We start from the raw sequence: 72,089 nt of genomic DNA, 5'->3' as shown, positions 1-72,089 counted from the left end.
TCCATGACTTTAATAGAAATCAGAGTAAATAATTTATTTGGGATGTCTGGGGCAGGGTTCAGTTAGAGACTGGAATTTTGGAAGTCTCCATGTGAGGTAGACGTTTTTTTGTCTCTTAGGAGGGAATGGAGATGTAGTAAAGACAGTCTGTGGAGCCTGTGTTCCATTTTACTCTGCAGACAGGTCAGCTGCATCCTCCAGACTGCAGATTAGTGGGTGTTTAGTGCTGTCTGAGCTATCCTAGAGGATCTGCCCTCACCACCAGCAGATATCCTGGTTGCAGGTACCAGGATGTCACACTCTTTCAGTTCAGATGCCCTTAAATGGAGCCTTGTACTCTTTGAAATGCCCTGTGGCATTTTCCTAAAGGTTTTTGAGCACCTCTCCAGAAGGGCTTTGGCTTCCCATAGTTTGTGTCATTTCTACTATGTATAGAAGTACCTTGGGTAGCCCGCAACTTATAAAATTATAGTTGACACCTATGTGTGAGCAACTGAACTAGACCATAATTCACAAATAAACATCTACACACAGACATGTAAATTTGGGTGTCAGTCTGGAGCTGAATCCCAATTTTATCTTGTAGATGATCAAACCAAGGTAAGATGAATTCTACAAAAAAATTATTTTGAAAATTCCACCTTAAGAACAAGGAGCATTCAACAGCTTTTAGGAGTACTCAGCATGCTCAATCAGGAGCTTTTCCTTTTTGTCTCTTCTCCCCAGCATTTCTTCCTCCAAAATCTTTGCTTGAAAGCAGGTGTAGAGCTCCAGCTACTGAATGAGAGCCACTTGTTCACAAAACGCCCCTCAAGAATTAGTAATAAATGTCTCACGCCTACAAATAATAGTTTCCAGTTTTAGAAACACATAAACCACAGAAGTCTTTCCTTTTTAGAATTTAGCATTTTGTAATAGTGGAAAATAAAGTTTGTTAAATTTGTAACACAATAAAAAAAAGCCATCTGCTACTTTATACTAGCTCTCAGTCCAATAAACAGAAAGTGTCTTTTAATCACCAGTTGGCCATTGGTTTGACAGAGCCTCCTCATCACAAACCACAAAGCAGTCTTAATGTGCAAGAAATTTTGATTTTTCTCAGGAAGCAAAATTTGCCCTCTCTTTCCAAATATCTCTGACATTTGGGGTGGTTTAGCTCAAAGCTCCTCAGTTAGGGCACGCTGACATGGATGGGCACAAATGGATGAAGCTCATTTTGCCTGCACTCTGAGCTGGCTGGATACAGGCCAGCTCTGAACTGGAAATCATGTTAGGATGGAGCTTTGCCCAGGCTAATAAGATCTGTGGAAGGCAAGTGCTGAGAAGCAAGACCTATTGGATATTAGGAAGGAACTCTTTACTGTGAGGGTGGTGAGGCACTGGAACAAGTTGTCCAGAGAAGCTGTGGATGTCTCATCCCTGGAAATGTTCAAGGCCAGGTTGGATGGAGCCTGATGTAGTGGAAGGTGTCCCTTCCCATGGCTGGAACTAGATGATCTCTAAGGTTACTTCCAACCTAAACACTGATACTGTGGTTCTGTGTTTCTAAGGGAATCATTTTTAACTGCAGGTCAATTTTTAATAATGGAAATAATTCAGGGACTGAAGGACAGCATGAAAGATTGCACACACGGGGTCTTTTTTCTCTCCAAATGTTGATCTAATGAAAACAAAGGCTTGGAATGAAGAGGCCCCTTTGATGGCTGCTATGGTCCTGAGGTCACAGTTAAGTAGCAGAACATCAACATTTAATAGGGCAGAACCTGGCTCTTCCTAACCTGGTGTGAATTGATAGCAAAGCCTGGGATGTCAAACACATGACACTGGTGTGGAGTCAGCATGAGTGAGAGTAGAATCAAACCCCTTGTGAGTTATCATTGCTCCAAATTTCTCTGATTTCTGGCAGGTTTATGGCAAGGTCTTTACAATATTTTAACTTTGCATTTTTTGTGTGTGTGTGTGTTTAACGTCCTGTCTCTGTGAATGCTGCATAACCACAGTGTGCTCCCCAGGGCATCCCTCCTACACACACACAGAGTTCTGCTTAATGTTTCACTTGGATTTATTTGAATCTTTTATTATTGCAGCACTGAATGAATACTTGCATTAAAACTACTTGCCCCAGTAATTTCACCAAAAGTTGTTTTTTTTTTTTTTTATTTTCAAATTGCTTCATCACATGGAGGTCACATTGATGCTGTACTTACAATTCATTGCTGCAGAGGTTCTGAAAAATTAAAATTTTGTCTGCCCACAAGACAAATAATTGTTTAATTGTCTAATTGAACACAAGAAAACCAAATATTGTCAGGTCCTACATAACAGTCAAAAATTTAGATGGAGTTTGTGTTGATTATAGATATTTAGAAGAAAATAAAATTTTAAATACCTCTTCTGATGGATCAGTTTTATGTATGGAAATGAGAATTTTTCTGAATCAGAAGATTTGAGGCTCTTCATAAACTGTTCTTAGCAGCTCATGGAATAGTTCTCCCCAGCTTTCCACAGAAAATATACTTACAGCAATTCCCAGGCTGATTTAGATCATCTTGTGAAGGACTATGTGGTTGCTCTCAAGTCCATACAGAATGAAAAATTCATGGAAATTGGGTTAGAAGTGACCTTAAAGCCCATCTTGTTCCAACCCTTTCTATGGGCAGGGACACCTTCCACTAGCCCAGGTTGCTCCAAGCCCCATTTAGCCTGACCTTGGACATTTCCAGGGATGAGGCAGCCACAGCTCCTCTGGGCACCCTGTGCCAGAGCCTCACCATCCTCACAGGGAAGAATTTCTTTCTAACATCTGATTTAAACATGTCCTCTCAGTTTAAAGCCACTGCCCTTGGTTTCTCTTATAAAAAGTTCCTCTCCAGGGACTTTTAATTTTAATTATATTTAATTTTATATTTTTCTCTATTTTAAATTAATACGCTTTAATATATTTTCGTTAATCAAATTTAAACAATTTCAGCCATTCTATGTAGATGAAACCTATGTAGGGACGATGAGGCATGGAATTCTTCTGGATCTCTGAATGCTCCTGTACTCTGTTATGATACTGGCAGTTTCCATCAGTACTGACACAAATTTTGGCAAGCCAAACCATTCTTCAGCATCTGAGAGACATCAGTTTGGCTCGTTGGTCCTGCCATGGAGCCTCTTGTCCCATCACAGGTAGCACAAGGCTGTGGTTTCTCCACTGCCATGAGTGGATAAATGCATGGATGCATACATGGATGATGGAGCAGTTGTCCCATCACATCTGGGGTTTTGGGTCTTGTGCAGGGAAAGTGAGAGGATGGAGAACTGCAAAACAGCCAGGTAGTTTGTGAATCATATCAGCAAGTGTGAAGGGTTTCATTTAGCAAACTGGGTTTATTTTTTGAGGTACTTTGTCCCCGTTATTGGCCTTTTTTCAAATATTAATAAAAAAAGGAAAAAAAAATAAAAAACAAACCAGAAATTATTTCATTTCACTGACAAGGAAATATTAACCTGCTACATTAAATTGAAGTGGGGGAAATAAGGGAAAAGCAATAGTAGCTCAAAGATATTACATTTCTACAAAACCTGTGAAAAGAGCTTGACAAATCAGCTCTCTCACTGAGATATTAACCTAAAGAGAAAAAACATTGTTCTAAACTCAGCAATGATATTAGACACTGGAGAACTCATCTAAGTAGTAGAAAACCTGGCTAACATGCTGTTTGACTTTCACTGGCCTAGGAATTGAGATGTTAGCCCAAAAAGAATCTATGAACAGCAGTGTCTTTTGAATCACTTTTTAGAACTTGATTTCATTCACTTTTGTAGATCAAAATAATAGTTGTGTCCCAATTGCTTGATGCTACCACAAGGACAGAAATATCAAGTCATAATTTAGGGAGAGCTCCTCTCTCCCAGTTGGGGTTTAGGGCATACTTGATGTCCAGACCCTCAATAATCAATGGGGATCAACAAGCACTTCCCCAGGATGATTGTCCCATCCTAGATGAAGTGACTGCAAAAGTCAAGCTGATAAAATTTCAGGGTGCTGTACTCTCTGCTGAGTATAGAAGGGTCCTGTGTTTCTGGCTTTTTCTAGAAAGAAGCAACTGAAAGGAACCACATGGTGGCTAATTCCAGACCAATGAATATGGCAAATTCTTCCCATGGCATTGCAAGCCCCTCTGGCACATGTGACCTGAAGTGTCCACCACCCCTGTCCCCTGTGTCACCACAGTAGGTGGGACAGATAAATAAACCACCGATGTAAACCGGGTTTTTTTGTTTGGAACTGGGCAGAGTCCCAGCAGCCTGGGGAGGAAAGGGCTGCTCTTGTCCAGCCTGGTCCACCAAAGTTCCCAGGGAGAGGTTTCTCTTGTAGGCAGAGGGAGCCTGAAGTGCGTTTGGAAAAAGAGCTTATCCACTGCAATCTCCAGGTCTCCACTCAGCCAGCCGCTGGATTTCCCAGCTGCTCTACTAAAAATAAATTGATGAAAATGAAAACTTTCTCTTGGCAGGGATTTTGACAAGTGTCTAATGTAGACCTGTGCTGATGCAGTCAATGAGTAATAATATCAGCATAGCCAGCTATGGGAGAGGTTTATTTTTTTCCTTTTTCTTTTTTCTTAGGAAGGGGGAGGGCCACGCTGCAGGACATTATTTACAGTACAACATGATTCAGTTGCCAGAGGGGGAAAAGAAGCCAGCCCATTGTTCAAGGACTATGCATGGATTGAACATTAAGAAGTAAATTTCCCTGCCTGAAAAATGTAACCCCCACTCTCTCCCTTTGGCATAGCTTCATCTGGGAGTTTTACACCTGAAACTTAGCCTCCAGAGGAAGACCAAAATCCCTGCTCAGGTCAGACAGAAATGAAGGCCATCTTTGTTGAAGAAGAATTTTACTGCCTTATGGAGTAGGATTTTCTATTAATTTTTAAAGTAGGATTTTCTATTAATTATTTTTTAGTTATTAGTTATTAATTTTTAATCCCTGTTCAGGTCAGACAGAAATGAAGGCCATCTTTGTTGCACCCTAAAGAAGGAATTTTGCTGCCTTATGGAGTAGGATTTTCTGTTAATTTTTAAAGAGAGTATTTGTTAGAGTTGTAAAGAAGGCTGAAAAAGGTACAGCTGGGTTGCACCAGCTCAGGATCTCACAGATTTACCTCTGAAGTATCTTTTACTGATTTTTCAAGGTGTCTGGTATAAACCCAATGAACAGCCTCATAATTTGTACAAAGGCCTTGAGCTACAACAAAGTGGACTCTCTACCAACTATTGTGATGCACAGTTCAACAGATTGGGGCAGTGATCCATTATAAGGCAAAAAGTTGCAAGCATAAAATAATAAACACAAACCATAACCCTTAAAGCCTGGAAAATATTTATCAAGCCTTGTGGTTCTCCTCTTGTGAGAACATGCATCAGCGCATGCTGAGGGCTGACAAAGTGAGATCTCTTCTGTAATTCTGAAACCCTTTCTGGAGGATGAGGAAAAGTGTTAGAAAACTTTTGCTACGCAGCTTTCAAAAACAAATGCTGACTTATTTGTGGCGTACAAAGTACAAACTCATATAATAGCTGAGTAATTATTGGAAGGTTTTTTTTTTCCCCATCAGTTTAGAGACACTGTTAAACCTGCCAAAATATGAAGCATCATATGGAAATCAGAACAATGGAGTGCTGTGGGTTGGAAGGGACCTTAATCATAATTTAGTTCCAACATCTATGATAAACTTAATGGCTCTCCTCTGGACTCATTCCACATTCCCATGTTTTTTCTGTGTTGGGGGCCCCAGAGCTGGATGGAATTCTCCTGGTGAAGTCTCACCAGAGTAGAGTAGTGGAGGACAGTAGAGAAGAGTTGCTGCTGGATTGCTGAAGAACACCTTGCTGATTGTTGCTGCAAATTCCCAGAAAGTGCTGATAAAATGTCCATCTAGGAATATCCAGGCATTGCAGGAATAATCCACTAGGAATTGCATGTCCAACTTACTGAATATTTGCAAAAATAAAAAGTCTGTGAAGCCAGTACTCACTGTTTACACAGTCATTAATGAACATTCACAGATTTATTTTTCTCTGAGTTTCTTTCTCTAACTAAATTACAAGTGCAAAAACAAGATTGTGGTCATATCATGTTTGAACAGGCAAAGTTTCAAACATGAAGCCACATCTATTATTCATCACAATCTTCTAAAAACATTAAAAGATGCCTTTTTGAACTTTGTGGTTATTTTTGTTAAGAGACAAAGCCTCTTCAGGTTAGATTTTACTCTGAAGCCAGGGTGTGAGTGGCAATTACGGTGCTTCGTCTATGGTGCAGTGCTGCTCCCTGCTAATCTAAAAGGATTCTCCTCTCCAATTTTTTTTTTTTTTTTTTTCATTCCTCCCATCCCTGGGCACTATCATGGAATAATTTAGGTTGGAAAGGACCTCTAAGATCATCGAGTCCAACTGTTGATTTTATTAACCCAACCCACTGAAAAACACCGAACTCTTTGCTGAGATACTGCTCTTTTGTAACCTGGCAGAAACCCTGCACAAACCAGCCCAGTTCTGTTGCTGTGCTGTTTTTTTTCTGCCAGTTCAGAGCTGATCTGGTTCAGAAAGGGACCTGAGGTGCCCTGGGAGCTGATGGCAGTGGTGGAAGGATGTAGGTAAGAGGTGGAGGAGTAGGAAGGAAGGAAGGAGTGAGACCACCCCAGCTGCAGTGCTTAAATGAATTCATCTGTGTTGTCTACCTGCATCCTGTGTGCAGCCAGCCTTCTCTGCACTCATGGCAAAAATTAATAAGAGAAAAGATGCACTTAGAGTAAGGGTTGAGAGGTTACACTGTATGCATCCTCAGGCATTTAAAAACTTTCATAAATCTGGCTGGATTCGATTAACTTTAATTTTAGACTCATGTTCAACCCTGAGCAGGAGTGTAGTCTCCCAGAGTCCAGTGAATCACTAATCTGCTTCCATTTTAATGCACACTTATGTTATTTGCACAGAATGGAGAGAGGAAAGGACCTGATAAAAAATTAATAAACACAGATTAGCTGTGTGCACCAATTCTTTTCTGTGCTGTATCAGCTACCTTGCCTCACTGTCTTCCTATCCATTATCAAACAAGGTTTTCTCTTCACTATGAAAGAGATGTGGATTCAGAGGTGGATCTTGAAGCTTGGTAAAAACATGGGAAGTAGATTTAGGGAATTGAAAGTAAATTAAAAGTATTATAAATAATTCTTTTTCTAGAACTATCCCAAACAGATGTAAAATTAAGAAAGTCACTTTCCTTATCTGTAAGGACAAGAGTTCAGCTGATGGGAATCTGAGCTGAAAATATTGCAAGAGTGAAGCACTTGGAATAGGAAGTCAGAGTCATTATACTACAGGAGATTCCAACATTTTAATTTATTTCTGTTTTCCATTGGTAAGAAAAAGAAAAAATGCCTGCATGGCCAAAATTCTGAAATGATGTGTAGGATAAGTGGAATTGACAATTTCATTTTTACTTCATTGATTTGACTTGTCTGTTTTGATTTATAATCCAATTCTGGACTAAAATAGAAATGTTTTGTATATGGCAACAACACTGAAGACAAGAATTTTTTGTTGTAAATCATAAATACATTTAGATTTTATCACAATTAATTTTTAAAAAATACAGATGAGATGAAATCACTATTTTCTGAAAGAATGAAGTTAATAATCCCAATGGAAACATTTGGCTTGAATTATCTCTGACTTGCATTTATCTAATTTAGGGATGGTGCCACAAAGCCACCTGGGATAAAACCTTGAATCTGAAAGGGGGGGTATGTGTAGTGAAGGGAACTCTTAATTGTACCTGATGGTATTGATTGGTTTTTAGCCTTCCAGGAGTGGAAATAGAAATCTTGATCCAGCTGCTGTTAGTTCTTGCCTTAATTTCCAAATTTATGCCTTTTTCACCATCCCATATCTTTTAAAAGTCTTTCTGTTTGCTTTAAGACATCTCAATGCTCCTCCACTCTTAGTGCTGTGAAAGAGAGAAGGACGAAACAGCTGCAGTTTCTAAAGATCTGCTCACCTCGTTTTCATGAATTTATATATGTAATTTTCTGAATGCTTCCTGTGTTTTAGAAGAAATATTGAGTAGGTATCTTGGATTTGGAGAAAGGCAGTGGCCAGAGGTCTGCCTGAACATAAATCTAAGTTGAGGAGGTGACCTTATCTATTTGGGATCAAGAAGGACATGAAGGAGCTGTTCACCCTGGGGAGGAGAAGATTCCAGGGAGAGCACAGAGCATCTTCCAGCACCTAAAGGGGATCTACAAGAGATCTGGAGAGGGATTTTGGAGGAGGACATGGAGTGATAGGACAAGGGGGAATGCCTTCAGACTAAAAGAGGGTGAATTTAGATCAGATATTAGGAATAAATGCTTTACTCTGTGTTGGGTAAGGCCCTGGCAAAGGATGCCCAGAGAAGCTGAGGCTGGCCCATGCCTGGAAGTGTCCAAGGACAGGTTGGATGGAGTTTGAGCAACCCGGGATAGTGGAAAATACCCCTGGCCATAGAAAAGGGGTTAAAATTGGATGATCTTTGAGTTCTCTTCCAACCCAAAACATTCTGTGATTCTGTGATCCTGTCATTGCTCGTTTGTTTGGCTGAGCCACACCTGGAATGCTGACACCAGGCTTATTATCTGACAAAGCTGTTGGGCTGTTTTTCCATGGATTCAACCAAAAATCCATTGCAAAAATCACAAAACAACAGGGATACATTTTTGGACATTTATTTCATTTGGGAAGAAAACCTCCTTGCAGTGCCTCGTTCAGTGCTGAGTTTCCAGACTCACCATGAGACAGTCATCAGGGCTGACTCCATGCGGGTTAGTGAGACCTTACTGCATCAGATTTGCCAGCTAAAAAACATCCTGTGGAAGGATATGCTGTTGGTATCTGCCTTACAATCTCTGTGGGATTCAGGTGCTGTCTGTGTGCTTGCACAAAACTCTGATTTTGGGCACAGGTTCACAGAGCCTGGTGCCACATGAAGCACCTGGGGCGGCCCTCTCTTCCTCTGCTGATGTAAAATAACTCAGTTTCCATTTCCTCTGGATGTGCAAGACCCACAGTGACATTCCTTGCAAGCAAGGTCTGAAAGAACAGAGATTTCCAGATATGTTAGCACAGCACCTTCTTGTTGCTCCAAGTTGTCACAAAATCATGAATTTGGGATGAAAAGCTGCATCTGCCTAAAGAGAGCTCAGAGAGAAACCTAAACTACAGTTTAGGAGGGAGGTTTTTGGAAATGACACTTGCAGACACTTAAAGGTTGCATTGTTTAGCTAAGTCAAAATCCATCACTATGAACAAGGCATTGGTTACTGGCTTGACTATGTAAATTTTTAATTCCATTAGTGGTTTAAATGACAGTTTCTTTATTTGCTTCTTCTCTCAATACATAGCAATGAAAACAGCAAATCACCACCAAATTCAAAGTAACTGAAGAGATAAACTTCTTTCCCTGCTCTTTGGCAAAAAAAAAAAAAAAAACAAAACAAACAAAAAACAACAACAAACCTCTTTCTAGCCTTAGAGAGCCAGTAAACTTTCTGAAATCTCCTGAAATTACACATAGACTGGTATTCGGAATATCTGATTATCTGAGAAAGGTTTAATCAGGTGTAAGGTGAAACTACACAAGTGAAATTAAAGATTCTGCATCAGCCTTTCTGTACCTGACTGGGTGGAAAAACAATGAAGTGCCACATTTGGTTTCCTCTGGAGTTGTTCTCTGGGACTAGAAGTTACTATTACATCCCTTGAAGTTGGGCATCATCAGAAGCTCCTTGACCAAAGACATGGGAAGTTTGCAAAAAGAAACGTGCATGTCAAAGCCAGCCTGTGTCCTCCAGTCCCAACCTTCTGCCTGCCCTAATACTGATGCATGGGGAGCCTGAAACAATGCAGGTTTAAACACATTGTTGTTTTTTTAAATCTCACTCATTGTTCATTAAGTAGGACTCTTGTCCCTCCCATCCCTGGAGTGAATTGAAAAGTTGGGACAAAAGTGGGAGTGAGTCACAAGTGAAAGAATTTATTTAACTTTAACCCCTGATGTAGGAGCAGTAGTTTTAGCTGCCTGAGCTATGTGAAATTAATTCCACAGTAAGTGACATAGAGCTAATTGCACAGGGATCGACAGTAGAGAGCTTGACAGGAGCTCTGTGCAGGCACAGCATTCTGTGATGACCAAAACTTCCTCATTAGTCCTGCAAGCTTCCCCATTTACCTCCTGTTCCTCTTCCAGACTACGAGCTTCTGAGTTTTAGGGCATTGTCAAAGGGTTACTGCCTTCAACTGGGTGCTGAAATGAATCCAGTGGTGCTTAGGTGGCAGCTGCCTGGCAGGATCTGTACGTGGGTTCAAGTGCTCTCTTGACTCTCTTAGTGACAGTTAAATGTCCAAACGACTTTTTAAAGATCCATTAGTGCCTAGTGGCACATTTAATTGTCTGATTACCTCAATAAATCTCTGTGTAAATTAGAGGAAAATTATAATCAAATTCCTGAACGTTTGCAAACTGCTTTATGACCGATAGGTGTATCAACTGTTATTAGCCCAAAGGCAGAGCTGCTCTTATCTCTACTGCCAATATCTGGGCTCGTTTTACTTGGCAGGATTTAAACCTAACGGTTCTTATCATAAAAAGAGAAAGAAAGTGTCATCAGAACTGATTGAACTACATATTGGCTACAGTTGTGTTGTAATGGCTGTCAAAGATAAACACAGGGGTGTCTTATCTTGTTTCCTAATCGTCTTCAGGTGTAATGTTGTCATTCATTTTGTTAACTCTCTCTTTGTATTTAAACCCCGGGGAGACCACAAACTGAAAAATACACATTCGGTCTATTTCTTCTTCCTATTGGTCTGTTTGTGGGAATAATCGTTTCAAACTCAGCGACCACAAATGAGTTTATGTTTATACAAAACTTCCTGAGAAGGCAGAGGGGGGACCTGCCACCCTGCACTGACGAGATGACAACGTCTGCTGCTGCTCGCCCTGTTTTAGGTGTGGTCTTGCAGAAACCTGAGCTGCCCTTGCTTCTCCCAGATCTCTGCAGGTTTATGGGAGATTGTCCTGTAGATCTGCCTAACTTCAATCTCCCTTGGCACTCAAATAAGGTGCTCCCTGGATCTTCCTTGTGAAGATAAGGAGAGACTCTGGTTGTTACAGAGGCAAGGTGTGCTCTGATCCATCAGCAGGAAGTGAAGGGGAAGGAGCTATTCCAGCTCTGCTGCATCTGGGATCATTAGCTCCAAGGAACAATCTGGGCCTGAACAGACAGCAGCAAAATGGATGTGTTAGACATAAAGCAAAGAATGAATTCCTCCTTCTCCTAGAGCAAATTAATTGATTTATAAAATATTTCTTCTCCCCCACAGCACTGCTGCTTCTGGATAGTTTCTAACCTTGTCCTAACAGTACAAAAAACCTCACAGTTAGTTTTCCCCTAATAACAAGCCCTTGAAGGAAAGAAGTAATCTTAGTTTTTCCATTTTAGAAATAGAAGACTAGGGCTCAAAAAGGGGGATGTGTCTTATCTATTAATATGCATTTGGACATTTGGTCTAAGCCAGTTGTCTGGTGTCCCTCTGTAGCTGATGGAGGAAGGTAGGCAATTCCAGATTCAAATATCCCATTTCTTCTTAGCCACATAATTTAGCAGTGGAAGAGTTGGCCTATGCCTAATCCCCGCTGGGATCCTGAGCTAGGTGGAGAAGGACTTTGGTCTTCTGACTGTGTGGGTGTTCTCAGAGTTTGCCTAAAATATTCTAATAGGATCACAGCCCTCACAAAATGCTGTTTTAGCTGCTTTGCTTTGCAAACCCAGCCAGTGGTGTATGATCTCCCCTGCTTAATAGCCCACTGGTTTGAACAGTCATTTAGGAAGTGAAATCTCACAGTTCAGCCTTGAGAGAGCCTGGCTTTATCCCTCCTTGAAGCATGACCTAGATACCTTACTGCTCTGCTGGGGAAGAGATGTGCTACCACATCAATCACAAACAAATTTGAGAGTGGTGGCAGAGGCCCTGGGGTAAAAGGACCAAGATGGGACTCTCCTGAATTTGTATTGACAGAAGAAAGAAGATGCATGTCTCCAAGATTGTGACTCCTCCCAGGCAGAGGAGACAGGTACCATGGAGAAAAAAAGGTCACTGGAAGTATTTTTTAACATCCAGGGTTTTCTCAGCCATTTCTGCTGTCCTGAAAGCCTGAAGAACCAACAAGGCTTCCAGAGCTTTCAGGATGATTAATACAGTAATGCCCCAACAACCTGATTTCTTGGGTTGTTTTCTTTCCTCTTCCTCATCTAAATAAGAATAATAAAACCCCTCAGTTTATTTGCCAGTCATCTGTAGATGGTTAAAACAAATATTGGAATCTCACACAGAACAGATAAAAGCTTTTCAGCCTTTGCTAAATGGTCATCAGCTTCCTCTCACTGAACTGGATTAGGCAATTTCTGTGACTTTGCAACACTTGCCCTTCAGACAAGAGATATGGAATCTTTCATGGGATTTCACTTTCAATTTCTGATTGCACAGATTGAAGGGAAGACAAGAGAAAAAGGTAAGTAAAGAGGAGAAAGAGGGGAAGGAAAGGTGAAGATGACAGGAGAAGAGAGGAGAAAAAGAAAAAAAGAGAAAAGAGAAGAGAAGAGAAGAGAAGAGAAGAGAAGAGAAGAGAAGAGAAGAGAAGAGAAGAGAAAAAATACAAAAGAAATTAAAGAAAGGGAAAATAAAATAAAGAGGAACAGAAAAGAAATCTTAAGCTATTAAACAGAAGGTCATATAAAGAAAAGAATTGTAACTGGACTGATAACCGTGTCCCTTAAATTAATACTGAATAATTGGAAATGATAATTTGCGAGTGACATTTCCTGCATGGTTAACCATGGTATAGGCTTTATTGTCATATTGTTAGAAATGAATAAGTTGCTGCACAACTGCTAATAGCATTTGTAGCTATTGAAGATAAGGCAACAGTAAGGGGTAATCAAACCACATTCTACCAAGTATAAAATGACTATGTAAAATGACATCTGTAAATCAAAGCTTAATTAGCCTGATGTAATTGACAATAACTGGCCAGCCTGTTTCCCTCAGGTGAGCTGATGGCACAGTCAGATGGGATGTCCTGGATGTAGCCAGGGTACAAGGCTGCTGCTTTCCCCAAGGAAAGGCTTCTTGCACCTTCACATCTGCTGGGTCATTGCTCTCTTACCCTGGTTTCTGCCCATTGAAAAGCCTGTCTGAGAAAAAATAAAAGTAAATTAGGCCAAGCCAGAATATTTTGGAAGAGTTCCTTGCTATAGATCAGGAGCTCCCCCTGATCTAGAGGTCTGTGCATGAAATGTCTTGGGTTGGGTGCAGTAGATGTGAGGGGGCACAGAAGGAAAGCATTGGAAGGATTAGAGGTGTGGGGAAAATGCCTGATGGTGTAAGAAATGAAGGACTCTATTTATTTAGCCTGCATGAAAGAGGACTGAGAACTGCTTTGATTACACTGCATAATAGGGAAAATGCCACATGTGAAAGGGCAGTTTAATTTGTCAGAAAGCAGATAACAAGAATCATGGATATGAAAGCTAGACGTGTTCATCTCAGAAAGAAGGCACATATCTTTTTAACAATGAGGCTGATTAAGAAACTACAGAAAGGAGTGATGGAGTTTCCATTTCCTGATGCATGCTGCTTAATTTAAATTCAGTCACCTCCAGGTAGAATTGTGTTAGTCCAACACAAGTTACAGCCTAGATACATGCCTAACAGGATGAGATGGAACAGGAAGTCAAATCAGATGGTTTACTTTTTAATAATGTCTTTAAAATATAAGAATTAGATAACACTGTCCTGTGGTACTACAAAAGCTGGTGTAAACCCATTTCCTCTCATCTCATCATATCTCATCTCATCTCATCTCATCTCATCTCATCTCATCTCATCTCATCTCATCTCATCTTTCATTGCACATTACACTTTTAATCTAGGATAAAAATATATTATTCCAGTAGGCAGTCCAGGTTTGTCTCCCCTATTTAGCAGCTATACAACTGGGAGTGTTATTATTATCACCATTAAGGCTTAAGCATATGGTTAATGTGCACTTAAACACTTTTTTCAACTTGCAGGTTCAGTGTAATAAGAACCAAATCATTACAGAGCAACAGATTAGTTCTCAGAGCTTCTGCACCTTAGGCAATGATGCCATTAATTCATAAAAACGAGGCAGCACTGGGCCTGGTATGTGTCTGGAAGGGAGACTTCCAGTGCAAATGTATTTTGCTTAAAATATCTTCTGTTGAGGTTACCCTCAACAGATGTAGCTGCTAGATGAGTGCATTGCACTCAGGAATGGGGACAGGCAGGGAGCTAAAAAAGAAGATAGATGGGCAGAAAAGTAATAGGTGCAATTGGAATTGACACAGAAAGGATGGGGGAAATCAATGAAGGCATGCAAGGAAGTCATGGAATCAGAAAATGTTTTGGGTTGGAAGGGACCTTGAAGATGATCAAGTTCCACCCACCCCATCATGGGCAAGGATGATGATGCCCACTACATGAAGTTGTTGAGGACCCCAAAATATATCAGATATAATCAAAAATGTTGCCTGGACTGGTTGTGGATTTCCCAGCCCTGGAAGCATTCAAGGCCAGGCTGGATGGGGCTCTGGGAAACCTGGGCTGGTGGAAGGTGTCACTGCTCATGACAAAAACCTTGGAACTGGATGATCTCCAAGTTCCATTCCAACTCAAACCATTCTATGTTCATACTTCTACTCTCAACCCAGGGAACAACTTGCTACCAAATTGCTAAATGAAGGTTTTAGTAAGAATAAAAAAAAAATACCTTGGCCTAAAGAAAGCAAAAGAAAGATTTGGATTTAGCTTCCTAGTACATCATAATGTGCAAATATTGGTCAAATCTTTGTTAAGTTTGGATTTCTATGAAGTTTCCATTCTTTGCAGCTTTTCTGGCATCACTCATTCATTCTGTGTTACTTTCAGGCTACTCTTACAATCAAACTTTTCGGGATTTGGTATCTTGGTATCTCTGCTTCTCTGTCAAATATGGTTGAAATTGGCCTAAATCCAGAAGTTTTCACTGTTGAACAGGTAGCAAGATGCAAGGCACAGATAATGTCATCTCCTGCACTTTGTCCCCTAAGGAGACAAAAGACAAATTAAAAAATGATTGGCCATTCATATAGATACCAAGGATAACAATGCAAGCCGTAATTAAAGACAGTAAAATTATTGGAAGGCATATTAAACCTTGTAGTTCAAGGCTTAAGCTCAGCTCTAGCTGTTACAGAGGATTATAGCTCTATATTAGAGGAAGCAATTGATTTATAGGTCATTTCACATTCATTACCAAAAATAAAAAAAATGTTTTAAAAAAAATCTGTTATCTTTTTATTTTTCTTCTTACTAGAATGGTTTGACCAGAGTTTATAGTAACCAGAATTTCCCCAAATCATCAGGAGAATCTAAACTTATTCTTTTGTGTAGCAAAAAGATTTAATACCGAATAATTTCTTCCACCTTTCACCAAGTAGGGAAGCAAGATGGGAGCCACAAAATATTTAACTGATGTCTGCTGTGAAACTTTTATTATATTCATTTATGGTGTCCTCATCTTCTGATTCAGGATTTGGCTGGAGAGGGGCACTGGGATGGATGGATTGAAGCCTGGCCCAGGCAGGTTCTGTGCATGTGTAGGACACCATAGCCTGGAGAACTTTCTTTCATTTTTGTTTTAGTTGTCTACAATAACTGTGTTATTATAACTGTGTTTATAGAGACGTGACTGCTTTCCTCAACTGACTGCAAGAGGAGTGAGGACCTGACACCTCAGAGGGAATTTCTCTGAATTTCTCATCAGTCTCCTGATCTTACAATCCTTGAGAGGCGAGGTACTGAAATGACCACCCCATAAACGACCAGTGCAAGTATGAGTTTATGTGCCTACAAACTGAGGTAAAGTCCTCCAAGGTTAGGGTTAGGCTGGCAGGAAAATTCCTGCTGCTGAGGCACCATCTCTTTGTCAGTCTGCCAACATCTCCTGAGATTAAGGCTCCTGTGACAACTGTTTACTCATTCGCAAATTGCTTTTGATTTAATGATTTTAGTTGGAAATAACTGTGACTGCACCAAGATGCAGGGCACCTGCCAAAGACCTCACTCTGGAAAACTCAGATACAGTGTCTAGAGCCAGAGGATGAACCATCAAATACTGGAATAGACCTTTTTTCCTTGCCATGTATCTTTCCCTCTTGTACTGAGTTTATGGGATAAATTTGTATATGAATTTGTATATGAAAAGTAAGACTCACATGTGCCTAACACAAGGAAAATCATATTCCAAGCAACAGTGAGATATATATATTTACACAGAAAACAGTCAAATTAACCTGAATTCAGGAATGTTATACGGACATTTCTTGATGTGCATTTAATCTCTCTTTCTCCATCCCTTAAAGAAAATTGTAAACAGCAACAATGAAAACGTAGAGGAAGAGACAATAAGTAACAACAAGAAAACAAACCAGGAGAGGTGTTCTGCAGTCTGCACTTTCTCCTCATCCATCCATGCAGCACATTTGCCACTCCAAAAGAGGATTTTGCAGCTCTAACCATGTCTGACAAAGACACCACCACCTCCACCCACCCCTTTCATAACAAGCCAAGTGTGAACTGGCTATTTACTTCACTCAGATGTTTCACTTCAGTGAAAAGGTGAAGCAAAAATTGTTGCAACAAGTTTGGATGCTGGTAGGTCAGTGGCTCATCTGTACTGGGGTGACAATATTTCTTCCTAGCTACCCTGTGCTCCTGTGATGCTACAAACATGCATGACAAAAATGCTACAAAATTTTTGCAAAAGTGGTATGAAGGACAATATATAAGAAAAACTATAAGCCAATTTTTCTACAGAAAAATGGATATAATAGAATACTATAAGGGTGTGGGTTGGAAGGGACCTTAAAAGTCTTTCAGTTCCAGCCCTTCCTATTGGAAATGACAATTTCCACTATCCCAGGTTGCTCCAAGCCTTGTCCAGCCTGACCTTCAGCACTTTCAGGGATGAGGCAGCCGCAGCTTCTCTGGGCAACCTGTGCCAGTGCTTTACCACACTAAGTACTTCTTCCTAACATCTAATCTAAACCCACTATGTGCAGGAATATACATTTCATTTCATCTGGTGCAGTTCTTCTGGTTATAAGTACCTGCACTGAAATCAATGTTATTCTCAAAAAGGGAGGAAATAAGAAACAGTTTCTTTAGTAGAGGAAAAAATATTTTAAATATAATTGAGCAGACAACCAGTAATCCCAGTAAATTCCATCCTTGGCATTAGTGATGCTGTACTGACTGATCCCAGCAGAGAATTTGGCCGACACTACGACCAGATCATATTGCAGCAAACACTGCTCAGAGCATCTTCATACAAAGCTGGAATATAACTGAGCAAAATTACCAAAAGGAACTGCTTGGAGCAGGGTATGATTTTCTTTGACAAAAACCAAATAGTTTTATAAAAGAGGAGTCCAGGGTGTGGTACTACAGGACTGCCAGTGATACACAACCAAATCCCTAAGCTGAGGGATGCTAGAGCCCTCTCATCAAGCTTTCTGTCACACTTTGGCCTACTGCCATTTCCAAAGTGCAGGGACAATGGGGAGGCATTTTGCTTCCTCATATTCCATGGATGTAGAAGGCTTTAATCTTCACTGTTAAACTAGAACAAAAACAAATGAAACAAACAAAATGCAAACATGAATTTCTGTCTTCTTTTGAGGGTAAAAGACGAGGAAACTTGGTTTTGCTTCAGTTCCCATTATTTGAAATCCAGTGGGACCTTTTGGTACAAAAGCTCAATTTGGACTGGATGGGAACCCAGTTTACTAGTTTAAGTCACTGTTGGCTAATACAGCTTGAAGCTGTTCTACAATAAAGCACAACATTCAGCTGTGAGTTTTATCACTGGGACTCATCTGACCTTTCCCAGGTAAGCTGGAATTGCTTAACACCGTGGCTACCCCAAAACTAATAGAACCTTTCAGCTTGGCTTAGGCTATCACTTCACTTCCCTGACATCAATTTCTAAAATAAAATAGAAGGCTAATTGGTAAATCAGGCAAGTTCTTTTTTCCTACCCCCCTGAGATATAATGGTCAAATACATTTTCAAATCTAAACTACCAACAATACAAAGGTACAACTTAAACACAGTTATAAAAGGGGAAGCTCACATGAGGATGAAAGTTCAACAAGAATTTTCCAGGTCAAATTTATTTGCCTTGATGGGGACAGGTATTAATGACAGTCAGCAAGCTTAAGGCAGAGTAGCCAGTTTTAATCAGCATGGTTGAGAAGTCCAGGGAAGAAATAGATATGCAGGAAATAATTTACCTCCAGGGCTTCTGGCACCCCAAAACCATTTTTACCTCATAATATCATGCAACTGTACTGAAATACTTTCAGAAAAGTGCAAGACTACATAGGCTGACTAGATTATGAATTCTACAAAAACTACTTAGTGTGAGTTGAAACTGAAGATAGATATTAACAAAATGCTTTGCATATTATGGGTTGGATTTTGAGATGTGTAGTGAAGTAAAGCAGGAGGATTGACAGGAGCTGAACAACTGATCCAAGTGGTTCAAGGGTAGGGCCATACCCAATGATTGCTCCTTACCAGGAGGATTTTGGATGAGGAACAGCAGGTGATGTGAGCGATGGGTGTGAAAAAGGCTCTTCAAGTTGTCCGAGGAAATTCAGATTAAAAAAAGGCGAAGGAGTGATGAAACTAGTCAGACTCATAAGTTCAAATCTCTGCTGAATGCCCCAAAGACAAAAATTCAGCCCAACCTATAGAAGATGCATCACAGCCCAGACTGGAACATGTTTCAACAGCCAATCTGAATATGTGGACGCTATCAAGATGGATAAAGAGGGAAACATTAAAGTGTGAGGATTTTGTTACTGCAATAGTGACTGAGGCACCGTTCCTTGCCGTTACTTTCTGCACTAAACACAGATGAAAAATGGAGAGTTCCTGCCACAAACCACTTCTAATCTCAGAATAAGGCACAAATATCCTCTAATCACCACCCACAGCACATGAGGTGGGAAACCTCCTGTCTCTGTTAGAGAGCTGCACCCCTCAGCAGCACCGACATCACTCCCCTGCTCAATGTCCCCATCAAAGCCACCCTCCTTCAGGAAAATAAGAAGCCAGAAGCTTCCAGGAGAATGTGTGATCGCTCCCTAGCTGAGGCTGGAGCAGCTCTGCAGGAGCAGTCCTTGGGCACGATCCTCAGGAGTGTTCCATGTGAAGCTTCCTCCAGAGCTTGGCCTAACATCGCTCCCTGCTCAACATCCCCATCAAAGCCACCCTGCTGCAGGGAAAGAAGAAGCCAGAAGCTTCCAGGAGAATGTGTGATCGCTCCCTAGCTGAGGCTGGAGCAGCTCTGCAGGAGCAGTCCTTGGGCACGATCCTCAGGAGTGTTCCATGTGAAGCTTCCTCCAGAGCTTGGCCTAACATCGCTCCCTGCTCAACATCCCCATCAAAGCCACCCTGCTGCAGGGAAAGAAGAAGCCAGAAGCTTCCAGGAGAATGTGTGATCGCTCCCTAGCTGAGGCTGGAGCAGCTCTGCAGGAGCAGTCCTTGGGCACGATCCTCAGGAGTGCTCCATGTGAAGCTTCCTCCAGAGCTTGGCCAGCACGCAGGAATCCAATGTTTAGAACGGCATTTTCCTGTCCGTATAAACAACCCAACCACAATAGCCCAATTCCTGGCTCCGAGGCCTCATTTAAATGTTGGTCAGTCGAGGCCCACAATTAACATTTAATTAGTAAACTCCTTACAAAGGCAGGAAGTCTCAGACTTTCCCTTCATTCTCTTTCAGGCCTCTGAAGGGAAGGACCAGGCCCGTCTTTGGCTTTTGACTCTGCAGACGGATGGGGTTTTTTTTGTGTTCCCTCTCCCAATTTCCCTTTTCTTGCAGAACAGTTGCTTTCCCTGAAGCAGACAGGCATGACCTGAATACGTTGAATGTTTGGCTGGAAATAATCTACTTAACATAAATATTTCCATCTACATTTTACCCTGAATGGCTTCCTTAGTGTTCCCAGAGGACTGAAGGAAAAGTGGTTTTTCAGGAATGAGGTGGTGAGGAGCTTGGTCACTTGCACTCACAAGCCCTTGTGGTAGAGGGACTGCAAAAAAATTGATTTTTTGCATGATGCTGGAAAGTTATGGCTGTTTTCTGTGATTACTACAACAAAAATGACCTCTTGACAATAAGAAGGGAAAATGGTGATGGTTAAAATCAAGAGAAAGCACTAATGTGGGGGTTGGATCATGACTGTGGTGAGGCTCTTTGCTGGAAATGTGTGATGGAACTGGCACAGAGGCCTATTTCCCAGCATGACAGAGGGACTTGGAGTTCACACTGTAGATTATGCTACATTTAAGCATTTTTCATCCATCCAGAGAACAAAGAACCTCACCTTTGGCCACCTAGTTGCTTTTCATGAGATTATTCAGGAAATATGAATTACTAGTAGAGCTTGTTTTTAAACAATGCTAAAAAAATCTGAACTTGCTGAATGGGAGTATGACAAGATAGACCCAGCACATTAAAAATTATGGAAATTTATTCACCTGATCACACCCTGAGAGAAAAGTAAAGGTGTGAACAAAACAAAAATAATAATTGTAAAACAGGTTTTAAATAAATATTTTCTTTCTTTTCCCCCTGGTATCCATTTTCCATTGCAGCACACAATAAACTTTTAAAAGTCTGTCAGCTGGCATGATATATTTTTCTGCTTACAATTTTGAGACTTTCTCAAAGTAAACTTTGCTGTTTTCTCTAAAGTGAAAGCTGTAGTGATACTGTACCCCCACTCATACAACTGTTGGATCCTTTTGCAAAGAGAGACTGTGGAGAGCAGTGAGGTTGTTTGAATTGTCTACCTTGGCTCTCTTTGTCAGACATGGGGAGATTGAAAGAGTTTATTATTTCATAATATGAATGTCTGAAATCATAATCATCCTTTCTCGGTGAGATCTGGCCATCTGAAATTCAATTTGGCTTTGGATTAATTGCTTTATTCCATTTTATGTCTTTAACTCATTGTTTGGCCACCATTTCACCTTCAGCATTTTTTCCCTTGTGTTCACAGCATTGGAAGGAGACAACTTACAGTGATTTATGGGAGTGCTTAGCTCTGGTGTGTTTTGGTACAGCACAAACGTTAAAAAGCATTCATTGTCAGGCAAATGACTTTTGTGTGCTGGACAAGGGCTTGAAAAAATATTTTCCTTAAAGACCTTTCACAAGTCTCTGAATATGGACAAGGTTTTTTGCTAGGTATCTAGGTCAATATTTAGCAGAATTTTGTTGGAACATCCTGTTTCCTGTACATTTCTTCTGCAGAGAGAGATAAGCCACTGCACTCCTTTATCCAGGGCGTTTAACCCTGTCATCATCCACACCAATTCCCTTCACTTGGTTGGATCATGGGGTGAGCAGAGCTTTAGCTTCTTTTTCCATACCTTCCACTGATGCTTTGAAATTTACTCTGAGCAGAAGTTCTGAAAGTTATCCAAAGGCTTTGGAGACAGAATGGGTGAACCTTACATCCCTTATTAGGATAATAATAATAATAAACAAGGGAGCTACCTGAACAAAAGTGCTCATCTATAAAGTAGAGATGCAAACGTGAGCAAATCACCTTGTTAATATAAGGGGGAAAAAAAAAACCCCAGATGGGATAGTAGAGAGCAGGGTGTGATTTTTCTTCTTCAAAAATGGAGAAATCAGACATTTTCCTCCAATGTTTACATCTCACTATGGTGGTATCCTAGACATTCACTTGGGGGTAGGCTCCTGTCCCAGTCATCTCAATATAGCTGAGACAGATTCATCCCATGTGGAACTTACCTGAATGCAGGTAATTTTGTCATTTCTGTGTTGTACAGTATTTTTGTGCTCCTTCAGGACTTGCCAACAAAAAGAATCACCACATAGACAGCTCCTAACCAGCAGAATTTAGAGTTGAGAGGACCAATGCAAAACAGAGGAAATCCCAATCACTTTTCTGTTAAGCATCACTAGAACCATATGGAACTCTGACATTTACCAGTACAAAAGATAAAAATTACTTTTTTAAAAATTATTTTTATTTAATTGTTTAATTTTTGGACTGTTGGTTTTCTTTCAGAACTTCCCTGTAAGGAGCATCCTGTCCCAAATAGCTCTCTGTGAGTACTGGACCATCCTTTTGGATGTGGTGTGAAATCCAAGTTTGTATCAACCACTGCCATGTTTGAAGAGACAGAGAGAAGAGCTCAGATCTCCAGATCCAAAAATAAAACCAGACATATCCCACCCTCTCCAAGGTGTTTGGATAGTCCAAATCTTCATGCAACAGCCCTGCACTGCCTGGAGATCCATCTGCCTTCCATAAAAGAGCATTTTCCCAGAGTTTTGATATGTCCACTGTGCAATATAGAAGCTCAAAGTAAACAGGTAAAAATGAACTGTGGAAGAATTATCTGGCTTGTGGATGGTATCCCTGAGAGATGTTGTCACTGTGCCTTAAAGGTTAAAAAATCTATCAAAAATAAATTTTCTCTTAAATAAAGGAACTCTGGCACCACATGATGAGCTAACAGGCTGGGCCAGTTGTTGTATAAAACACCTGATTCCCTGAAACAATAAATGACTGGCCTCAAAACACAAGCACTGCGAGTAAAAGTGTGGTTTTAGTTCCATCAGTTCAGTTTTCTTTTACTATTTTTTAAAAAAATTAAAATTAAAATCAGGAATAGAAATAAAACAGACCAGAGTTCGTGACCTGTTCAGGAATGCAATTAGCCCATAAAAATCATGACTGGGATTTGTTGCAAGGTAGAAACACGATCCCTTAAAATAAAGTTGCCCCTTTGCAAAGCACCAAATGATGGGGAAGAACAAAATAAGGGAGAGATGAACGGTTTTTATTTTAACCCCACTTCCCTCCTTCCTCAACCAGAAAAAGCTGTAAAAGAAAAGGCCCATCACCTCCTGTAGTCAAGTTTCACAGCAAACAAGAAGTCCTGAGCAACTCTGTGATTACTTTTATCTCTGTAAGACTAATCCCATGATAAACCTCTTGTTTCCTATACTTGATGTACCACTATTTTACTAGTCCTGAATGCACCAAGCACATTGTGTATGGCTCACCACGAACAAACAGAACCTGACAGTTTCCTTCCTTAAAATAAACAGAACTGGTACTTAGACACAGTTCAAAGAGTTTAGCACTCCCAGAATGGCTATTATTACCCTTTAGGTGGGCAAGTAGACCCAGTTTTTCATTCTAGTGAAGGCAGCTTTTTAAAATTTTGCTCCCTTCCTATTTTTTTCTGGTTGTAAAATGATTGTATAATTACTAAGCCTGTTTTTTTTTACAGTCCTCTGCTTCCACTTTCCATGCCAAGTGATCTATGTGTTTACACCACTACTTGTTTATTTTCACCTCCTTTTCTGAGAAAAAGTCGTGCCATTTGGGTTTCTCAGAAAGCATTTTACCAAAGGCAGCACCACACTGGACAGCTGACCAACAGCAGGAGAGGCTGTACTTTAAAAATAACATTACAGTTACCTCTATGAGGCCTTTGATCCAAAGACTCAGAGCCTTAACAGTTACCAGTCTACACAGATTTCATAAAATAAGTGCAAATTAATATGAAATTGCTGTTCTGGATGAAACTATTACTTGGTAAAATTCCTTCATCATTAGGGTCTGTGCCCAATCTGTGTGAGTGTCTAGGACTTCTAGATTATACACCAAGAGGATGGGTAGAAAGGAATTTATATTCTCTAATAATAAATATAAATTTTTGATGGGCCTACTGAAACAAGCCCAGTGGAGTCAGAAGCACATAGCATAAGAGGAGCTGAGTCCTGTGCTGGTTCAGAGTTTTAAGATGAGAAAATTCAAGATCACTTGTGAGATGGGATATTGCAATGAGGGGTGTCGAAAAGACTGAATCAAACCCTTCTCAGAGTGCACAGCAACAGGACAAAGGCAACTAAGGAGAGTAAGATATTATGGATTTTTTTTATTTTCACCTTGTGGGTGGTCAAACTGTGGAAAGGAGACTTGTGAAATCACCATCCTTGGGAATATCCAAAATTCAACCAGGTGGGACACAAAGCAATTTGATATAACTTCAAGGATGGCCCTGGTTTGAGTGAGGGGCTGTATGTGTGACTTCCAGACTTTTCTTAAACCTATGTGTCTTCCCAGGAAGAAAGTAAAGAAAAAGTAGCATTATCCAGTGGCTATTTGGACTTTCCCTCAAGCAGTCAATATCCTGAACTCCTGAATAAAGGCAGGGACTAATATCTGTACCTTGTGTACCTAACACATTATTAGCTCTGTACAGCTCAAATCATGTGTGCCTGAATTTTCTCTAGAAGTGGGTTGTTTTTTATGCTTTTTATGTTTTCTATGAAAAATGCCTTTCTGTGTTAAAAAATGAGGGAAATGCTGAAAACTGAATTTCTTGGGGTTTAGATGGAATGCTTTCAGTTTGTGGGGCTAACTTGAAGGTTTTCAAGTTCATGACAAAAATTTCCTGTTTTTCCACAGTGCATATCTCCTCTGAAAAAAATTTACACAAGTCAGTAATTGTCAGTTTAGAATCACAGAATCATTTAGTTTAGAAAAGATCCTTAAAATCATTGAGTCCATCATTAACCCAGCACTGCCAATGCCACCACTAAACCATGTCCTCAAATGTCACACCTACACATCTTTAAATTAGCTCCAGGGTTGGAGATTCCAACTCTTTTCTGTAGTGCTGGCCAAGAGAAAAATATTTTGCCCAAATGTTAAGAGCATAGCAAGAACTCCCTGTAAAGAAGCATATTCATTTTGAGCTTATAAAGGCCAAATGAACTACACAGACCCCTACTGAAGTGCTCCAGAAAGGTCAGAGGTTTAGAGAAGTGTAAAAAACATAAGGTTTAGGGTTGGAATTCCCAATATGGAATGTTTGGTGGTGCTGCTGGGTTTGTCACATGCAGGGACAGAGCGATGTGTGACAGTTGCAGGTCTGTTAACAAACCCCAGTCACTTTTCTTAGATTTTCAATAGATAAACATTAGATTTTCAAGAAATGTTGCTGGGTTAGTGCTCTTGGTTAGAAGGTGTGAGCAAACCCAGCACAAGCAAAAATCTCAAGTCTGACCAACAGAGATGTGCAGACATGGTCTCCCCTCCTCTGCCCTGGCTGTTACCATGGTTTGACGACATCTCCAGTGTGTGAGGAGCATTGTGTCAGGTTTAAAAGGACCGAGGACAAAACCAGGGAAGAGCTGTAGTGGGAAACCTCATTTGTGAGCACATCTCCCAGCCAACCTCCTCTGCACTGGGGTTCCATTGGCAGCAGACCTATGGGAAGCTCAGCTGTGGCCTTTCCCTGAGGCAGAAACTCCCTGGCATTATTCATTTTGGCACACACTGAGGGGATATCACTGCATGCAATACCTATCTACCATTGCATGGAACAAAAAGAAAAAAAAAAAAAAAATGACAGGAATGAATGGTGTAAGCCTTATGTTTCAAATATGATACTTGACAGGACTGTCTCTACCAGTTTGTCAGTGCCAACAGTGATCAGACTGTATAAATCAGCTTTGATTTTTCCCAGGTTGCCAGGGCTGGAATAACCTGTAACACTGATTACGTTGTGGGTGTTTTAAAGCCCTCCTAATGTATTCAGGGAGGGGTAACCATCCCCTTTTTATAGCTGGGTAAACTGAGGCACAGGGAGGAGATGCTAACCAAGAGCTGCAGTGTCCCAGCCTGAGAGAGAAGCCAGCTCTCCTGGCTGCTCAGCACTTGCCTTTTAACCACTAGACCATGAATCCTGTTTGCTTTGTTTCCTTGGGTTTTGGGCATGTTTGTTTTCCCCTTTCATGTACCTAATGATGCTGGTCCACAGCAGGCAGTGGACAGCTGACGGATTACAGGAGGGAATGGGGAGCAGGATGCTTCACCAGCTCCAGGGCTGTTTAACCCTCCTGCTATGCTGCTGGTCTGGGTCCCTCCCACTCATGCTCATATAACATCCCTGGGGCAAGGACAACAACTGCCTAAATGGAAAAAGGAAACATTTCCTGTGTCTTTAACTACTTTTAGTGCAGTTTGGCACCTTCAAAGGAAGCAGCGTGCTTAGCTTAGTCAGCCAGCATTCAGTGAGTCTTCAGAAACCTGTGATTTTGGTGGATAAATCCATCAGAAACTGCACATTGGGAGCATAACTCAGCACTCCCACATAGCTGGTAATGACTTGTGATACCTCTGACACCCATGAGCCCAAACTGCCGAGCAGAGAGCTTTTAAACAGGCCACCCTCCTCAGGCTGATTTTCACTCTCACTTCACAGAACTTCGTTTCAGGCTCCCTCCATGTTGTTCATCAAAATCTCTGTGCCCAAGTACTGGTGAGTCACCTTTGCTTCTGTTCTTCTCCATCTTTTCACTGAAGGCTCTGGTTAGCGGGTCAGGGAAAAAGAGAGACACAGACAGGGCCACCAGCTCGAGCGCCTGAGGAGTCACTTGCTCTTTCTCTGCCTCACACCATCTGCAAAGCTGTTAAACCACAATCCTGCCCAGTTTACTGGCAGGGAGGACTGACCTAAGCAAGCGAAGCAAATTATTTTTGTGCAATTTTTCAAGTGTATCTGTAGGCACTGTGTTTTAGCTTTTCCCCCACTATTTCCCCCATTTTTCCAGATGGATACTCATATCCTCTTTACAGTGTTAACATATCTGAAAACAAAACTGTAATAATTTTGTGTGCACAGGAAAATTACTCAGATAGCATTTAAATCCTTATATGAGTTTTTTTCCTCCTTTTTTTGACTCATCCAGTTGCATTTCACAACTGGCCATAGTGCAGATTTGACTCCACTAATAGTGTGGGTTCAAAAATCTGAACTGCTTTAAAAGTAGTATTTAAATACATCAGCCCCAGGAAGAAACCTTAATATTTTTAATATATCTTAGTAGTGCTTTCAGGACAGCAGAGGGTAGCTGGTTATAACTGGTGATTCCAGGGTGTCTCCTATGGTCCAAATGGGTGTTCAAAATTCCACTGTGCTAATTGCTGTCCAAAAGCAGCTCAAAGGTAGGTCCAAAAACTAAAGGAAAAAAAAAATTGGGGCTCAGGCTAAATAACAGAATGGTCTTTCCTTGGAAAAGAGGACCTCCCTGCCATGAAGCATTGATCCCAACGTTGGGATACCAGGCTTTCTACAAAGCCACCAGAGGAAAAAAATTCCTTCTGGGCTTCCTTCACTGACTCACCCCCTGTCCACTTGCTTTCCAAAATTCAGGCAATGAGATACATATCCATGACCATGCCTCTTCAGGGGAATGAGCTCCTCTCACATGCTTATTTATGAGGATATTGTCCATCAGGTATAAGAACCTGCAGCTGATGCTGTAGGACAAAAAATCACAAAAACTGGATACAGACTAGGGAACACCTGAAATGTCAGTATTATTTCCAGTTGCCAGAGGGAAAGCACTTACTGGCATTATTCTCCTATTACTTCACCATTAGAGTTTCTAATTAAAATGCAAGCCCTGACTTAGCTGGGCATTGCTAACACGCAGTCTCCAATCAAGACAAGCTATGATTTTAGTCTTAATGTATTAAGGAGGGTTTTGCTGTGCTTGTGTGAGTATTACCAAAGTCAGACAGATGCAAAAAGGGAGAAAAACTATTTATGAGCGCCAGAGCACCTCCTTCATCTGCTCCACCCCCATAAATGAAGCCAGAAGCTGTATGAAATTCTCTACTTTTCTCTTCCCGTTTTTTTGAGGAAGGGGGAGTCAGGTGGTTCTTGGTGGCCAGAGATTTCATCATCCTGCAGAGCCAGGAATGCTGCTAGCCCTGGGAGCACTGGTGTGAGGCATGTGAGTGAGGGCGCATGGGGAATGTCACGGGAGCTGCCAAAGGGCTGCAGTGAGCACAGGGCTGCTGAAAGGGCATCCCGTGAACGAGCTGTGACTGATGGGCTGCGTGGCCCCCGGCAGCCTCCTGCTCCTCAGTGGGCAACCAGGGAGGTGCACGTGGCTTGTGGCTGCATCAGGGGTGTTCCACCTCCTTCACAGGCTCAGGAGGGAATCGGAGTTTTGGAAGAATCACAGTTTTTGCTTAAGTGCTGCAGGATAATGGGAAGAGCCCTCCGTCACTAGAGGGATGTTCCTTCAGGCATGCCCTGTTCTGTCTCTTGCCAGGACTGTCTGGTGTCAAGGAGAGAACAAGAGGCAGCACCCTGATAGAGTAAACCTACCTGGTTTTGTGTGCCATGTTTCTAAAGAGAGCTTCCTACAACATTGTGACAGTTCCAATTGCCACTTTGAATAAATTCCAGTGAGATATTAAGACTTGAATTTTTTTAGAAAACTATCATTCATTCAAACTCAGATGCTTGTGGGGAAAAAAACTAAACCAAAAGAAGCCAAAAACCCCCCAATCCTTGCCTTTAAAAAGCCAAACTGGCTTGTTTGAATTTCCTATTTCAAAATTTAAAAGAAAAGCTATCAGGAAACACCATTTTGATCTTTCTTTTTCAAAAGCTATGTTAAAATGAAAGCACTAGTCTATTCAGCTGTTTAACCTCAGTAGTTCTTAAATACATTAACAATTTCTGGAAATTAATCCAGATCCTCAAAAGGACTCAAGTGTTTCTCTGCTTTTTAGGAGGAAAGAGATGCATCAGACTTCTGCCTAGCAGGGTTTCAGGGGTGTCTGCCCATGGCAGGAGCACCTGTAAGTCACCCACTGAACATATTTTGTGTACCCCATAATAATGCCCTGATCACCAATCCACGTTTCCTGACCCCCAGGGATGCATTGTGCCTGTGGTGGAAGTGCCTGTGGGTGGCAGAGGTGTGAGGAGGATGTTTTGGGCTCAGGCTGAGGCCTCTGCTCTGCTCCAGAGCTCTCAACACAAGATGGGATGTGCCCATGGGTTGTGGCAGGTAGTGTCTGGTCCTAGGGCAGAAGGGAGATGCCAGGGTGACAACGATGTGATGATCATCACCTAGAGGGGAAAATGGACCAGAGGGAAAAGAAATGAAGCTCATATGTGGTCCATGAGGCTTGGTAGAACCCATTCTGGGTAAGAAGCCCCCAGTGCTGATACTAAATAGTATTTTCCAGAGCTGGGGATCTCATTTGTTTTCAGTGAGCAACCCTTGCTTTAGCTGCAAACCAGTCCTCTCCTGCTCTCCTATGACACGAAGATGCGCCTGAATTTTCTGCTTGTGATAATTTTTTTTCATTTTTCTTTTCATATTTAAGATAAAGCAGGAAAACCCCCAATAAATATTTACCCCATCACAAACAAACAACACCAAACCACCAAACCAGTTTTTGAGACAGATTAGGCAGCTCTAAAGCTGTGACTGAGAGAGGGTCAGGCTGCAGCCAGCTGCAGAAAGCACTGGGGGTGGGAGAGTCTGACGATGTGAGACTGGGGGTGGAAGCTGTGGTATAAGAGAAGGTCATTTTCTAAAGGCAGGGTTCTCCTTACACCACCGGAGTCTCTCACTGTCTACCATGGCTAAAGTTCACAAGGGCACTCCAGATTTCTGGTGCATGGAAACACTTTTCTTTCAATTACTCAGCAAACTAGAAAGTGAGAAAAAGAAACCAAGCCTGTTTTTTCTTTATTCAGCTAGTCTGCTGCACAATCCACCTTCCTTGAACCCCCTGCTCTGACGATTCCCTCCTGAATCTCTCCTTTTGCTCATGTTAAATGCATGAAGAGCGCGGCATAAGCAGCAGTTTGAAATGGATGCTACACGTGATGGATTATCCCTCACCTGGAGGATGTAGCATTTGGAAAGTGGAAGTTGAGCTGGAGCCAGGAGCTCTGTGCCCTCACCCTTGCAGCTGGTGCTGAGTGATGGGGAGGAAATCCCTTAGCTGTGAAGATTGGCAGGGTTTGCTAGCTCATGCTCATGAGCACTGATGGCAGGAGGCTTTCCCCTGCATGAGGCTGATTTAATCTGTGCACTCCCAGATTTGCCATCCAGGTAAGCTCTTGCCATCATGTAAAATAAAGTTTCCAGCCAAAACCTGGGCTGTGAACACAGCTGGGATGCACAGGTGTGGGTTTACAAGGAGAGAGGAAAGAAAAGGGCTTTAGCCCCCTCTTTAGACCCCTCATTAGCCTCCACCTCCTTTCCTTCATGGCCAAAGGCGTTGTGCTCCCAGTCTGGGTCCCCAGCAGTGCTGTGGGGAGAGAGAGAGAGACAGTGAGAAGAGCAGCAAAGGGACAACTCCAGGGAATGATGTGCAATGCTAGGAAGGGAGGGCCTCAGCCCCTTGGGCTCCTTCTCTCCTCGTGTATCCAAAGCAGCAAGGCCTGACCTGTCCCTAACCCCACTCCCCAAAACATTCCTTTCTGTGGCTCCTGGCTGGGATATTGGCTGTTTTGTCACTGTTTTGTCTCTCCATCTCCTGGAGGTACTGCTGCTGTCATGTTTCTGGCTCAGCATTCCACCTTCTTTGTTGCAACCTCTCATCAACATCTCTGTTGCCAAAATCCACCAACACTGTGCTACCAACATTTGGGGTCCAGCATTAAAAGAGGAACTTTGGGCATGCCTATTTTTCTTTTCCTTTTTTTCACATGTCCTGGGTGACATCCCTTCCTTTCTGGTCACCCCACAGTATTCATGTCAGCTTTTAAAAGTTAATATCTATGGCTTCATGCAAATTTAACTGGTTTTATTTTTTTAAATCTTTGACTTTACTGAGCCACTGTCTGGTTTTTGTTGCTGCATTGAAGACGTGCTGCACTTATGTCTAAGGATTGGATTTATTTAATTGTAATTCCTTAGAAAAAATGTCCTTTTGCATGTGGAATTGATGTGGGGGGCAGGATGAAGACTGTGCCTCCTCCTCCACTAAAGAAAACTGCCTGTAGGTAATGCCTGTCAATGAGCAGGGGGTTCCTGCCTTCTTACCTAGCTATTCTATGTTTTCTAAGATATTTTGCTGTCATGGAAGAAAGCACCAGGAGCTCAGGAGCTGCAGGCCCTGCCCCTGCCACTGTTGAGGATGCTGCATTTCCTCCTGAGACCTCTCAGGCTGACCCCAGGGGCTCTGACTACTGCAGGTGACTCAAAGCACAAAGAGGGCTGAGCTGGGCAAGGGAGGGTGTTTGTGTTTGTCTTTCCTCTTCCTTACCCTCATGTGTAAAAAAACACTTTGGGAACTGCACATCAGGATGATTTGGGCACTGTTCATCTCTGGCTTTGCCAGGGTAGCACCAAAAGGGAATTTTCTGTATGCTTTAATTGTCTTACTTCACATCAAAAATTGTCCTTGTTCTGTCTCCTGTGTACACAAGAAATTTTGGTGTGTTAGCTAAAAGTATAGGGGAGAAAAAAAAAAAGGAAAAAAATCTGTAAAATGCATTACATTACCTGCATGAAATTTGGCTAACACTGTCACTGAAAAATTTGCTGCTGAATTTTTTCTTCTTTTTCAGAGTGATTTTCGGGCTATGATGGAGTTGGTTCACAGGAACTTATATTATCATTAGGAAACTATATTATCATTACCTCATAATTTCTTATCTTCCACCTCCCTCCTTTCTCCACCCCCTCGAACCTTCCCTGTTCAGGGATATTATTTTTCTTAATGATATCTCTGTCACACATGAAGACTTAGATTTCCTAAACACACCTCAGCATTTCAGGTCTTCATTAGCTTGAAAATGCACATTGATATATATATTTATTTATATATTTATTTATATATTTATATATAAATATATATTTATATATAATATATATAAATCTATAAATCTATATTATATATTTATATATACCAAACCCAAACAACAACAAAAAAATGCCATTTTTTTTGCTTCTCTCTCACCATGCTGGTTGTGCTCTGGCTCTTGCCCCTGAAGATCCATCTCAGGCACCCAGTGTGGTGCTGGGCTGACCTCCCTGTGCCCTGTGTTTGTTGATGATGAGCATGATTGCTTCCACCCTCTGCCATCCTCCCCCACGTGAAAAGCAAAGGGCAAAACAAACAGAAGGAAGAAGCAAAACAACCTGGTCCCCTCAACAAGTGGTGGCAATGTACAAAATTAAAAATAAAAAAAAAAAACATGGAGGAGGGGATAAAACCCACAACTTAAAGGATCTTTTCTAGTGGCCTACTTTGAACTCAGCAAAATCATTATTTTGATAATAATGGCAGAGGAGGAAGGGGAGTGGGAGCGCAGAGATGGAGACCTCAGGTTTGCTGCTCTCTGTTCAACTCTGTATTCAGCCAGGCTTTGTATTTGCAGTGTCTCAGGGTGAAAACCCAGGGTAGGCACCTGAGAGAAACACCCATCTACCAAGTTTTGGCCCTGAATAACTTTAAATTGGTGTTTTGTTATTCTCTTTCCGTTGATCTGTCAGTTATAGGGTGATTTTAGCAGTTTGTCGGTCCTTAATGCGATCGAGGTCTGTGTTATCACATACAGGGAAACCTGGCCCCTTTGAGGAACGATGGTTGATGTAGAAATCTCTGGAAAAAAAGGTCTGACCTGCAAAATCCTGAGCTGAAGCCCGAAATCATCTTATTGGTGTGGCAACATGCAAATCCTCTGTAACTGAGCATTTAGAAACACTTGCATCAACCTCCTACCATTTGATTGCTCTCGCTGTTCACAATATAAGCCCTTCACCAAATGCTGTTCTTTTTCTTTTCTACCTTGGCTGTTCTTTTTCAATTCCCTCTTGGTCTCTCATGCCACACAAGCAGAATGCTTGGGTAGATTCACAGAATCACCAATTAATTCCATTGTCTCTTCTAAGAGGGTCTAATCTTGGATTGTGACCTTCACACGTTTGTCTCCACTGATTTCTTTGGGCCAGTCCCCCCTCCTCTGCAGTGTTCACACCTCTAAGACATTTTCAGACTGGTTTACAAGTCAGTGTTTTCTTCAGCAAGCTTCTCATGGTGTCTGTGGCTTTTGCCAGCCCTAAAATGTCGTGCTGCTGTTCTCAGCACCCCTCCCACTCAACGTGGATATGAGGGATCTGGAAATGCACGTGATCATCCACACACACTGTCCCTGCAGGCTTTTACTTCCCAACAGTGATCACAATATTGGGCAGGCCAAAATCACCCCAGCTTTTGCCACATCACATTTCAAGGCAGAACTATCTGCTGCCTCTCAGGCAGTCCTTAGGTTGGGAAAATAAGTTGTGCCTGGAAAAAAATAAAATAAATGCATTACTGAATTTTAAGCAGGACTTTGCAGAGAGGATAAATCAAATTTCAAATCATATGAGCTGGCTGTAGCCAGCACCAGCAGTGGGATGTGTGGGGAAGGCTAATATTTGAATTCCTTCCATACACTTGGCATTAATTCCCATTGAAATTGCATGAGTTGAAAGACACTAATATTTTTCTGGAAGTTTTGTGTGTCTCATCAAACATCTTCTCCTCCCAGGTCTGCCCTCACTGAACAGTGTATTTCAAAGGCTTTTATCAGTCATTGTGTTTATGCCTATTTTTTCAGAGTGAATCTCTTTTTTATCTCCTGCCCAGGCAGAGCATCTCCCAGGGGAGCTTCCAGCTGCAGCTCTGTCCCCTCTGTGCCACAGGTCACAGTTGTGGTTGTCTCACAAAGAGGAGCTGAGGGATTGTGTGGGGAAAAGTGGGAAGAACATTTCTAGGAGATTCACACTGCTCTGATATTGGAAGCATCCATCCATCCATCCATCCATCCATCCATCCATCCATCCATCCATCCATCCATCCATCTCCTACACAGATCCATAATTTTGTGTTCTGTGCATGTCAGGTTTCTGGGGTTCCTTGCTGGCCATCCTGGTGGTTCTTGTGGTGGTTATCAGCATTTCTGGGCCACCAGGATGGGATGGTGACAGCCAAAGGCAGCCTATGGAGTCAGTGACCTTACCCAAGGGCAGGACTGGCTCCTTTCCCTGTTTGCTGAGCAGGGACACACCATGGGAGGCTCAGCAAGATTGCTGCTGGGACATGGGCTGGGAGGCAGCTCCAAAGCACAGCTGGAGCTGCAGGGAATGTCCACACTAATGGGCACCTTCTCTGCCAGCACACCCAGCTCTGCCACATCCAACATGCCCCAGGGACACAGCTGAAAGCTCCCGTGAATCCCTGGTATAGATGCTCAGTAACTAGCCTAAGGTCCATTTTAAAAAACCTTAATTTGTGGTGTAGGTTGCCCCAAAAAAATCCACAAGATATCTGCTCCTGTCTCGATCTGTCCATAAGGAAAAATGGTATTTTTGCTGGTCATTTGTCGCAGACATCTTTTAATTAAAAATCCTTTCTTAGGATTTTTCTTCCTGAGGACCTGAGAGGCTTCAGGGACAAAATGTAAACAATGGTTATCTGCTGCTGTGGAACGCAACAGGTGCATCTGTGATTGGCCCATGTTGGATGTTTATAATTAATGGCCAATCACAGCCCAGTTGGCTTGGACTCTCTGTTTGAGACACAAGCCTTTATAATTCATTCCTTTCTATTCTTAGCTAGCTAGCCTTCTGAGATGAAACTTTTCCTTCTATTCTTTTTAGTATAGTTTTAATGTAATATATATCATAAAATACTAAATCAAGCCTTCTGAAGCATAGAGTCAACATTCTCGTCTCTTCCCTCACCTGAAAACCCCTGTGAACACGGTCACAGTCATTCAGTCAAGTTAAACAGTTTTTCACTGTAGGCAAACCTCTGTGCCTCCCTGTCCTCCTGCCTCTCTGTCTGCACTCTCCCTGCAGCCTCTGGCAGAGATGTGAAAAGGCTTCAAACGCTCCAAAATCTGGCACCCTGTTGCAAAAGCAGAGCTATTTATTTTCTCACTGTTCAGCGCAGGAATCTCTTCTGGGGGTGGTTATCATTGAAGGCTGAGGTTCAAGGGATGCTGCACTGTGGTCTCAGCTTTACTCTCACCCAGCTGGATGCATTTCAGGGGTGGGGAGCACCAGGGCTTGGAGCAACACTCGGCTCCCCAGCCAGCCACACTGGAGCCAAAGGGCATCTCTGCTGAGTGAGGCGTTATTTCCAGGGGGACAGACACATCTACACCCTGGCTCAGCCTGTTTTGTTTTGAAAATCTTACAAATACTCAGCTGCTGCAATAAGCTTATCATCGGAGAATCTCTTTTATTTTCTTTCCTTTTTTTCTTTTTACTTTTTACATCTTCGATGTAAGTTGTTTTTAATCTTTGCGTCTTGTGAGTGGAAACTGAAAAAAAAATAACCCTAGCCACAGAAGGAAAATTAAAAGATCTTTGAATTTTATGTTTTGCCTTAGGACTTCTAGGTAGGTTTGCAGTTTTTAGCACCTGACGGTTACACCTTGGAGACAAAACGCTTAAAGCATCAATGCCTACTCCCCATAGCAGGTCTGAAGCCTGGGCTTTGCAATGTACAGCTCTTTCCTTTTCATGCTCTAAGGGATGATTTTAAATGAGTTTAGCTAAATTAGAGAAAAGTCTCCCCTGTTGGAGATATTATTAATCATAAGATCATGGAATATCCTGAGTTGGAAGGGACCTGCAAGGATCATCAAAGTCCAGCTCCTGGAATAATCTGAAAGAAGGGTTTGGGGTGACTCTGTCTCATTCATTTAATTGAGCCTCTTGGTGAGATACCTGAATCAGGCTGGCAATTTGCAAACATCAGCCCTCAGGTTGCTTCTCACTGTTTTCCTGGGGTCACTGCTGGTCAAACAGAAACGTGACATAACTTGCTTGTCCCCCTCAGCCAATAATACTGCAAGAGCAGGAAAAAAAAAAAAAAAAAGAAAAAGAAAGAAGGTGACATTAAACCAGCTAAAAAAATCTCAAGAGACCTGTCAATCAAGAAAGATATTTACTGAAGCTTCTATTGACCCATATATGCTCTTATCTAGAAACCTTTATCTTCTAAGACAATGTTGACTAACAGCTTTTCCTTTACTCTTGTTTCTATCTTAAAAGAATAACAAATAAGCTTAATTCTTCACAAAATCTTTAGCAAATGCCTTTTAAGCCTAACACAATGGTAGTTATTTTAAGAAGGATGGCTAAGCACCGCAACACTTTTCTATTTTTCTGTCTTCGTTTTTCATATTGGAGCACTTAATCACAGTTAATCTTTGTGCACAAGGAAGACACATTAACTTTGTTTGCACAGGACTGATATAAAAGCTTTCAACTCCTCTGTTCCTGTATTCATCTCCCTGGTAAGCTTTACCATTTTAAATAACAGATAAAGGAATTGCTGAAGATTCAGTGATACAGTCTATCCTTGCTCAAGTAACTGCAGGAACTAAACTTGTAAGAAAACTTGGAGCCAGCCTGAAGCTGAGCATCTGCAAATCCCCCTGGTAGGTTTTTGTGGAGGAGAAGGGCAAGATTTATTAGGTTTTATTCAAAAATAGCAGCTGAGAAGATGCCAATGGTTAGGAGAGGTGAAAGGAGATCACCTCCCTATAAAACTGGGGCTTTTGGGTGTTTCTACTCCCTGCAGACACAAAAAATCCTCATTGCTGGCACTGCAGCCGCCTCCTGATATTTATTTGAGTGTCCCCTCTCTGGACTTGCTTCAAAGCAACGACAGAACCTTAGAATCATAAATGTTTTATTTTGGATGGTACCTTAAAGCCCATCCAGCTCCATCCCCTGCCATGGGCAGGGACACCTTCCACTACCCCAGGGTGCTCCAAGCCCCATCCAGCCTGGCCTTGGGCACTTCCAGGGATCCAGGGGCAGCCGCAGCTTCTCTGGGCAATGACTTGTTAAGGAGTCTTGTTTGATAGGATTATATTCTCCAAGGTTGTGAAACTGGGGTTCCAATAAAATCAGTGAGTCTGAAATAAACAGAATTTCTTTTGGGCTGACTCTGATAAGGGTAATGGTAATTTAAATGCCTTTTATGGCCTCTTTACACTGCCAGAGCAATGAAAGGGGGTTTAGTCCCTGCTTATGCCCAAAATTGCCCTGCTTAATTATCTTGGAATAATAAAAGTAATAAATCCTTTGCCTTCACCCTATCCCACTCAGACTTACCAGAACAGACCTGCTGGTATAAATGTAGCAGTGTGGGACAGGAAGGGAATTAGAATGCTGTGGCTTGGGGGGTATTGGCTGGAAGGAGAAAGCTGCTAATGTTAATTCATTAAGACAGACCTGTTCTTGGGAATTTTTTTTGGTCTGATTATATAGGTATGAGCTTAAACTACTGAACTCAGAAGAAATTCTGGGCTCTTGGGGCTGGATATGTGCCATGGCCACAGGATGATTCCATACTGGAGGCGTTTCAGAAGTGCACAGGATCCTGTGTGCATTTATTTGCACAGAAAAGAAGCTTTGACATGGGGAACAGAGGGAGAGATGGTTCCTCGTGCTGGCACTTGGGAATCAGGGCTCTGGGACATGGTCTGGGCATGGAGCACATCCTTGGGGTTCTCTAGGAAAGCTCAACAGGTAAAGAGAAATGGGAAACTGAGAGAAGATATCCCATAGCCACTTAAAGCACAGCTAGAAACCCTCCTCTGCTGGCTTTTGCCAAGTCTGCATCCTGTTTTGTGTTTGCTAGGATCCAGCAAAACACAAACAGTACAGGTTGCTTCCAAATTTCTCTGTGTCTGTCCAGACACTTCTGGGAGCTGTTCACAGAGACAAAACTGAAAAACACTGTGCATGTTTTGGCCAAGAGCCATCCATCATTGCTATGAAGTGCTGTAGTATAAATAAATATATATGTGCAAAAAAAAAAAAAAAAAAAAAAAAAAAAAAAAAAAAAAAAAAAAAGCATGAGCAACAATTGTTTGGTGGTCAGGAGAAGAAAAGCTGCCCTTGCCCTTTCATCCCAAGATGAGAGGGCATTAGATCAGATGATAAGCAGGTAGACTGTTGCCTGTTGGGGTTTTTTTTCCCTTTACTCTCTGTTTAGTTTCAGTTGTACTGAAACAACTTAGAAGAGGCCTGAGTAACCACTATACTGACCAGCCATCTAGTAGGCTCAGAGGCCTGAGAGCCAAAAGGTTCCACTCAAAAGACATGTCTGTGACAGCAAATAGACCATGGCTCTGAGGGCAAATGGCACAAAATTAATCAACCACAGAGATTCCTTTTGTCCCTTGTTTCAAAAAAGTTCTGCCTTCCCTGCACTATTAATTTCCTACATATATTGTAGAATTATAGAAGATGCTGAGTTGGAAGGGACACACAAAGGTCATCAAGTCCAGCTCCTGGCCCTGTGCAGGACAACCCCAAGAATCACACCAAGGGCCTGATAACATTGTCCAAACACTCCCTGAACTCTGGAAGGATTGGTGCTGTGTCCGCCTTCATGGGGAGCCTGTGCTGAGTGTCCTTTGAGGTGCTCTAAGACATATCTTGCCTCTTGTTGCTGCTCAGAAGACCACAGGTCTTCCATAGATCCCAAATAATTTCTGACAATCTGGTGAAAATGATATAGATATGGGTTTTACTCCAGGTGTTGGTAAGTGGCCAGCTGGATGAAGGTCCTTGAAAAGGCAGTCTCTACTAACAAGAAAACTGATTATTGGCCCCACAAAAGTAACTGCTTTAAGGTGAGCTGAGTAAATTTCAATAAGTCATTGACAACGCTGCTGGCTTCCCACCAGCTGCAGTGGGATTTCACAGGTCACCAAGTAAACACCTGAATTTGGATACCTTAATCTGTGAGCTAAATCTCATTCCAAATTCCTACTTGAATATCTAATACCACTTGAAATGCATGAGCTTGTTCGTGGATCTGACCATGGATATCTAAGGCTCTGTATCTTACCCGCTTTGTAACAATAAAAGAGTAAATATCAGGAAAAAATCCTTAGAAATAAGCTTCTGAGGCAGCTTCATGTGCAGTGCAGATAAGGCAGAAGAACCACTTTCTGCCATATTCCTCTTTTCAGAGTGCCCTGTTCTAGTCCTCTAGGACAGGCAACTTTGTCTCCTGGGGAAGCAGGTAGGTATTGAGATTTTTTATTGCAGATATGCTGATTTCTAGCTCCCTGTCCTAATAACTGCAGATTATGTGTCAATTGGTTTTTTCAAAAAAAAAAAAAAAGAAATACAACCAAAAATAAAATCCCAACAAAAACAACAAAACAGGCTCCTTGGATTTCTACAGATTCCCAAAGGAAGTTTTACTTCATTGGCTGTGGGTATCATCCTACAGTGTCTGAATACTGGTGCTACTGGTTGGGTCTTGGAAGGGATTCAAAGGCAGCGTTGTACAAGAGAACCCCACAGGTCCTGGCACGTCCGGCAGTGGTGGGTAGTGGGGTTGCTTAATAAAGCAGCTCAGTTCAAAGTGGAGGCAGAGGGAGTGTAGGCTCGTAGATCACAGCACACATGCTAGCCCAGAAATGCCAGGGTATTTCAGTTGTCATTAAAACATGCAGGTACATGAATTATTGGTGGAACGAATCATCCTGTGATGCCTGAGGACGGAGCCAATAGAGGCAAAAACACTTCCAATATTTAGAAAGTTTGGCAAATTGTTTAGCTTGGAAGTTACTGAAAGCCATATTCGTTTTAATTAAGCTTCCAGTGTACCGGCAACAGGTCTGGTTTATCTGTGCTCAGACCCCCTCCACAGTAGGTGTTTTTCAGGTCCCACACATTGGATTTTGGAAGCAGCTTGAGGAATTATGAATGTGAGGGATGGATGCGACTAGTCTAAGTCAGGCAAGATGTGGGTGGGCTCTTTCTCAGCAGTCTGGCACAGCCAGTTCTTGACACCATCCCTCATATCCCACCTGCCATCCTAGGGCTGGGCTTTCAGCTGGGCACAATGAGGTGTTGGACATCAAATCTGGATGCTGCAGATTCTGAATATCATCACGGGAATCTCAGTTTTTGGCTGATGAGACCTTCAGCAAGGGACACAGAGGGGTTCTGGGTGCTGTGTTCAGACCTCCTTCTGTATGTGCCCATTTACCTCAGGACCAGTGAGTGATTTGCATTATCCTGACCTCCCCACCCTGAAATATCAGTGCTGGTGTGCCCAAATGAGGCACCCCAGTAGCCAGATGGGACGTTATAAGGACTATATTCAAGCTCTGTTATAAGGGCTGTATTCAAGCTCTGTGGCACTTGAAAAAGGGGTTCATGATTAAAAGACCAATCTGTTTTTCAGAGGGAAGCAGGGAGGACTTGGCCTTTTTCCTGCTGTTATAATCTCCTTTCTCTGCTTTGGGATGTTCATGAGATAGAAAACCTTGGTAAGAAACTCCCTCCAATGAAAAATAATTAATCTTTCATCATCCCTCATTTGCATCTATCTCACTACCAGCTCAGGAATGCTGGTCTAAACAGAGACAATCTCAGAAAACAGACAGGTAGACAGGAGGAGTAGCAATGTGGACCTCATCTTAGACATCAAAGTGATTGTTGACTGAGTTCTATTTATAAAGTTGGTAGATTTTCAATGCACTTTCACAGAATGAGATAGACAATTAAGGAGTGGGGGTTTTGTGTTGATGAGTTAAAGCTTCATTTCTAAAATGATTTGTCTTAAATGAGTTGCTTAAGGTTCTGTTTATAGTCTTGGAGTGCTGGAGCACTGTCACACCTCTGTTGGTAACATCTATCCTCAGGGACATGAGGGAACAGCATCTGGCCACGTGTTTTTTATCCAATTTATTAACACCCTTTGATTCCCAAAGCACACTGTTTTTTCTGACATAACATGAAAAAAAGAGCAACTTTAGGTCCCACATCTTTAGGCTGAAATCCTGAATGACAAGATTGAATACTTTTAATTTTTTTTAAATTCAATATTTATAGGAATTTTTAACACTGAACATGGTGATTTGTGTTTGAAGGATAACTCAGGGTGGGGGAAGTACAGAAACTGAGATTTCCTGGTCCAGCTATGGACAAAGTGGGAAGAGGAAGGTGGTAGGACATGATGGGGAGAGAGAGGAGCTGCTCACAGTAAAGCAGCTTATGGTCTCTCTCCAGTACTGGAAAACAGGATTTTTCCACAGGGTTTCTTTACCAACAGGGAAATGTAACTAGCCCCATCTGGGACTAATTAGTCACCTGGTGAAGGAAAACAGGAACTATAAACTGATTTAAGGGTCCTGCCTCTCTTGCTGTAACATTTCTCCAGCAATGACTTCAGACCCACTACGGGGAAAAGGGAGAACTGCTTGCAAGAAACACTTTTACCTTTGTTTGTCCTTGGTGGCCTCAAGGAATGGATTGGGCCAGCTCAGAGCAATATCCAAGCTCCACTTTTCCTCCCTGAGGCTCAATTCTATCAGTGTAAGTAACGACAGCTTCCATGACTCCTAAAGAAAACATCCTTTTAAAAATTATTTATTTATTCATTTAAAAAGAACCCATGTCCATCTCTCAGAGTTGTGAAGATGAGCTTGATGATGTGGCTACCTAAGTGCTCTAGATCAGAAAGCAAATAGAAGAGAACACAGAATTGTCCCTTGGTAAATTTTCACATTGTCCTTAAGGTAATCTCAGGGGTGGGTTCCATTTTTTTCAGTGTTTGAATTCACCACCATTACCTCAAAGCCTTCCTGCTTGAAATTGTGACACAGAACTGGGACTCTGGTTATGACAAGCCAGAAAGGAGCTCAGGCCAGATGAGCTGAGCCATATATGTTCAGCACTAGACTCTCAATATAGCTGGGAGCAATAGGTACAGAGGGGAAGAGCAGGGTGTTATAGCTAACAGCAAACAATAGATACCTTGGAAAAACAAAACAAACTGGGAATAATCATGCAGTGATACTTCCTCAAACACCCTCCCAGGTGTCAGCAATTTGCATCTGAACCAAAGGGGCTGCCTTTGTGTTCACTAGCCCTGGGGGTTTTAAATTCCCTGAGTTTCTCCAGCAGCCCACTGGACCCAGGTAAGCTGCTGGCAAAGGTTTGTCACTCTCACCTCTGGAGACAGCACTGCAGCTCCTGTCCTGCTGTGTGTTCTCACCTGCCAGGTGCTCCTGGTGTGCAAGAAGCAGCAGCCTTGGGTGTGAAGAATCACAGCAGTGGGAGAGGCTGTGCTGCAGCTGGGCTATCACCTGGCAGCACCCCACACTCAGAAAAGGTTTGCCTGGAGGTGTTTTGCCAACGACACCTTGGATATGGGATACCTGGCCCATGGAGACCAGGACTACAGAACCAGTTAGAGAGTTTCACATGGAGCTTGTTCTCCATGGTGAATGAGGCTTGACAGAGGCACAAATCTTGAGGAAAATGTCTGCAGTGGGTGACAGTGTACTCTGGTCCTCTCTTCTCCTATTGCCAACCCCAGCTGTGCCCACACAGTTTCCAGGGCTGGTGTGCAGACAGCAATTTGAGCACTGCTAGATAAAAAGCACTCTGTCTCTCACCTCTTCTTCTTCCAAAAGCAGCACCAAAGCAGGAATGAGGAGGGAAGGACCTGGATTTAGATAAGGGTGGGTTCTGCCTCTAAGAAAACATGTGTGGAATCACAAAGTTGTTTACTTAGTGTCTTTATGAATTTGGGAGGCACTCCCCAAACACTCCCTCCACACAACCCTGCCGCTCCCTCACCTCCTCAGCTTGGAAGATGCCTAACAGGAGGCTGGCATGGACCCCAGTGATGCACAGACCTGTGTGGGGTGATCATGCCAGAGAAATATTTTCACCCCTCTACACCATTCTCATGTGCACACCTCATATCCCAGGAGCCAAGGCAGCTGAGGAGCTCTGTGCAGGACTGAAGGCATTCCCATTCCCTCTCCCATCAACCCCTGTCAGGCAAGCATCTTGCTGAGGAAGACAAGGAGCAAGCTGAGGTGCCACCACAAAGGCTCTGCCCTCATCCTCCCTCTTGCAAACCCCAATAAAAGTCAGGGATGCTCCCGAACGGGTTAACCTGGGAGGTAGAGAAAGCCACATGAGAACTACACAGGTGCAGCAACAGTTTTTATTTGGTAAATATCACCTCCCCAACCCAAGAGAAGGCCCATAAAAGAAGACGCCTCTTCTTGCAAATAGGAAGAGTGTGGTTAGGAACACTTGCTGAGCTAATAAAGGCTGTTGAAGCTTCAGCTTCCGTTGGTGGTTAACCCCGTGACACCGCTCCGCTCCTCTGAAAACAGCACCTGAGTGAGACACTGCTTGATTCTCTTTGATATTCACATGTTTCTATCACATTTCCCTGGCACTGGGCACACAGCTGAAAGGGGGTGATTGGTACAGAACAAGGCAGGGCTGTGCAATGATGCACAAAACGGTTCCTGGGTCAGCTGGGGGAATCCAGGCTGCCCCTGCCCCGTGAGTGGCTGCTGGGATGAGTGCAGGGCACAGGGCCATGTTGTGATAGGAGAATGGTTTAACCCTTGTGGTTAAAACACAAAGCTTGATGACCTATTTCCTAGCAAAAGTGTTCTTTTTTGGGTTTGTTGTTTTTTTTCTGCCTCTTGAGGAGGAGTGCTTGGATTGAATAGTTGAGATGTGCAGCTCTCTGTCTGTCTGAGATGGAGGTTGGACCCTGGCTCTGCATCAGAGTCACCTCAGCCTGCAACGCCCATGTTTCCTCCAGGCCAAGGCTCTACAGGTAAATAGAAGCTGCAGAGCAGGATGGAGCCTGAGCACTGAGCTGATTTCTGCATTAGGAGCTTTTTTGCATCTCCAGCCCAGAGACCTTTTGCATCCACAGGACTGATTTTTGAGCAGACAGAAGTATATTAGCAAAAAACCTACCCACAGCTTGTGTCCCAGCTCTAAAGCTGCTTCACAAGTTCAAGGGCTTATTTTTTTCCCCCACGAGTAAGTAATGTCAAAATTAGGGGGAGGAAATTACATGGAACTGGTATCACCCTACTCTGTGGTAACATCCAAAATTACCATCACATCCTCTCCTGAGCTGGGAATGGCAGTTCTCTCTCATCCACTGTGCAACCCCAAGTAGATATGTGAGGGGTTTGCCAGGTTCACTGTCCATAAATACATCTCTATTTACTCCATTCCTAATCACTGCTAAACTGTATTTCAGATACTGAGGAAGATGAGGGAAAAGAGTCTGCAACAGACCTCAGTGAAGGTCTTTTATTTAGGTTATAATATGTATATTTTTTTCTTATTCAGAATTTTCTTTGTCTGCAAAGCATCACACACACCCCTAAGGCTCTGTAGCCACACTACAATTTTAATATTGCTTCAGTTCATGTTTCACTCACTCCACATCAGTGAAGTGGCGTCTACAGAGTTGCAGTCCACTTCCAGGCTGGTAAACAGCTCCCTGGAGGTCCTCCTTCACCTGGGCCAGCTCTGCTCTGCAGAGGTCCAACACAAAATGATGGGGTTTAGCATTGCCCCCATGGAAACCCAGCAGAAATTTGCTCCTTACTGCACTAAGGCAGTATTGGGGTGGGCTGTCATATGCTGCAACAGATCAAGGCTGACCCTATTTGACATCCCTTAGTGTTCAAGGTCAGGATGTATGGGGCTTGGAACAACCTGGTCCAGTGGAAAATGTTCCTGCCCATGGCAGGGGGATTGGAGTGAAATAATATCTAAGACTTCTTCAAGTTGAAATCATTCTGTGTTTCTGTGACTTTTATTCCTCACATCTTCACTGCAGTGTCCATGGGCTGTGACAAACATGGACTTCTCTCTCCCCTGCCCTCCTCTCTCATCCAACATCTCCTTTGCACACCTGGGCTCTTCACGATGCTGGTTTCTCCAGGCATCAACTTATGAATGGTACAGGCAGCACTTTGGAAATTTACCTCTATGTGCCAACTTCCTGCTATGTGAAACACCTGCATTTAACAGCAGAGAAAGAAAACAACCACCACAGTAAACCTTGGGTAAAACTGGTTTCAATTAGGAGCCTTAATTGCAATGAAACTGAAAGGAAACAAAATGGGATCTCTGCTCATATGAGCCCTCCTCCTTCTCTCTCCCCACCGCCCTTCTAATTTTCTCCAGTATGGGTGAAGCATCACATCTCTTCAGTCCCCACCCAGACACACATCATCCCCACAAGTGGGCCTAGTACCGAAATCTGTGCCTTCTTTCTCATTTTCCCTCCTCAAAGGCTGAGGTGCAATTCCAGCTACAGACTCTCATGGCTACAACAGACCTTCAGACACTTTGGCACGAGTCCTTCTACACCCCAGGCTGGTGCTTCTCACCCAGTTACCTTCACAGTGAGCCCAGTTATTTGTTTTTACCTAAATGAAAGACCCCAGCTTGTTTTCCTTTATTTCCCTCCTTTTCCTTCAGTTTTGGGATGCCAGCCACCACACAGACAGCGTACCTGACTTCCTGACTGAACGGAGCACAACAGGGGCTGCAAACTTCCACACACATTTCTCCCCTCCCCCTGTTGCAAATATTCTCCATGCAGGAAGGCTGAAAGCTACAATTTTAGCTCCATTTTAACCCAGATCTGCTCAAGGTGTGGCTATTTTCATATTTCCATCAACACAGTTTCGTGTCTCTTGGCAGAGGGAGCGTGTTGCCGTACGCAGTATCGCGTCCGCAGGTGTTTCGGCCCCTGCCACGCTGAGGAGGTGAGAGGAGATGGTTCGGACCTGTCACACCTACATTTCATCATAAAAATGTTAATGGATCATTCCAGAAAGTCTCTGCAATCTTTTCGCTTGCTTTTACTAAATGTTGTGTTGGACATTCTTGGCACTGGCACGGCCCCGCTTGTGCCTTGTTTCTGCCTCTGGAGAACTGGGGTTGGGTTATGTACAGCTGCAGGGTTCTGCAGGCTCCAGTTTCCACTGTCATTAAACTGTTGGACTTTCCACTCTGCCAGCAGGAGATCCTGGTGATGATGGCTGTGGTGGCAGGTGGTCTTCCTCCTGGTTTGCTGCATAAGTGTGGTAAATGACTGCCAGACCCAAGCGGCAATAGGACCCCCCACACGCAGAAGGCTGAAATTCAAAACTCAGAGATTCCATCACCGTGTGTGAATCCAGGGTGCCTGGGTTTGTCTTTCTTTGTTTTTGGTGGTTTCGAACTATATACAAAGATATATATACAGGAACTTAAAAAAATTCCTACATGACTGAGTTTACAGTTGCTATTGTAAGGTTGTATGATTTGCTCAATATTTTTGTTGCTCATGTCCTCCTTTTGGTAAGAACTGCTTGTTGTCCTTGTTCTTTAGTGGCCTGTTCCATCCTGATGTTTATCAGCACAAACTGGTGAGAGCAAAAGTAAAGGTGGTATTTACCCTGAAGAACATTCTCCTAGGAGAAGGCAGAGTATTGTTGCTGAAGCAAAGCTCTGTGTTTCTTTTGCTCATGCCAGTGCAGGACCTGGAAAAAAGGCAGAGGAGCTTAAGTTCCTTTCAGCAGAGTTGAGTTGCAGAAAAATGTAAAGAGGGAGTGTTAACTTCCAGTAAGGTTGAGGAGAGAGCAAGTAGCACTTTGGGATTCACACAGATGTTGAGGGAACTGAAGGATCATCCTTCCTCTGCTGTGATGGGGAGGATGGCCCAACTCAGGTGTTGCAGGTGGGCACTTAGGGACATAGGATGCAGCTGGGTTCCCTATCCAGCAAACACACAGGCCATTGGGTGGGCTGCAATTCCCAGCTCTGTTTCTTCATGCCCATACCACCATCACCTACAGGAAAGTGCTGTTTCCATTCTGTGTCAAGCACCTTTTACTGAAGGAAGCAAAATGAGACGCGTGTGAGGCAGCCAGGATGAGAGTGCCACCTTTCTCACAGCAAAACCCAAAACCAGCTGTCAAACCCTTGCTGCTCATGGCACAGCCATGAAGGCAGCAGAGCCAGAGCTCAATGGAACACTCGGCCAGGCAGAAAGTGTTTTTTATCTGCCGGTCTCCCGCGGCACTGGGTGCGTGTGGTAAAACTGAAATCTTCCCCAGCGTAGCTGAGCTTCCTCAGTGTGGTTGCTCTGTAGTGAAAGAAAGGATTGGTGTGTGTGTTTGATCTGTGAGAGGTCCTGGTTTGCCTTGCACTGCAGCTGATGGGCTCAAGATGTGAAACTCCCATCCGTGCTGTGGCTGAGGTGCTCTGAGCACCAGCAAACAGCAGCCACGGGGCACGTCCCTTCCTGGCTGTGAGCTGCCCTGGAGATGGGGAACTGCAGCTGGGTTCCTGGCATGGTTAAAGGCACTACCCCTGCTCACCACAGCTCCCACTTCAGACCCGTTCTCCCCTCTCACAGTTGTTTCCTTATTTGCTTTAGCAGAGGTGGTACACGCCATGCTGGTTTTTGAGCAGACACCGGGGAGCTGGAAGCCAGCCTGGCAAAAGGTTTGTTTTTGTGTGATGTTTCTTGTAATTGTGAGGACGAAGTTTGGCACTGGCATGGAAATGGAAACAAAATAGAATTTTCTCCTTCCCAGATTTCTGTTGCAGATTTCTGTGGCAGCTCTTTCACCTTGCTGTGAGACTCAGTTTCTCCACCTGGGAAATGAGGGGAGATGTTTGTATTTTTATCCAAGATACAGATGGCCACTTGCTGCTGTGGCTCAGCTAAAGGTTAGGCTGTGCATGCCATGGAAGTAGAGGAGAAATGCAGGAAATTTTATCATGGAATTAGTGGGCCTTAGCACTCACAGTTTTCATGCACTGACACCAACTTTCAACTTTCAGTGTGCACAACTTTCTTGTGAGGCTACATGGAAAGGACTGGAAATAAGCTTTTGGGTCATCAAATTCACTCCCTTGTTGTGTCTGCCAGTCATCTTTACCCTTTTCTCTAACAAACTTTTCAGGTTTTCACCCTATGCACTGCTCTTACCAAAGCTCTTCCAGATCCACATTCCATTTAGGATTAGCCATCTTTTTCCATTATTACATGGGAGGGGAATGGAAGAGAATCAAAATAAGAAATACAGAAAGTCAAATCAGTCTCTTTCTCATGGTGTAAGATCCTGCACATGGGTTGGAGCAATCCCAAGCACAAATACAGGCTGGGTAGAAAATGGGAGTGAGAGCACTCCTGACTTGTGAGTGTTGATAGATGAGAAGCTTGAAATGGCCCAGCACTGTGTGCCCACAAAGTTCTACCATATCCTGGGCTGCATCAAAACAAGTGTGACTGCCAGGTGAAGGAAGTGATTTTCCCTTTCCACTTTGCTCTTGTGAGAACCCTTCCGGAGTGCTGCATCCAGCTGTGGGGCATCCAACATAAGAAAGGCATAGACCTGCTGGAGAGAGTCCAAAAGAGGCAACACGGATGCTCAGAATTCTGGATCACCTCTGCTATGGAGACAGGCTGAGGGAGTTGAGATTATTCAGCCTGGAGAAGAGAAGACTCCAGAGAGACTTCATGGCTCCTTCCAGTACCTAAAAAAGCTACAAAAGAGTTGAAGAGGGACTTTGTCTACAGACATGTAGTGATGGGACAAGGGGATGTGACTTTTAGCTGACAGCAGCTAGATTTACATCAGATATTAGGAACAGAAATTCTTGACTCTCAGGGTTTTGAGACTGTTACCCAGAGAAACTGTGGATTCTCCATCCCTGAAGATGCTCAAGACCAGGCTTTGAGCAACCCGGTGTAATGGAAACTGTCTCTGCCCAAGGCAGGGGCTTGAAACTGAATGATCTTTACAGACCCTTCCAACCCAAACCATTCTGTGATTCTATGATTCTTGTGAGTGAGGAGCTTTATGTCTGAACAGAGGTGGCTGTACCATGAAAAACAGAAGAACACAATGCTAAGTGAAGCTGGTGCAGCCAAATTAACTTTGCTGTGGTGCACTGAAGGAATCCCTTTGCATTATGCCAAAAGCTGAACACCTTTTGTTCAGTGAATATGCAGTTGGTGTTGAACCGTGTGAGAAGGAAGTCCTTCCTGTAGCCAGATTTTCATGGGCAAAGCAAACGTGGCCTGGCTTCAACATGGGCCTAGCCCTGCTTTCCCCTCAGCCAGCTTTGCTCTCCCACTTTCTTGGCCCTTTGCAGCCAGGAATTACCAGGCCGTGTGTTTTCAGGAACCCTCAGGAAGGTGAATGGGCTAAAGTGTGAAGTCACTGTGCACCGGCTGAAAACATTTAGGCCTTGTGGGGATGCTCTCATTCAGGAATAAAGTCACCTTACATTGCTGTAGCTAAATCCTCAGAGGAGAATTAAGTACTAAAGGCATTTTAATCCTAAATGAGAACCTGCACATGTGCTTTAATTTATGGGCACTGACTTCACACCTGTAGTTAGCTGACTTGATTGCACTTCCCTGTATGTCCCTGTGTAGGAAAGCTCTAATGAGATGCAACTGGAATTTGGGTGATGCTGTTGCTATTAGCTCTCTTTTTTGAGGTTTCTGTAGTTTAGGTTTCAGTGCATTCTTGTGGTTTGTGTTTGGGTTTTTTCCCCCCTTTTTGGTCTTTTCAGACATCCTTTCAGTTTTGGTATATAGCATGTTTGATTAGAAGAATTCCAGATGGAAGAATTTTACTTTAAGAGGAACATATGCTTTTTGGCCACTAGAACTATTGTGAATCCTTATGGGAATTGATATGAAGCAGTTTCCACCTGTGGCTCGGAATAATTCTTTGAATGAGGAGACTCTTTCTTTAAGTGTACACTTCTCCTTCATAGAAAGTCAAAACTCTAAGTGCACAACTAAGTTACTGAAGTTACTCTGTTGGAATCCTAATGCTCTGTCTATAAATATTGAAAAAAGTAATTTTGTCTGGGTTGGTTCATATTTAAAAAAAATCTTTGGAAAAGTCTCTCTGTTTATTGCCTAAAGACTTGATTGTAGAAACTGGTCAGGACGGACAGATGCCTAAATGTTGTTAGTGCAATGATTCCACTGTGCTGCTCTGCTTTTTTCTTCCAAGAAGGAACTCAACCATGGCATTTGTAAGGGGGAATCAAGACCTCCTACACTGTTCTTTCATCAGCTGGAGCTCTTTGACGCTGAGGTGACCACACAGAACAAAATGTGGGCAGAATTAGGTAATGCTAATGTACCAACAGCTTTCCTGGCTTGGAAATCCTGTATTAGCTTTCTAAGAACATCCAACAACACCCAATATCCAGAAAGTGGATGTCTGTGGGGAGAGGGAAGTGGACTCAGTGCTGCCAGCCTGATGGAGGGTCTGAAGCTCAAATCTTATAGGGAGTGGCTGAGGAAACTGGAATGTTTAGATCAGAGAAAAGAAGGCTCAGGGAGGACCTTATTGTTGTCTAAAGCTCCATGGAAGGAGGTTGCAGTATAGGGGAAATTGGTCTCTTCTCCCAAGTAACAAGCAATAGCACAAGAGAAAATGGCCTCAAGTTGCTCCAGGGGAGGTTTAGATTGAATATTGAGAATTTCTTTGCTGAAAGAGTTGTCAAACACTGGAACAGGCTGCCTGGGAAGTGATGGGATCCCTGTCCCTGTAAATGTTGGAAAAAACTAGCAGATGTGGTACTTAAGGACATGATTTAGTGCTAGACCTGGCAGTGATGCGTTAAAGCTTGGACTTGGTGATGTTGGAGGCTTTTTCCAGCCTTAGTGGTTCTATCATTATATGAATTTATCTGTGGCTCCAGATGCAGTGGTACCCAATAGACAGGATTTTGGTTTAGAACAGAACCAGGAACAAAGGCACAGCCCCTGATCCTGCTGTGCTTTGGTTTCCCCAGCTGTTAAATAATTTCTGTTCTCTTTGCTTTGAAACCTCTGTCAACACTTGATGGATCTCAGGTATTTCAGGAGTGATGATTTGAAACATGAGTAATTTTGTCTTCTAGATAAATCTTTCTCCCTCTGTTGACTGCCTGGGGAGCAAAAACAGATGAAATTTTCCATTTGGACTAGAGATTTGCCTAGTACTAAGCCCCTGACTGGGGTTACAGGTTATAAAGTGAATATTGTTATAATAATGATAAAATAATTACTATAACATGATACGTCATTCTGCATGTAAAGTAAGTGGATACACCTTCCCATTTGTTGTTATCATTCTTTACTAATTATTCCAAAGATGTTTATTGCTCCATGGAACTACAGGAGAAGGGGCTTAGGCTGAAAGTGCCTCTTGCTCATAATCACTTTCATCCACTAAGAAGGAGGGAAAATAGCCAAGATTCTCTGCTCAAAGGATTGTTTGGTTTTGATTTTGCTGTTGTTGTTGTTGATTACTTTATAAAAAGTCTTTAGGGCAAATCTAAAATGTCCTCACCTACACCCTGATACCTGTAAATCAGTATAACCCAGTCAATGACTCCAAGCTTTTTCAGGAGTTGATCCTTTTCTTTGCAATGTATGAGCTGTTGCCAGATTTTAATGTGAGTGGTAATGCCAGAAACAGTGGCCTTCATCTGCCCTTGGAGCAAAGTGCACCCTTTCAAGGATTTTTTTAGAATGGGTTGCTCTTTATTTCTAAATAGTCAGAAAATTTGAATTCTAGTTTTCATCTGCAGTTCTCATAAATTGAGAACTTGAGTTCTAAAAGCAACAAAAAAGCCCAATATCCACATAAAAACATACTCAATTACACACCAGAGAAGCAGAAAAACAAATAATCTTTAAACCACTGCAAGATGTAAAAACACACACTCCCTTCTTTAAGAGGTGCCAAAGTACCTTTCAAGTGACCATCAGCATTTAGAGCTGAAAGCTTCCTAGGCCTTGAGGCATTTATACACAGGCTTCCCCTGGCTTGAAAAGTCTGTCACTTTCATTTTTAAGTAATAATTAAATTATTATTTAAAATAAATCCTGAAGTGGCATGTTATATTGCAGACCAAGCAGGTCAGTGTTGCAGGGAAATGAGCATCACTTTCCTGCCCCTCCTTGTGCCATTCACTCATTTAAATCACAGAGCTCAGCAGACCGCAAAACAATTTACAAAGGAATTACAATAAATTACACTCATCCCTGTTTTCACAGAGAAGGAAACTGAGGCAGGGAGAAGTGAGGAAACTTGGCAGGTTTCTGCAGCGGGGCTGTTGCAGAGGCAGGCAGGATCCAGACCCTTGGGCTCGTTGTGGATGTCAGGCTGTGTTGTGTAACCTTACGTGCAAAATGTGTATTCTCTAATTGCTACAGACTAAATCCTAAGGAAATAATGAAATGCAGTAATCCAAACTAATTGTACACCTCAGTTGTTTAAGCAATACAGGAGGTTTCACTGAATTCTGTGCCCACTAGACCATATCACAAACACATCTGAAAATAAATAAAAAAAAGTGGGGTTTTTTAAACATTTTCTAGATCTTTGATCAGTGTGACCTTGAAGTCACAAGTGGGGGACTGGACCATCTTTTGTTTTGTCTGATCCCAAATTTGAATGCAACCCTGGGACTCATTTTCTGAGGAGAACCATGAGGTTCTGGTTGCCATCAGGCTCCAGGGCTTCTGTTGCTTTCAGCAACACTAGTGATAAAATTTTTGGTTTGAAAACCAACTCTAGTCCTCAACCAAATAAATCTTATGACAGTGTAATAAAATATCTACAACCCTCATCTCCAGGATTTGTCTTTATTCCATCCCTGCCCTTCAAGGTGAGTTCTGCTCCAGCTTGCACAGATGTGTTTCGTGGTGTAGAGACGTACTTAAAGGGAGGTTCATTTTTTCATGCCGTGGTGAATTTGGCCTTTAGGTAGCAAATTCTTCCCTCTGTTACTCCACTGCAAGCTCTTGCACTTTTTCTGGGGCAGGGAATGTCTTTATGTTCAGAGCATGTGAAGGGCTGGGCGTACTGTGGTTCTGGGCCACAGTTTGGGGCTCCTAGGCACTACCACATGCAGCATAATTAATATTAGTAATGAATAATAATAATAATAACAGCTATAATAATAATGATGTCTGCATAGGAGGGAACCCCATAACCCTACCCTTGGGTGCCTGAGTAGGAAACACAAGCCAAGGCAATTCAAGAGAGACACCAACAACAGGGTTGCAGCAGGCCTGGCAGCTGCTGGCTTTCCTAATAAGCATTATAAATGTGGCTGGGAGAGAGAGGCAGTGCACAGCAATTTCACATTACTAGGCTCCACGCACAGGGCAGTGTACCATCACCGATGGAGTCATTTCAGTCTCGACTGGAAAACCAGTGGGAATTACTGCTCTGGAACACTTTTCATTGAAGGGAGAGCAGCCCCAGGAGCAAGCTCTGAGAGCAGCACTGGGGTGTAAAATGAATTACAAACAACTCTTGCTTTTATGTCTTCCATACAAATGCTTGAGGGATGAGACTCAGGCTGTTACAGAAGGTTTCTCTGTGGTGCCAGTCAGTTGGTTATCACTGGAGTGATTAACAGCTCTACCTGTCACCTCTTTATTCCAATGAACAGGGCCCACTTTGGTTCTGACAGAATCCCACTGACCCTTAATTTGTTGCAGGATGCATCCTGAGGAGGTGCTGAGCACTTCTCTGAAATCAGCATCCCCTTGAGAAACAACAACAAACGATGATCGATGATTGGAATTTGTATTATTTGCTCCACTATTACTGTTTTTATTCTGCCTTCATATCAACTGTTTCCAGAAGGCTCTTTGAGGTCTGGAGAGAAAAGGAACCTGATCCTTATGTCACTCTTTCAGGATGGTGTTCCTGGTGCAGAAAACGTTTTTGATAACACAACCTGTCCTTCCACAAGCAAAGCCCAGCATAACATCACCAGTTTAGCACATATTTAGGTCCTGGGCTACACAAGAGCAAACTGAAGCTTTGCACTGAGAAAGAAAAAAGGATTTGGCTTATGTCTCAGTGCCAATGAGTCTCATGGTTTCCATTTAACCTGGCATTTATTGCCTCTCTCAGGAAGACCCTTGAAAAGTGTCAGCAAAACAATTGTTGGCGTAAGCAAATGTTGTCTGGATAAAAGGCTTCAGCAAGCCAAGCCAAATCCTGCCCACTTCCAGTCTACTGTAAACCCAAAGAAATTCTCTTGATTTTTTTGGCATTATTGGGAAAGAAAAGCCCAGCTCTTCAGGGCCCTTCCCAGTCATTCCTGGAAGGGTCAGTGTCTCTTCTGAAATCCACCACACCCTTGTGCTTGCCAGCAACCAGCTCCTAGGTCACAGCCATTAACCTACTGCCAGTCCATTTCAATCAGTTTTTATGCCCCTTCTCCTCTCTGATGGAAGGCTTTTCCTGAACTTCACTCCTCTGATGTTTAGAAATCATCAAATTTCCAGCCATTACGGCCAGTTTGTTCTTGTGCCAACATTGTCCTTTTGCTTAAATACCTCATTTCCCTCCATGGCGCTTGCCCACCTTCCCCTCCCTAGGATGTATTTATAGAGAGCAATCATATTCACTGCTAACCAGTGCCTGCTCAGCACCTTCCAGCATAGGTGCCTGGCATCTGTCTTACAGACACAGCTTAAAGTGCTTCCTCTGTGTCTGAATGCAAACAGAGTTCCCACCCTGTTCCAAACACGGTGCTTGCACACGCTGGATCTGCTCCAAACGGCCTCAGGATTGCCTATATACTTAATATAAATGGCAACAAAAATAAATCTCAACCCAAGCTGTCTCATGGGACGGGCTCTTTGCAAACAATGGAGAACCGTACCCTTCTCTCCGTTCCCTCTGCCTGAGAAAAAAAGGGCAACTCTGAGTTGCCGAGGCTGAATTCCCTCCCCGCCTCGCTGGTGCTCTCCCCCTGCCCTGCTCCCGGGGTCTCACTGGGGAGGGAAGCCCCTGCAGTGGTGCTGATAGGACTGGAGTTGTCTGGCTGCCAGGGTGAATCAGAACAGCTCTGTCTCTAACATCCCGCCGCCTGTTAATTAATGCATTAATGAATTGCCTCCTAATTCCTATAATCATCCTTATTTTTGGGGGTGAGCAGGCTTTCAAGGTTGCACAGCTCGCCCAAGGCCACATAAGAAATTAGTGGCAGAGCCAAGAAAGAAACCTGGGTGCCCTGTCTCCTGGGCTGGGCCAAATTGCTCTCCTTTTGGTAAAACATCCATTTCCTTTGCTCCAGCAAATGCGCTCGGTGCGACGAAGCACCTTTTATTTTTTTTTTTTTTTTGCCTTACAGCAAGACTGCAGCAAAGCGTGTAACAAACTGAGATTTGAAGCTGCCTTCAGCAGTTCCTAATCTCTGCAAACGTTATACTCTTTGTGGTAAGGAGCTTGGGAAGCTCTCCCTGCCTCCTTTGTGAAGGCAGATACGTGGAACTGGCAGGGTATTGTTTTCACTTCTGAGTCAAGCTTGCCTTCTGTACGCAGATAAAACTTCCTTCAAAGTCAAGAAGAGTTTTGCTGAAGTGCATTAGCCCAATTTGTTTTTTAACTTCTATGTTACTTCACTGACATAAACAAGTACAAACTAGTGCTAATGCTATAGGCAGCCAGTGCAGCTACTCTAGGGGGAACTGGTTTGTGATCTGTTAGTGCAGTGATGTGAAAACCGTCCAGTTCTGATGATCAAATATCTGTTTCTCTCTAATTAATAATTTTTTTACTTGATTATAGTAGTGCTTTCTTTTGCACATCCGAGTTATTTTTAACTCCCTAAATTCATGTGCAAACATGAACGGGATTATCTTCACTATGCTTGATATTACCATTATTATTTTTTGTTATTTCACTATCATTATTATTCAGTGTTCATTGCAGAGGTAATATTTCAAGATAAATTAGGCAGAATTTATATTGACCAAATCCAACCTAGACCTGCTTCATCACCTTTAAGTCACTGATCTTGAGATGGTTTCATGGACTTTGTATACAAAGTGACATACATTTACCTTCTTTTCAGTTTCTTGTGTTGTTACTTACCAGGGCAGCCCATCAAATGAGAATCTAACTAACAGAAATATGCATGTAATTTATTATATGGATTCATTCTTCCAACACACTAATACCTCCTGTGAGAGGTGAAGGACTCTCAATCTACATGTGTGGTTATGGTTTTGGGTGGGAAATTTTCACCAGAAAAATAACCTTTTTGGAAAGAACCTGTACATTTTAGTACTTTTTTGTTTCTTTGAAAACATGAAAAAATCTGGAGTGGCACCAGCATTGCTGAGGGGTCTTGATTGGTTTCTGCTTATGACTAAAATTGAAGGTGGTCTCAATCTTGTATTAAAGTTTCTATAATACACCAAAATTCAATGTTTTTTTTCTCTGTATTTCAGAAGTGGGACTTTGAATGTCTTGTATTCAGGGTAAAAACCAGAACTGTAAAGTCCCACCTCCCAAATGCAGAGATTTTAACCACTCCAGGATCTGCTCAGCTGGCAGCTCCTTGCCCACGAGAGGACCAGGCTGGGGTGAGAGGCTGAAAAGTGCTGCTCTCACTGCTTGCCCTCCTGCATGAGAGACAACACAGGAGGGCTGCTGGGGATTCGTGGAGAGGAGTCCATGGAAGTCCTAAAGAAAGAGATCAGAGGAGGAGGCAGAAGGGAGGCTCCTGCCTGGTGGTGTGAAGATTGCTGATTCAGGGCTGCAGCCCTTGCAGGAGTTGGTGTGCTCTGCAGTGCGAAGGGAGCCAAGCCACTTATGCAATATTAATATTAATAACTGCTTTGCACTTCTATAGTGCCTTTCATCCCAGGATTTCAAAGCGCTTTACAAACATTAATTAATTAAGGCCCATAACACCCTGTGAGGTAATGCAAGTAGATATTACAGCTCATGCAGAGGCCAGAATTGCCAGCATTACAGGTATAATCCTCTAGCAAGAGTTAACTTATTCTTGAGCAAGCTTTCTTACTTATAGGCATAAACAGGCTTCCCTTTAACACCGAGCGTGTCTTTTTTTTTTCCCCTTCTTCCCCTTGATCCGTCAGTCTTCACACAAGCAAAACTCCCACTACGAGGCAGCCAAATGAGGTGAATGAGCAGTACTTCCATCTCCCAGCTCACTGCTTCCTCTTTGATCATCTGATAAAATTGTAGGATATTGAGAGGCTGCAGAGTTGTGTCACATATTAGTGTCCTGCTTCTGTGGGGTTTCCCTGTTCTAAATATACTTTGCACCAGGGAGATTAAAAAAGGAAGTGAACTAAAATATGTTTTATGGCACCTGCTTATCAGATGACCTCCCAACAACCTGCAGACATTAGCTAATGTAGCCCTCATTGCAGCTGGTCATAAATGACATTAGTGCCATTTTAGCCAGGGATGTTTTAACCATTCCCAGCTCCTGTATTTCAGGACTGAGTTTGGGGCTGATGAGGAAAAGGTGACCTCTTAAATCTTCTGCCCTGTTCATTGCAGACCCTCATTTAACCCTGGCCTTGCACTTTCTCAGCTCAACATTTGTGCCCATCCTCTTCTCATCCTGGCTTTTCCATCCATTCCTGTCCACTCCAAGTGGGACTAGAGTAGGGTCAAGCTGAGTGAGGTACATTCCAGGCAGCTCTGAGTGCACCCACAAAGATTTCCTGTCCCAAAATCCAGTGTTGAGAACACAGTGAGACCTGGGTTGACATCTCTGGCCACGCTGAGTCAGGTTGTACATTAAAATAGGCTGGCACATGTCCCTCAGCTCATCCTGGCAGGAGCAGACCTGTCCAAGGGAAAGCCAGGAGGTTGGAAAAACCATATTTGTTCTCTTATATTCCAATGCTCACAGGTAGTCCACAGTCTGCAACATGCAGAAGATTGCTGTTTATTGTATTTGCCACAAAATACCCATTTTTTGCCATTAGCCCATCTCTCATCACCTCCCCTCTCCCTTTTAGGATTGATGAAACTGATCCCTCCAGCTCCAAATTCTATACAGAAGAGAATTGTCATGTCCATCCCTCCTGACCATTTTGGTAACCATCAAAATGCACCCTTTGTGCATCTTTGGGGGCAATTAGTGCAGAGCACAACTTCTCCAGGATTTGCCCATTCAACTGCATTCTGAAACTGCACAGACATTAGCTAATTAATGTGGTGAGTTCACTAAACGAATTAATTGCATTTCTTTCTGTGAGTGGGCTGGGCCTATCAGTCATCTTCGTAGAGTGCCGTTTAGGGCGTTAAAAATATTCTCTTCATCAAATTAAACTTTATTAAATAATAACTCCTTCCAAATTCTGGGCTAGGAATGAACAACGTCACTCTAACCACAAGAGCCGTTCATTGCGCATAAACTTCTTTTACTCCCTGCCAGCTGTGATAAAACCAATTCAGATGCATATTCTCAGTACAGCAAGCACTTTCTCCCCTTTCATAGCCTTGCATTAACCCAAAGACTCCATCCTTTTGTGCAGAACTCCCACTGAAATCAATGGGAATTTTGTGTGTGCAAAGAATGCAAGGTTGGGAAGTTATACATCCTCATGTTGGCCAGCAAAGGCATTGTGCTTGCCACAAGGGGCTTTTTGGCAGTCAACAGAGTGTTTTGCATTTTTCAAAGACAAGCAGAACTGAAGAAACACTTAAAGGCAAGGGGGGAAAAATTGTCTTTTAGTTTTGATTCTCCTTAATTCTAAAGAGAGCCTGAAAATACCTCTTTTTAATTTAAAAGAATCTTAGACTTGTCTTTTAATAAAACACTTTTTTAATTTTAGGAAATATCTCCCTTCATTTTATGTAAGTTCTCAGAACTCACAGGTTTATGCGTTAGAAGACATCTTCAGCAAGACTTTTTTTCCCTAAGTATTTGTTAGCAAAGTTAAAAAGTACTAAAATAATAATAATAATAATGAGAGTTGTTTCTCAAGCAATTCAGCAAAATTATTTTGGGTTTAGGTGTTAATATTTCTGGTTTTAATATTTCGGTTTTAATACTTTAAACATGATTATTAATAATAATATTAATAATAATATTAATGATCATTAATATTATTAATAATATTAATAACATTAAATAAATTATTAATACTAATAATAAATAATATTACTATTATTAATAATAATATTAAATAAATTTCTGCTTTATAAGTCTAATTTAAAATAATGGTTTGAGGAATTTTTTTTTTTTTGGTCAAAGTTACCCCAGAAACTTTCTATTTTAAGACATGTTGAGCACTTTGCAGTGAACAGCAAGTCTAATTCTTGGCACTCAAAAAATCATCACATATTAGTAATTTCTCTGCTGTAATTTCATCCTTGAAGATCTACTTGATAGTGACTTATGGCTGCTTAGGAGCTAGTAAAAGCAGCATTTCCAAAGCTTTAGTAAGAAAAAAGGACACAAATATATAAGTGCCACTGTCTAAATGGCCTAGACCTTCAGTCCCCTCTTGGTGACCAGCCCTGTTTTGTGATCTTAAGTTGTGGCTACCCCATGACTGGAAGTGTTCAAGCCCAGCCTGTACAGGGCCCTGAGCGACCTGGTCCAGTGGAAGGTGTTCCTGCCCATGGCAGGGGGCTGGAATTAGGTTATTTTTAAGATCCCTTCCAGCACAAACCATTCCGTGATTCCACGATTCTGCGATTTCATGATTCTGCATCCTCTGGTGCTCACGAGGTCCAAGAACAGGCCTCAGTGGCCCTGGCAGGATGTCACCCCACATGGGGCTAAGGACAGAAGGACACAGAGCATTCTCTCTAGGTGAGGAGCCCCTTTGCCTACTTCATGGGCAGCTCCTCCAACTACTTGCCAGCTAACGCTGTGCTTGACTCCATATGCATTCACCCATTAAACAAAAATCCCAAGTTTTGACTGCTTACAGCCTTTGAAGGGACTTAAGGGAAGAAATTTGTTGGAAAATTTTGACTTCCCTTCCTCCCACCCCTTTGTTTTCCACGTCACACTCTACATTTCTGCAGGAAGGCTTAAAGCTCCTCAATGACTCAGTTTTTTTGGCTGATCTGTGTTCTGCCAAAAGTGTTTGACCTCCACAAGGAGAGCTGAGTAGCCAAACTCTGGGTTTTGTATTTCTTTTGCCATCCAAAGTACCTACAATCCAGGAATTAAAGCACCTAATTTGCTCATACTTTATGTCTAGGTCTTAGTTTTGTGGCTCTTTCAAAAACATCAGCCTTAGATGGAAAAATAATCTGCCTTGCTACATCTAGGATGTTTGTGAAACTTGATAGCACAAAGATCCTGCTTCGCAGCTTCTTCAACTCATCATTCCTTTTATTAATTAAATTAGGGCAAGTTATATGAAACATGCTAAGATTAAATTGGAGACTCTTGGAAGAACTCCAACCAATTAGAATGATAGTTAAAAATAAATTCATATCTAAAAGAGAAAGAAACCTGAAAGACCACAGCAGGCCACAAAACATTGTAAGAATTTGAAATAAAGCCAATATTAATAATCTCCCATCAATAAATACCATATCTTTCACTGCTTATGATAATTGCCCCAGTGATTCTCCTTAAAGTGGTTCTTGAGCACTTAGAGGCCTGTTGATAGCATCTTATCAAGTCTCAAAGCAATGGTGTGAAAGCACAAATAGGAATCTCGGCCTAGGCTGAGAAAAAATGTGGTCTTGAAAATGTGCTGATTTGACAACAGGTTGTTGTTTGTCACAGACATTAGTTTTTATCTGCTTAGTGGATAATTCTTCCAGAGGGGTCTCTGCAGCATCTCTCTGGCATTGCTGCTCAGCTTGACATGAAGTGGATTTTCCAGTGAAAGAGTGATATTGAAGTCAAATATGTCCAAACTCCAACTGCTTCATCGAATGGACTTTTTATGGAATCATGGCCTGAATTCTTTAATATTTACTTTCACTGGATTTTCCAGTGAAAGTAAATACTGAAGTAAAATATGTCCAAACTCCAATTTCTTCATCAAATGGACTTTTTATGGAATCATGGCCTGAATGCTTTGGGATGGCGTGTGACTTTCCATGGGTTCCTGCCTGAGGGCTGCTGCTTTCCTCAGCCTGAAAAATGGCAGGAAGGAGCTCATGCTACCGTGAAAATGCTGTTGTATAAATGCCTGTCACACCAAAGGGAAGTGGGCTTGGTGATTTTGTTTTTTTCTTTTGGAAAGTGTTTTGAGTCAGAGCTAACATCCATGAAAACTGGTTGCTGACCTTAATTGCCTCTTGGGAAGCAGGCACAATGTCATATTTGTTGTGTGAAAAATGGCATTCTCGATTTCCATTTGTTGCCCAGAGGCCCATCAACTTTCATGTATTTTAAGAATTATCCAGCTGAATCTGTCTTCATGCTTTTTTTTTTTTTTTTTTTTTTTTTTTTTTTTTTTTTTTTTTTTTGCAGCCAGGACCTGTAAATTTCACAGGCCAGCTCCTGCAGAAAATGCCTAAGTGACCAGCAGTGTAAAGGGCACTGCTTGGATCTAGAAAGTGGCAAATTTTCACAGCAGAAGAAAATTTGCATGCAAATTTTGCCAATTCCTAGATGACCCTGGCTATTTTCTTTACTGTGCAGCTTACAAGATGCTCAAAGTGCCCATGAATGATACGTGGCAGAAGGAATTTGCCAAATACAAAAAGATTTCTGGGATTTTGTTCAAGTAGTACCATAGAAAGTCAGGCAGCAGAAGAGAGGCACAAAGGGATTTTCAGGCAACATCCTTCAACTGGGTATACATGATCTTGTGATTATTTCATGTATATGTGTTACTCTTCCTGATGACCACACACAGAATTTGATGTCCTTGTGTTTTCTCACCAGTTAATGTTATATTTTGCTTATTATTTAGATTTCCTTAGGCTTAAATAGCATTTTCTAGATTTTACAGAAATGTTCCAGAATTTATCCCTTCCAAGGTGGCATGTGCTGTTTGAAATTAAACTAAAAGACATCTCTTTGATGTTACTTTTCATTCTAAACTTAGCCATCGCATGCCAAAGCCCCACTTTTGATTGAACACAGCTTTCTTCATTTTTGTAAGTTTTTTTTTTTTTTAAGTAAAGATCTCATTAAAAATTAAATTTTCATTCCCCTGTAATGTATCAGCAAGATTACAGAACTCTGATTTACTGTTAGGATCGGAAATTAACTTCAAAAGACAAGAAATGGAAAGTGGTGGCTTATTCTCCCATGGCATATTACAGCAGTGAGAGAGAGAGTGATAGAGTGATATCAGAAATGTATTTTTCTCTCAAATGAAGAAAACTATATAAATTCATTTCCCACCTGCATATTTACTTGCTTTTCAGGACACTTTTCTACCCTAAGTAAACATCTGGGATAAGTCACAAGCTGATATTATTATTGTAAAATATGCTGGCAGATAAGAAGTTTCACTTTTCTGATGCATCCACTGCCAGGCATTATGCCTTATATATTTTTAAGCCAAATTAGGCAAAGTATTGAGTGTTCTGGCTTGCATCCAGCTGTACATTTAAACCCATTCTTGACAGCAAGCAGCAGTGGTCCCACAGAACCTGGTTTTATGCCATAAAGGAATTATGCATTGAATTGCCCAACTGGGTCTGAGCCAGGGTGCAGAATATTTTGAGGATCCAGGCCATCCCACAGTCACCTCTATGGTTTCTGAGTATCTGCCTTAAGTCATTCAATTTTTTGAAATGGCATCTCTGTTGTGGTATGTTATCCCTCCTTCCTTCATAAAAACCTTTATTGAAGTTTCAGCTCTGTCCTTAAGGCCTGATCCAGACCAGGATAGGAGGCACTGCATTCCCAGCTGTTCTGGAAGCTGGCTGAAGTCATCCACAGCGGTTCAGGTATCCTGCTGGAAGAGGTCCTGGGCTTACCCTGCTTGTTTTTAGCTCTGTGCACTTCTTTGAAGGGTAGACCTGGTGAAGAAATCTCACAATCCTGAGAGATTCACCACCAGAGAAAGTTTGGTCACCTGCAGAAGCATTAAATACTTTAGAAAAATGCTTCCAAAGCCCTACACTGAGCAGTACATTGTCAAGAAAGCAAACACCAAGTGGAAGTGCCCAAACCAGGGCTGCTGGGATATATGGCTGGGACAAGTAGGTCCCAGGCTTAATCTGAGCAGGTCTTCAAAGGACTAAGCAAAGTCAGCTTTGCTTTGCTCCCTTCAAAAAACACAGCCACCAAAGGAAAAGGAGGAGCCTCTCACCGTTTATGTTGTAGTTCACTGGTTAAAACCACTCGCCCAAGAAAAGCAAGAAAGGTTTTGGGTTTGCCTCTGCCCGGGAGGTTCAAACCTAAGTTTCCCAATTGCCATGGGAGTACCCCAACCACAAGACTGCAGGTGACGCTGGGTGGAGAAAGCATTTCTGCATTCCTTGGTCAAGCTGTGGGACTGTGCAGGAAAGATGAAAAGATTCCCACAACCCTTTGTGAGGAGAAAGAGATGCTGTGCTTCTGGAACATTTTTCCTTTTGTGTCAGCCTGATATCTGTTTATCTAGACACAGTATGGGATTTGGATTTGGGAAGGGGGAGTGAATTTCAGGAGTGAGTCAGAGAGTCATTTAATGAATAAAGTATTTCTCCTAGAGATTATACCCTCTACATCCTTCAAATCTCAGTTCATAGCACTGTAGTGCAAAATACTCATACAGGAAAAAAACCCAAAAACCAAAAAACCCAAAAACCCCCAAAAAACAGCAACAAAAACCCCCAAACAAGCCCCAAAAAAGTGGAAACTGAAATATAAGATAGTCCTCTTTTCAAAGCCTAGGACATGAGCACATGTTCTGCTTGAAAGTCCCCTTGGGGTATTGTGACTCCTTCATTGCTTTCTCTCTAGTCATCGACATAGTTTGAATGAGGAAATAAATACTTTCTCCTTCCCATGCCCTGGATCTCACCCTCACCCAATAACTCAGAGTTTGTGATGGTTTCATGGGAAATGGGAACTCTGAACCCCTGGGGCTGAGGAGGGCCCAGGACCCACTGTCCCGGTTCCTGCTTTAATCCTGGGGTTATTACAGGAGCAGAGGGCACTGTCACTGCTGCCTCCTCCCCTGGCAGCTGCCTTTGAAAGAAGAAAGCAACTACGACTGCATTCTTGAAGGGTGTGATCTTGTGGGGGAGAGGTAGGTGTGTTCCCAGAATTTCCCCAGGATTGGGTCCCTTGGGGGACTCTGGTGCCACCTTGCCTTGCCCTGCTGGATCGCAGTGGGGCTGCCCAAGCCAAGCCAGGCACACGATGAGCTGAGGCACTCCAGGGTGAGATGGTAGAAAGGACGTGCTTGGGGATTGTGATATTTTTTGGATGTTGAAATTTCCCCAAGTATGTTCTGTCAGATGTCATCAGCAAACACTGCAGTCCTTTAGGAAGGACAACCTCCATGGAGCCCTTTAATGGACACTCAGAATTCCCCTTCAAGGATATGATCTTCTCACCACTATCCATAAAGAGAAGGTACAGAGGTGCTTTATTGCAGGGTCCTGATCACTTAAAATTACATGTAGGCTTCAGTATAATAACTTTACTCTGAAAAGGGTAGATTTAGGTTAAATGTAGAAAGGAAACCCTTTGTGGTGAGACACTGGAATAGCTTGTCAAGAGAAGATGTGGACTCCCCATCCCTGGAAGTGTTCTAGACCATGCATGGGGCTTGAGCAACCAGGCTTAGTGGAAAGTGTTCCTGCCCATGGCAGGGATGTTGAAAGTGGGTGATCTTTGAGGTCCCTTCCAGCCCAAACTATTCTATATACTTGGACTTAAGTATGTGGGCTTAAGCACTGGGCTTAGGTAGGTGCTTAAGTGATGTGCCTCAGGTAGGTTAAAGGCAGGTCACTGGGAGCTGCCTCTCGGTGTACTGGCTATTACTTTTAATTGTTTTCCTCTGTTACTCCCTGTGAAACAAAAACAGTTCAGTAAAAATGGTTCCCTGGGTGTGCTAAGGCGACATGGGACATTAATCTGGAAAACAGGGCCGTGTCTCCACTGAGATCATACGGGATCCTTTTTGTCTCACCTAACGCGATTTCCCAGTTTACAAGATGGAAATAGCTCTCCTGTGACTGAAGGCGTCTTTCACACACTGTTTCTTTAAATTATCATTTGCAATCCCTCAAAGAGAAAGAGGCAAAGGAAGCTGGGTGGGAATTAGTTGCTCCTTCACGTACATTGCACTAGTTACTGTGTGGGAGGATCATTATTTCTAATGATGATGGATGGTTCCTATATGAAAGGGTTTTTTCGCCTGTGTTGTTCCCCAAGTTGGAGCAAGAAAGGGTTACTATTTTAATGAGAGAAGTTGAAATACAATTTATTGAGAGGGATGAAAAAGAAAAAAAACCATAAAAGCTGAATCAAAACAAATGGAATGCTTTACCTGATCACTTTTATGGCGTTGCTGCTTTCATAAGGTGTACACACACACACACACACACACACACACACACACACACACACATATACACACACACACTGAGCTCTGACTTCAGCTCTTCTCTGCAACCTCTTTTTTTCCTCGTATCTTCAGAAGACAGTTTTCTCCAAATAAATATTTCCAATGCCCTATTTTACTCAAAACACAAAGAGGGGGAAAATGTGACTACAAAAAGCTTAAATGCTGACAATTTGTTCTTCTTTTTTAGCAGCCCCCGACAGAGCCCGTCTCCATTGCGTAAGGACAGAAACCCGACACCTTATCACACCGGTGAGCCACTATTAACCGGAGCCCTGAAGGTGCTACCCAAAACAATGGCAAATAAAAAAATAAAAAAATTCTGCTAAACGGGGACCCTCATACAAACAGCATAAAAGCATTGGTTTATTCCAATCCATACTCAGCTGATTAAACTGAGGAGTTGTCACGAAGATAGGTAGATAGATTGATAATATCTTTTTTTTTTTTAATAATTGCAGCCTTCAAACTTAACATATTTTGACAGTGGAGTATATTAAAAGCTATTAAAACAGCTGTTTTGCTGTAGGGAATATTACTTGTGGGTTGAATGCAGAGATATGTGTAGGTATTTATTCAGTAATCAATCATAGAGAGGAAAGACCTCGAATTTCAGTTGGAAGTTTTTATTTTTATCCTTTTCCTTACTACTGGTCTTTAAACCTGCTCTGAGGAAAGCTATACATGCCCGGCTGGTGCTCATCAAAAGCAAGCAATCACAGCTAAATCAGCATGCAAAATGCCACTCAACCTTGGGCCTTTATTAAAATTTGCTGGGACTCAATTTGAGATAGCGATCGTTCTTATTAAAAAGCAAAATGTAAGATAGTTTTTTTATATAAATCTCTGGATGGAATGGAATTGTTAATCAGCATAGGCTGATGTGATTTCTCTGTTGCAAATCCTGCCGAGGGCTCAGAAGTGGCACATTACCATAATTCCTAGGCTAGAGCTGGCAGCTTGAAAAAGACCTGCAAGAATCTTTAAAATGCTTAAGCAAAGCTGTAAGTCACAGCAAACAACACACACTGGAGATGGTTACCACAGGTTCGTCGTGTTATATAACAAAGTTTCTTCCTTTGGTCTCTTTGCTCTTACCACAATTTTCTGTTTCGTTGGGTAACTGTTTATGTTTTCTCAAGAAAAAGGACAACAATAAAAAAAAATTCTAAATCTAACCAAAGCTCTGTTATTTCCTCTAAAACCCAACATATTTTTGTACAAACCCCTTTGCTGTATTATGAATTAGATATGTGGCATCACTAGACTAAGTACATATATACATATGTATTTTTACCTTTAAACTAGCACCAATTATTTCAGCATCAGTTTATCACCTTTTAATTCCCTGGGTCCTTTGCTGCTCTTATGCTGGTGCATTTCAGCCCTGAGGTATCTGCAGGACAGCAGTAAACACATCTCCATGACTATTTTATAAATTACTTTTAAAATATTGTTGAGCTATTTGTTATCCCAGGCACTAATAAAATTGAGCTACTATTATAATTAATAAAGAACACTAAGTAATGCAAATGACAATTATTTTGTATAATTGAAAATATGATGCCAATCACTGCAGATAGAAAACTCCACAGCTGAACTCTGCATGACCAGTATGATTATATTTTATCTTCAATATTATTACAACATTCAAAGTCTGCTGTCGTGCCTATATTAAACACTGCACAAATGTACAACACAGAACTGTTTTTCTACAATTGTTTTATTCCATCTGCAAATATAAAGAACAGGGGATAATAAGCAGTAAAACATGGTCCATACAAATCTCACAATAGCTCAGTGGGCAACACATTGTGGAGGCTATGGCCATCAGTAAGAAATATTTTTATTGACTCAAATGCTTTTGGCTCAGGATCCACGACTGGCAGTTGTCTGCTTTCTTCTGGTCTTTAATCAGGAATACAAAAGAAAGAAATGAAACAAAGAGTCTTTTAATGAGGTACTTCTACCTTGATATTGCTGGTCCAAATCTCTTTCAGGCCACTAATGGACAAAAGTAATTTTTTTAAAAATTTATTTGGAGAATGGGAAATAAAGGTGTTGCTCATGGTCCAGTTTTCATGGGAGATGTGTCCACCAAAAAAAAGTATCTCCTCCCAGGACTTTGTGGAGGTGTTCTCTGTTAAGACACTGAAAACTCATTGCACAAAGGGTGAGCTACCTGTTGACCTACGGGACAGCCTTTGCAAACTGATGCATATGGAAGGAGAAAACTTGTTCTGATGCTCATTCTCCTGTACCTGCCTTGAAGATTGTGAGAACAAATCGGTCATAGATTGCTGCCTGATAGTCATGAGCAAATTTTAATTCCAGCATGCAGGCACTCCCTTTGGAAGGGAAATACAGGCTCAATTGCACATGGAGAGACAGAATTGCAACCTTGCAAAAATCAGAGACTTTGTTTCGAGAGCCAAACAAAATTGAATATGTTCCCCCCACACATACGTACACTATCATCAAATATTATCAATTTAATTGCTCGGCTTCTGCAGCTGTGAGCACAATATATCAGCTTGACGGGAATGGAATTCGTAATTCTGTAAGACACGTTCGAAAGTAAAATATTGAGCTAAATTTTCAGCTAATGAGAATCAGCATAGTTCCACTAACCTCAGATAAGCTACTGAGCAAGCAGGAATCGTTCGAGTTCCTCTGACTTAGTTGGAATGCCTTCACTCGATTCAGCAGAGGAATATAAATTTACTCCAAGAATTTTTGTTTCTGCACCTTTTTTGGGGGATCTGATATATCCGGTGCTTGGAACGAGCCAGCACGGTCTGATACAGCCCAGCAGATCTTCTCCAAACATCAGCGGCTCTGGCGGGGAGCTGCGCTGGCAAACTCGCCGTCGCGGGGTGCTGCCGATGCTTAAAATCTACACGGCTTAGGGGGGCCACAGGAGAAGTTAATGGGAGAGAAACCTATTTAAAGTTTAAACCTATTTAAAGTTAAATATAAGGATGCGATCTCTGGCTCAGAAAGTCTCGATCTGCAAATTTCTGGCATATTTGGGATGTGCCATCATGTGCCTGCGCTTTTCTCATGTTCTGTGCGTGTTCGGTTTTGGCATTTATTAAAACAGGATCCTAATTTGGGAGGATCTTTGCTCTGGACAAATATTGCTGATTTTAAGTTCCCAAAAAATGGATTATGGACTAGAACTCTTTTTCTCCCTTGTCAGGGATTTTGCTTCCTTTTCTCTCACTCTAACACAAAGTTTCCCCATTGTTTGGAGCATTTAAATAAAAAAAGAGACAGTTAAGACAATAAATAGAAGAAGAGAAATTTCACATACCCATTTTTAGCTGTTCTAGGAACAAGATGAGAATGGGAATATTTACCCTGGGTAAATTTCCTACTCCATACCGTCCTACCAGATCTCAGAGTTTAGTAATGGCAATTTTATGAATAAGGTAAAACATTTGTCTTCTATGCCTTAGTCAAATTATTATCTCCAAAGATGAAGTCTCAATTGTCTATAACTGATATAGGTATGCACACATAGATAAGTTTACATATATAGGTATATATATACTTATATGTATTTATATTACTAGAAAAATGAATTCTTTTATCTCAGAGGTACCAATTTGTGCCTGCACAAAGGAGATGAAGATAATAACACCTTTCCCTTGTTTTTCTGGGCTGTTATTGGTTTCCTTAGATGCAAAGCCATGAAGAATTGGGCCTTTTGCATTTAATTCTGTGTGTTTCCCAACTATTGCCATGTGACCTATTTGAATGAAAGTTTAGCATTCTTGAAGGGTTATGTAAATGTATACGTTAGTGAATAAACAGATGGTTTTTAATGAAAAACATATTTCCATGAGCTGTGTCACACTGATTTGATTCTTTATTTATAGTATCAGATCTTTGATGTAATGGAAAAATGAGTAGAGCTGAGTTTACAAACCTCAAGTTTGAGTGGACATCCTTTAGAAAGGTAGGAAAATTGACATTGCATCAACTAGTGGTAGGTGAACTAGCGCAGCCGATTTTTTATTGCCAGTGCTTGAGAACAAAAAGATGCCGATTCTGATCCAAGGATCTTTGGCTGCCCAGCAGATCTGTTTTCCGGGCATCAGAAATGCCCCGACAGATCGAGGAAAACAGCCTCATTTTTCAATTTGAAACAGCAATCAGATTGGAAGAGACAGAAATTATCTCTCAGGAAAAGAAAAAAAAAAATAAAGGAAAAAACCCAAAACAAAACAAAAGCCAAAGGAACAACCTAAAACCCCCCAAACCTAAAAACTTAAAGGGATATTTTTTATTTCCATTTGCATCAAGTCAAAATGGAACAGGAGTTTAGATGCCTGTGCCGCATTTATTTATTTTTTTGAATGAGTGGATTTTTTAGAATCAGGTTACGCAGCTGGACTTCACATTGCATTTGCTGCGGCTGCTTCATCAGAAATGCTGGTAGTATTTGTCAGCCTGGAAGTGTCTTGAGGCTGCTTCTGAGAGATACAAGGAGGCAACTGATAAGGAGAGCATCAGAAGGGCAGTTAATTGCCTCCAGTCTCTCGGTGCCGGGGAATATTTAAAATCTATGGGATTAAAGGCAGATTAAAAACTGTGGAAGCAGGAGCCCAATAGCGCTGAAAGATCATAATCAGCAAGGGTAATGGCAGAGCAAAAATGAATGTGGCAAATAAAATGACAGATAGGAAATTCAGATCCGCTTCTAATGCTCGAAGTTCCATCTTGTAAGCACAATTCATCTACGTGTAAATCATTTTTTGGCTTCAAGCTTATCAGCCAATCGGTGAATTAAAAATGCTCTTTCCTTGGAGGATTAAAGAGGTTGATTGAAGTCAGTGTGAAAACTGGCTAATAAGTCTGGAAATGTCAGGAGGGTGCTTCATAGGAACTCAGTGTACTTTTTCTATCAGGGCTATGAAACAGGAAGTTTGAAAAGCTCTGTAGTTCTGTTACTTTGAGAAATGCTTTTGTGCTTTTTTTTTTCTTTCTCCCTCCTGTGTGTCAGAGTGTCATGCAGAAATATTTTAATTTGCAAGATGAATGGCGATAGATGCAAATGTTGAAAAATGAGATTGGGTGAATTCACTAAAATATGCAGAGAAGTAAGAGAAATTTTGTTTCAGAAAGCACAGTGAATGCATATCATGGCCATGGGAAGTTCTAGGTTCCAGGCCGTGAACTGCTTAGACATGCCCCACCTTGGAGAGGATGTTTAAACTTTTGCTTCTTTTCCATGCCTAAAAATGTAGCGTAGGTGGTGAGGCCAGGGATTGTGCTAAGGCAGCCTCTCTGCTAAACAGGAGCTTCCAGGGCATCTCCTGACACTGTGCATATACAAAAACATACACTCCCATATGATATGAAAGCTTTCCACCAGTGCTGTTAAAAACCGAACAAGTTTCTCAGAGCTTTACAAGCAAGAACTGTACTGTTAGTGTTTCCACAGGCAATATTTCCATCTGCAATGCCCACACTGGTAAATGCAAATACACTTCCATGAGTATATTTGGAGATTTGGACCACAGTTGTCTGAAATGAGTCGTCATATTCATTTGTGGACTAATATTCTTTGTTTCAGCCCAAAATCACAAAGGGGCTCAAAAATTACCCTGAACAAAGAGAATTTTCTAGAGGGAAAGCTTTTACCTGGGTATACCAGTTTCTCTGCTCCTGGGCTCACATCAGAAAGAAGTCAAGGGACAAGTTTGTGGGAGAACCCACTGATTAATCCTATACTTCATTAGAATAGGGAGAATTAGCCCTTGGCGTTGTTAGAGCTGTGAAAGACAGCAAATGAATAAGGATGCAAATCAGGTAAGAAAGGAATTGATCATCAGCTTCTCAAGTACTGAGACTAAAGAATTCTCCATCTCACTTTTGCCTCCTGCTCCACATAGGAAACTGGTGTCCTACACAATAGGAATGCAGCCATGTCTTTTTTCACCCACCCCATGAGCCAGGTATGGCTGGTTGGCCCAGTTAGTTGATGGTCAGTTACTGGGAGATCCATGCTTTGGCAGCAGATTTTGCTGGGTTCCTGCATTTTGCCCCAAGTACATGACCCATTTCATGGTCCCAGCAGGACCAGATGTCTCCAGCATGTCCTTTCTCTCTATCCCATGTGATTCCAGGGAATATCAACCCCCACAAAATGTAAAGGGTAAAAAAAATAGAAATAATTTGCTGTAAGAAATATTGATTATGATTAGGTTACATGGCCCAGAAAACATAAAAAAACCAACATGAATGGATCTTTACCTGCTTCTAGTCTCTAACGTTGTTCACTACATCCCCTCCTTGTGTTTGGAACACCAAACTGGCGAGCTGCCCCATATTTTCATGCATTGTTTTGTTCACAACCACCACCAAAATAACAACAAAGATGCCCACAGATTCAAAAGTGTTATCTCACAGCTCTCTGCATCTCCCTGATTCCCGACTCTTTGATACAGGCACCTCCGGCGAGGAGAAGTGATGGAGACACCGGATTCCTCTCCCTGCTGCGAGATGCAGCTCTGCTCTTTTTTGCCCTATGACTGCTTTTCCTATGAAAGGCTCTAACTAGAGCAACTCTAGCCCAGAGCCCACGCTGGCCAGCTGAGAGCACAACCACGAGGCTGCCAGTGGTGGTCTACGTGTGTCTGGGTTCCAGGATGTTCCTTTGATCTCCCTGTGCCCCCCAGAATGCATTTCAGTGCAGCTTCAAGGAGAAGAGACGGCTGAACATCCTATCTCCCCAATCTCAACCTCATTTTACCCCCGTTGGTTTGGGCCCTCTCTTGGGAGGTGGGAAATGTGGTTTGGATCCCTCCAGGCTGAAGAAAGCACTGAAGCCAGATTTCTCACTTCATGGGCCAGCGATTTTGCTAACTCGTCTCCTGATTAAAAAAAAAAAAAAAG

This window comes from Ammospiza caudacuta, chromosome 5 (assembly GCF_027887145.1).
Source record: "Ammospiza caudacuta isolate bAmmCau1 chromosome 5, bAmmCau1.pri, whole genome shotgun sequence".
NCBI classification, from domain to species: Eukaryota; Metazoa; Chordata; class Aves; order Passeriformes; family Passerellidae; genus Ammospiza; species Ammospiza caudacuta.
The sequence above is the reverse complement of the archived record's forward strand: the minus strand, read 5'-3'. Positions refer to the sequence as shown.